Below are 70,670 nucleotides of genomic sequence, written 5' to 3'. Positions count from 1 at the left end.
TCCATTCCAGAGTTTTTCAGTTAACTACTGTCCTGAAAAGCTGCTGTTTTTTAACTTCTTTAAATTAAGAATAGCTTATCTCGCCAAGCAACGTTTCCCCAACACTGATAGTGTTGTGTTATAGTTCTGTGGTAAACAGACCTCACTGATAAAGACTTGGCTCACAGTTCCTAATAAGAATGCAAGATTAGTCTTTGCCATTGTGGAGTCATCAGCCTAACCAACAACTTCTGAAACACCAGGGAATTACCATTTCAAAGGCATTCATTAATTTACCTTGTCTCCTTTGCATAAATCTCGTATAGACTCCTGATATTGAGTGGACTGAACATCTTAACTTCAATCTGAACCAATTAGGTCTTCCACAATAAGTAATTGGTATTCTGATAGGCGCCTGGTGGACTACACATGCCTGCCTTGGCTATAGAGAGTTGAACTTAAGTGGCCCAGATGTTTCATCAATCAGTAAGATAATAAGATATCAAAGGGCCCCACTGGGATGGTGGTGATGCTCCACCAGCTCTTGAATTTGTCTTCTTATTCTTCATGTATGCTCTGCTTTAATAAGAATGAAAAGCTGATTTACTTAACGCCGCTCTTCTCGGAGGCCAGTGTGTTAGGCTCAGTTATAAAATTTCTATAGGTGACTGGCAGTTCAATTTTGTAGCCCAGCAGAGCTTAATCCAAAGAAATGCAGTGCATGAAGTAAGAAAGCAGATTTGCTTGGGGAAAATGGGCTATGATATTTAGCACAGCCATATTCAATGGCAGCGGAGCTTGTGTAAATATGTTTTCAGTGCACACTGGGGCTGCACTATCTGCTGTCAGGATACCTTGAACTGCATGAAGCACAGCTAAGCTCCTTCTGTATCTTAATGTTATTTTGGGACTGCAAACACACCAGAAAACAAGGCATTATGTAAACCAAGGCACTCGAGTGCACAGATTGAGAATGTAAGGCCTATTTACTGTATGTACACCAAGACCTGCTGTGTGAGGAAAACATGGTCATATGACCCTGTTTACACCTGGCATTAACCTCCATTTCAGGTGATCCAATCACAAGTAAGACGAGACAAATTGGTGGTATCTCCTGTGACCACTTGTGATCAGATTTCATGGAGAGGGTGTCAGAATTTTAATGTAACATGCATTTGTTACTGCATGTTGATAAGTACTTGTTACCGCATGTTAAGCATGTTGATAACTAAATGAAACATGATTTGAAATGAAATTAGAAATTAAACATGTTTTGAACATTCTACACTTTGCAGCAACATTTCTGCAAAGGAGATTTGAATAAAACTTGAAATTAGCATATTGCTAAGATGTCAACACAATAATCTAATGGTCATAGCAATAATTAGCACACACAAATACTGCGCATTTCTTTTTTTTTTTCTTAATTGGTTCAAACAACTGTTCAGAATATGTATTTATAACCAACACTTTTTATTAACTCCATATTTACCATTTTGGATTATTTTACGGTTCCCAAATGGGAGTTCAAAATCGAATGCAACATCAACATAAATGGGGCCTCACAGTTTATCAAAATAAAACCGAAATAGTGATGTATCTTATCAAATTGCCATTATCAAATCAAAGGTTGTGACATTGTTCTGTGTTCCTTTTGTCTCAGCAATATAAGACATTTTCATATGAATAAAAGGTTTAAATTACAGCTCAAAATGCCATATATGCCCCCAAAAATTGTAACACATTATTTAGTCCACTTTAGACATTCTACTAACAGTAAGTAACTTTGCAACTACATGTCAACTAGCAGTCATTAGAGTTAGAGGTCTGCAAGTCCGTCGGGACCCGCATTACAGGTGACAGTTGACCATACAGAGCATCAGGGAGAATTTGGAATTTGGTTACTAATAAAAGTTCCCAATGCTTCGGGAAAAGCTACATTTTGGATCATCCATGCATTTTATGATGATCCTGACTCGCCGTCTCCTCATGGATGCGCCTTTAGAGTTTTTCAAAAGTGCTCCTGCTCAAAACCGAAACTGCTTTTTTCCCCTTTATTTAATGTCTTTATTGCATACTTTTTTTGATATTTTGAGTGCACACAAATAAACGTCTGCGCTTTACAGTTCCGAACAATGAAGCCTATTACTCTTACCTTTATGAGCAAAAATGACAGCGTATTTGAAATGTTTCCAATGCAAGTGATCGCTCTGGTGCATCCATGTCCTGTAAAGCGCGCTTCAGCTTGCACTCTCCGCACAAACGACTGGATATGCATCAGTGCACAATAACCTAGGTTAAGCCTTTAAACTAACATTGTGGAGCTGTTTTATAACTATAGATTTAATTTTAGACAAGTCGTGATAATTTGATAAGGCTAAATATATCAAACATAGGCTATGATCAACTCACTGTCTGCCGCTGGCCGCTTGGTCATTACTTTAAAAAACAAAAAACTTACATTTAACAAATAAAAAAATGCTCCAAACGTTTTCCTAAATTAACTTAATAAAAAAAGATCAAATATTTTAAATCTTTGTTTGTCATGTAACCATTAACCAACACCAGAACTATGAATGTGTTGTTAAATTATTGAAATTTTAACTTCAAATCTCAGGAGTTACTTATAAATATTTTATGTCTAAGAGGTTCAGCTGGCAAAAGTTTGGCAACCCATAGTCTCAGCCTCAGACGACATGCCCACGGAACGTTGGCTAAACGTCTGACACATTTGGCACACTTTTCTGGAAATACTTCAGGAATGTTGAAGTCGTCATCTGACTGGTTGAATTAAACTGCATTTCTGGGAGACGCGAGTGTCGCGTTTATCTTCGGTCCAGCGGGAAGCAAAGATGCCGTGGTGCCAAACCACCTCACGGAAGAAGAAAGCTGTCGTGTTTACAAATGCGACGACGCAATGCTTATCATGGTCAACTAAATGCTGGATTTTCAAAAGTATGTGAAATATTTAAAGTTTGCGGCATAGAATCTTTAAAATACATCTGAGAGTTTCACACACCAGTTTGTTATTGTGACGAAATTTCCACGCCCCGAAACGTAACGCTGAAAGAAAAGAACTACGATTGGTTGTTTGACATGTCTGTCAAACGGCCTCATGGGCGGGCCATGGCTAATGAAAGCTGCCATCTATTCCAGACCTTCAGCCATCAGTCTAAGGTCTGGCTACGTGAGACTAGGCAACCCGTGACTTAACCTAGTCACAGTGCATTCTTGGACTGCAGTGGCATGCAGTGCATTAACAAGGTACACCAGCCCGATCTCATGGCAATTCGTACATATTTTACGAGGTGGCTAATTCGTACGAATTCGTACGACCTCACTCGTACTATTTTTGCTAAATCGTGCATATTTTACAAGTTGCCAATTCGTATGAATTTGTACGAATAACCTACACCTAACCCCACCCCTAAACCTACCCGTCACTGGGGTTTAGAGTGAGGTTGTTTTTTAGGTTCAATAGGTTGAATTTTCTTTCGAATTAGCCACCTCATAAAATATGCATGAATTGGTTGTGAGATAGCATTGGGTGCACCTTTGATGCTCTGTCACCCCATTACATTTTGAGACATTTGAGAAAATCAGTTGTAATTTTAAATTAATCTTTTTTTATTTCTTAAATGCATTCTTTTAATTATATATATTTCATAAATTTTGTATCCCAATTTTTGTCAGCTCTTCTCTAAAAAGGTTTGAAGGGTCTTCACCACATGCCACTGTGGGATTGCCTTCTTCGTGTAGGATGCATGCAATGCTGCTTTAGCATTTGACCTATTGGAACAGACTTTATGTCAGTAGCATTCCTACAATGCCTTAAAATGCTGTCTATGTAGGCGACTCACCAGGCATTGGAACAGAGCTATTATTTCTTTATAGCCCATAAACCGTGCAGTGCATTGTCAGTTTAGCTGAAGGTAACTGACTTTATCTCATGCTGTTTACTGCTTATACGTGTCTTGATGCCTTTTTCGCTGTTTTTGTTGCATTGATTTGGAATCTTCCGACATTTGCCTTCCCACTGAGAGTGTTTTGTCCCTGGTTCTCAGTATCGGTAAAATGGCTAAGGACACAGACTCACTAATTGAGGTCACAGGGTCTCTCCAGCGGTGCTTTTCTAATCTCCATAGCCTTCAATCTCGCTCTTTATAACGTGCTGAAATGGAGAAGTCCTCCAGGGGTAACCTTTGAAATTAAATGGCCCATAATTCTACTGATATGTGTCAGTGCCTGTCATTAGAGGCGGGGCTTGTATGTGTGTGAGAGTATGGCCATCTCCTCACCTGTCCCTAAAAGCTTCTGGTCCCAGAAGAGATGCCTCCATTGCTCTTCCATCCCAGAGCACAACACCTTTTTTTTCCATTTGTGTGCCAATGGAGCTGTCAATCATGGTATCCCTTGGTCATAAAAAAATATCTATCATATTTCAGAGGATGAATCTCAATTCCAGGGCCAAAAGTCTCTCAATGTGATGCTGCTTCGATGGAGATTTGATGATAGAACTCTCTTCCCAATCTTTCCTCTTCAGCCTCATTTACACATCTAATCTCAGAATCTATTGAATGCAAATAGATATCTCCTGACTGACAGACATGCAGATTTATGGGAGATAGGCTGGATAGGTGATTGAATGCTTATATTATTGGAGTGATATATTCATTTGCATCACATATTAGACATAAGCAGAATTCAGAGAATTCTTGGTAGACATTCGTCATGATTTGCATGAACTACAATTTACAGTGCATTTAGTCAAGATAATGTATTGCTAATGCAAAATTTTGCATAAATTGTGATTCATGGAGCCATTCATACTTGTGTGAAAAATGTATAGTCATTGTGCTAAGTTTTTTGTGGGTGTATTTCTAGTCTAATAATGCATGATTAATGAATATAGCAATATCAAAAGGCAAATGAATTGTGGTTTGGGCAAATACATTTCGGTATTCATTTTTTAAAATAAATATTTTTAAAACATTTAATTGTTTTTAAATAATGGAACTGATGGACTTTTGAAAGCAAAATGTGTGATTTAGGGCTTCAGAAATGTAAATGCAAAGTTATGGAAAGAGGCCTGATATTTTAGACTTGCATTTGGTTTGTATGACAGAAACATTTAATTCTTAATACAAATGATGAAAGCTGAAAATGTCTGACATGACAGGAGGCCCTAGTGGTCAGTTTGCTCTGAATGGTTAGCTTGGGTTGGATATTGCCTAAGGCATTAGAGGCCCCAGGGCCTCTCGATGGCCATTTCTTTAAATTTGTCTCCTCTTTAAAGGGATAGTTTGCTCAAAAATGAACATTCAACTTCATGTAGGCCTTATGATAGAAAATGATGGTCGCTAATGCTTTTTAGTTCCCAACGTTCTTTAAAATATCACAGAAGAATGAAAAGTACAGATCTGGAATGAAATGAGAGTAAGTAATATGAACTGATGTAAATAAAGTGAACTATTCCTTTTAATAACATTATAATGCAGTTGATCTTGGTTTTACAAAACAAGTCTGTTATCATACTAACCCCCCTGCTGTTCCAAACCTGTATAACTTACTTTTCTTTGTGGAACACACAACAAGAAATTTTAATTGATGATTGATATTTTCAGTGCAATTACGATGAATAGGGACTGGAGTGTTCAAGCTTCAAAAGGGATACAAAACATATACTAAAAATATCATCAAATAGTCCATGTGACTCAACTAGTCCATGTGACCATGTGACTAGTCCATGTGACCACATTTCTGGAGCCTTACAGTCCAGTGAGCTGTAAACTGCAGCAACCAGATCATTGAATCAGTATGTTTTTCAATTTCAGAACCAGATCAGTCAGATTTGAAAACAAATCACAATCAGTTGTTCTGCTTAACATTTATTGTAGAAACAGTGATAGTTTTTTCTGGATTCTTTGTTGAATGGAAAGGAGAACATTTATTTGAAATGGAAATCTTTACTGTCATTTTGATCAATTTATTGCATCCTTGCTGAATAAAATTGTTCTTTCTTTCTTTCTTTCTTTCTTTCTTTCTTTCTTTCTTTCTTTCTTTCTTTCTTTCTTTCAAAAAAAGTTTGAATAGTGAAAAGTTTAAATTGAACAAAGTCTTCATTCCATACTGCTGCTATTGTTTTAGATAACATACGAAGCTGAATTCAGGTTGTATAGAGATCCACCTCAAGAGATTACCTCAGAAATGTTTCTTGTGTAAGATGTGATGGGGGTCTCCTCACTAGCCTTATATAGGACCCAGTGGAGACCATTTAATTGACATAGACTTTTCATGGCCGCAGGACGCCAATTGAAGCCTGGCTCTCCTACCAGCTGAGTGCTGTTCTGAGACGAAGAAAGCAGCTGAGTATGAAAAGGCCACCCTTGAGCGTAAATGATAATGGAATTGATTTTTTTCTCCAGCAGCCTCATGTTTTTGTGGAACAGGAAGTGGAGTGTGTGCATCAGTGCAAAAGCACAGGCATGGTAGTAAATGGATATGCAGGAATATGCTACACTACGCAATTAGAGCTCTAGTTTCTTGATTTCCCTCTTGCACCATTAAAAGCAACATAGGAGCCACAAGGTGTCTAAAGCAGTTTACTTTCATTAGCTTTTAGACCAGTGGAAATTCGGGAAACCAAAACAACATATCAGTGAGAATATCTAGCATTCAAGTGTTTTCATGTTGAATCTTAAAATTTAGCATTCTAATAAAAATAATAATATTTGAACTCCAACAGAGGGACTTTCAGACTGATTCTGCATTCCAGCTTGGACTTAATTATGGAACTACAGGCTACTATAACTACTAGTGTTGTGTTGAGAGAGCTGCCAGATGTTGAATGAGTGTAGTAAGCACCTGTTTATATCTTCCCTGTCGTCTTTGGCTTCTGGCTCTTTCAGAACTGTCATTCTGAGCTCTTTCATTAAGATAAATTACTGAGCTCTTGCATGGGAAAGGGGTGCCATCTTAATATTCATGTCTATAGGTTTTCTAAACTTGCCATCAATGGCAAAAGACTAGAATTTATGTGACTTTTCATTATAGGCAGGACTTTTTGATTTTTGATTGCATCTTTTGAAAAGACCTAAAAGACCTTTGTTAAGGATTGTTTTCAATGAATACAGGGTTTTCAATGGATTGTTCAACTGTCAAAAACTTTCCAAAAGTCTTTCAATAGAAGGAGAATTTTTTTTTTTTTTAAATGTTCTCAAATTTCACAGCCTTGTTTTCATCCATGTAAAATTCAGTGAAGGTTCTGACAAAGGTCTATTTTGTTCCTAATGTTCTTATAGCTTGTAGCTGGTAGAGTATGATGCTACAAATACCATGGTTGTGGGTTAATGGGCTAATATTTTAACTTTTGAATGGAACCACAGTATCAAAGTATACAATTTGATGACCGCTTCTTTATTGTCCACACACTCGTGTGTGTTGTGTTTATTCCCCTTTAAAACTGTGGGCTTCAAGTAACTCAAGTAATTCTTTCCACTAGAGTTGCTTCCATCATTTTTATTATCTGGTCACAACACCGATGCACACTAGAGTTAAAAAAGGTGGGTTAAGATTAATATTTGCACACTGCAATTGAACTCGTTCATTAAATAACAATTGTGACATCTCATTCTGATGGAGGTCATCATCCTTAACTGACACTATGGTTGCCTGCATTCTTCGACTTTTGGTAAGGACATAAAGTAAATCAAGGCAAAAGTCAGCACACTACAACTGCAAAAATATTTCCCTATAATTTATTAAGACATTCCCACAATGGTGACATTTCAAGCCAGTGAATTACTTTTTTTTTTTAATGGCTGAGGGCCTACAATGCCTTTTCTGTACTTTTGCTACTTATTGGTGAGGGTAGAAGAAATAGACAGTATTTGTGTCGCTGATGTTGTTTTACAAACGGGACAATTTCATAGTCATTCCTGTAAGTAAATAGGCATGTGAAAACTGATTAGTATGAACTAAAATGAACTAGATTAATTCCTTCAGCAGCCCTAATGTTATTGATTGATTGATTGATTGATTGATTGATTGATTGATTGATTGATGCAGTGAGATTTATTTAAGTCTTACTATCTTGTGAAGTCTTGCTTCTGAACTAAATCATTTTATAAAGATTATTAGATATTTCAACTGGAAAATAAGACAAAATACTCATTAAAAAGACTTTTGCAGAGTACACTATATAATCTATAATAATCTTATTTGTCAGATATCTTTCTGTCTTGCGCACATTACAATTTTCCTTCAACCTCAATAAACAGTCCACCAGAAATCAGGAACACAAAACCATAAAACAATTATATGAAATCACTTTATTTTTCGTGTGTTGGTGATTCCATTTGGCAGGAATGTTACAGTCTAAAATCTGTCTATAACGGGCATGCAGTGAGGCCTACAGGTGGAGCGCTCAGAAAACACAGAGGACACACAGAAATATCATTTACAACCTCACCTACAGTGAACATCATATGCATGCATACAATTCATCAACAAAGAGAGAGAGAGAGAAGAATCTACAATGACTTAAAAAAATGCACCAGATAAGAAACATAATTCTTCCTAAATACAACCACCAAGAGACAGGAACAGGAACAGATTACAGACGGAAAATCACACCGAGATAATTTATCGTTTTTAACATAGAGGAAACCGCGCAGGACAATGCAGTAGAACAGTAGACACGTACATTCAGATAACAACAATGGAATATTTCATAATGTTACTGTGTTAGGCAGTATCTTCATTAGCATCTGAGAGACACGGAATGACTTTGAGTGAATGTACGATTTACATTTAGAGAACATGATGATGACTATGAAATATTTTTTCCTTTACTCTTACACAGTACTGAATACAAAATATGTTTTTGGGAATGGGTGAACATTGTTTTTAAATTTAAAATTTAATTGTGTGATAATTTCTTTTGTTCGTTTTAGGAATCTGTTATGAACAATCACAAAACCCAAAGCCCAGAGAGCTGAGATGGTACAGTAATCGCATATCACACTACCTTAGACAATAATGTAAAAGAACAATATTAAAAATAAGAAATAATGGTAGACGTTCTCACAAACAGGAACACTCTTTGGTTTAATAAAACAGGTGATGATAGGATGGATGATGGGTTTCGGGCAGTATTTATTTATCAGTGCAGCTGATGGAAACTCACCACGTCACACAGATCGCACTATGAGAGCGGCAGAATCAAGGGCAGTTAGTAGTCATGTAGAAAAATCATCAAAACTGCAAAATTTGTGCTCAGAAATTGCCTCTGTTGATTGTAAAGTACACTGAGTGGCGTAAACGTCCAACGTGAGATCTTAAGTCATTTGCATGGAAGGTGGCATGTATTTCGCTAACGATTGTAGGTTTTTAGCTGAAACTCATTGCTCCGAAAGTGTTAAAGCTGACATCGTCACTTCTGATGAGTAAAGGCCTTAAACACGTGGCAGTAAAATCAGACAACATTCAGGATGATTGACCACTAATATGAAATATTTCATGTTAGCAACTGGCTAGTTTGTTTAGCTGTTGAAGGACACCGTTCTAATCGGAAAGCACATTCATATCATAAACATTAATATATATATAATTAATCAACTCCATGTTCTTGTGTTACATGGCAGGACAGAATGCTATGACATCACTGTGACCGTGTGCTATAAGTCGACAATATTTTATTAACTAAACTGAGTTTTACTTTTAAAGCCACGGCTTATATGCTTTCTAGAGACATTTAGATAACCTTTTTTTTTCTTAAATTTATATGCACACAAGCCAGTGTGTATCGGATGGAATGTCTGGAATATTCGGAATGTTCAAAACAACAGAATTGCAGCCTGACTCCTAGCATTTTTCTGAATCTGAAAATTTGCCTGTGTTTAGACATACACAATGATCTGCGACTAACAGGTTTTCCTGAACGCGTTGTTATTTACAATAATTGTGGACATAATCTAATGAGAATACAAGCATACTCTATCAAACCACGGCGTACTGTTATTTTTTTCTTCTTAGTAAAAATAAGAGAGGATGGATAATACAATCTGACTCTACATCTTTCAAATCTGATTTTCTCATTATTGAGGAATTCAGTCCCGCTGTTTTCCCTCTTTTCAATGCAGTAACAGCAACGAGAAATAACGTCATACACTAGCAACAAGCAAGCATAAAAACACAAGTCAGATCCTTTCATAGCTCATAAAATAAGAGCCAGGCTTAGTTATAAGACTCTAAAAAACAGGAATCTCAATCTAATGAACTTCCTTCATTAGACATCTTTTACTAAGCTTGTTTGACTGATACTAGGAAGACGACACGGCATTTGCACACAAACATTCTCTATCAACTAAGCTGAATACATAACTATGAAGATTGTCTGTTATTGCTGATCTGGGAGCAGAGTCCCATATACAACCAACGGACACAGGACATCTTCATTCAGAAACAAATATTGCACCATTGTCACTGTCTGTTTAAGTAATGCGTGCTCACAACCACGTTGTGAGAGCTAACGTAAATAAATGTAGACACTAAGAAATAGATTCTACTGTACAGCAGTGAAGATGAAGAGATTATATATTTATATTTATATAGCCCTATTGATCCAATTGTAGTTGTATGTGATCGATGTCACCCCTCACATTCTTAAGTACTGTAAAAAGCACAAATAAGTCAATTCAAGATGAGCGCTAAGGTTTCACTCGCGTCGGCTAGCTAGCACATGTGATTCCATTTTAATCGATCAAATCCAGTTTACTAGAGTGTTATGTGAATGTGTGTGACAATGTAATGAGGGACTTACTTTATAGTTTAGTTACCTAAACTAGAGATGTGAACAACAAGCTATTTAACACTGGTGTCTGTCGGACAACAAAATCCAAAACCAGAGTTATTGCCTTAAATTACAGTGTATTTCAGCTAAAAATGCCAAATGAAATGGGATACAGTATACTGATAAACAAAGAAAAATTGTTAGCATGCTTAGAAGAAAACAACCAGCAAATCAAACAGATCATGTGATATCGTACTTTCTCTTCCATATTACAGTTTTCAGTCATATTAATCAGATATGATGTGACAATTCATGATGGCAGCAGGAAGTGTATACTAGTTTGGATGATTAATGAATCTATAAGTATACCACATGGATTCATCAGTAATATCTATAACAGAGCAATAATCAAAAATATGATATGATTGGAGAAATCTGTCCAAGATAAATTTATGGCTTTTACTCATAGTCATTGTTTGTTATATATATATATATATATATATATATATATATATATATATATATATACACAAGTATATCGATATATATATATATATATCGATATATATGTATATCTGTAGTCATAGACAGTTTTTTTTTCATTTGCTATTTACAAACAAAATGAATGAAGCATGGGGAATATTCTTGCTCTAAGGTCCGGACTCAGGGGGCATTAAATTTGTCTTTAAACAGAGTCTGATGTATGCAGTGTAACATTTCTAGTGCACACATCAGAAAATGTCACACGTTTTGCAGTTAAAGACAGATGCTATGGCACAATTTTTGAGTCCAGAGATCTTAGAACATATACGAGAGAGGGGAAGGGGAAAGAGGAGGTGGATTTCATGACATTAATGATTCCCGTTTTATCACAACTTGTCGTGGAACTCTTTTACTTTTTATTGAACATATCTTGAAGCGGGCCTGGGAGGAACTTCATGACGGTGTCCACGATGCTTTCCTCCTCCTCTTCTTCATTGCCGCAGCCGGCAGGGATTGCTTTCTTGGGACGGGTCAGACTGCCTTCTGATGCCTGCTCCATGGCTGCCTGGGCTTCTGCCTCCTTCTCTTCCTTCTTCTTTATACCGTACTGAAAAATACACAACAGCGTGTTAGGTGTTTCCACATGTGACCTTTGGTTGTTTTATAAGCACATTTCTATATCCATTGTTGTTTTTCTTCTGCAAGGATTTGCATGCAGTTTACTAAAACTAAATTTTTTTTAATGAAATAAACTAAATAAAAAATTATAATTATAAAAAATAAATGCATCTTTATGTACTAAAATAACTAAAACTAAATCTTAAACCAAATTAAAAATAACAAGAAAAATGTGGCCACAACAAAAACAACAACAACAATAATAATAATGACAAAAACACAACAATATTACATATTAAATAAAATTACAATGAAAACAGAAACTATACAAATAAAATCTATAAAACTAATAAAACTATATCCATGATATTATAATAACCCTGCTTGCATGTGAACTTGTTTAAACAAACAAACAATAAATAAATATTGGTGTATAATTTGGTAACACTTTATTTTACGGTGTCCTTGTTACACGTTACATGTACTTACTATTATAAAAACAATAAATTATGCATAATTACATGCAAGTAACCATAAACCAAACCCTAATCCTGACCCTGACCATATAGTACATGTAGTATAGTACTAAGTACATGTAGTTACTTAATATTACTCGGTATTTAAATGTATAATTACACTGTAACAAGGACACCTTAAAACCAAGTGTAACCTTAAAAATTTTAGTCTGCATTTTAGGATATGGGATAATGCTATAGCTGAAATAAGAGATTAATATGGCATTCCTTAATATGATGCTACTTGCTGTTTCTTTGCAATTGTTTGTGAATTTTCCAAGCAAAAAATGCTTATTCTAGTCTATATGACTTTTTTTTTTAAAAAAATTTACAGTGTAGACACAATGTGTGCTACCCTGATATTATCTGGATGTCAAAATGTCATAAAACTGAAAATGTATGAACACTTTGGTGTCTGGAAAGGACAGGCAATTTGCTAAATGAATAACTTGCGGGACTATTTCCTCTTAATTAGCATACAAATGTTTGAGCATTGGAGAATTTTGGCTACACCCAATTCTAGATTGCCTCATGACCTGGATGTTAATTTAGAGACATTTAAATTGGACTGATGTTGACTATGTCCATAAAACCTTGGCGTGCTGCCGCTTGGCAAGTCAGTGTAATCATTTGGACCTAACGGTTAGCTGAGTGAGTCACAGAAGCTTCATTTAGTTCTGAGACACTTTCTCATTTACAAACAAATGCCCCAATTTTAAATGGTACGCCAACTAACTGTTCCAATACTTATGCTCACATCAGCTAGAGGGATGAAACTCTAAAAGTGCTGAACTTCTTAGCTGGTAAAACATGTATGTGTTGAATAACCCGATAATAAAATGTGACATTCTGTAGTTTTGTCTCATATTCATCTTTTAATCATATTTGCAAATGTCTTGACTCCACAGACAACAGAGCAATTTTGTCTTTACTGTTTCAATACTTATGGAGGGCACTGTATATGACGGGTTCTGTTTCCTGTATCGCTTCAGGAATCACAGTCAAATCCTGATGAATGAGGATGTATAGTCATGGGTTGGAAGGAGATTTATATGAAGGGATGATGTTTAGGGCAAGGCATATATCCTCTTTAGGACTCTCTGCTGCTCTAAGACATATATAATTGTGACATTTTTGCCAATAAATGGATTAAACAATGGCTGATTTCTGCCTCTGTCTACTGAGATCACAAACTAGCTCATGCAATCAGCAGCTGACCTTCTAAACAATGATTTTCTGCTTTTCTCAAACCATCTATCTACTTGCTATAATTCCATCACTTATGTACGCATAAAATCTTATTAATGCAGCTTAATCTGAGAAATACTTATGGGTTACTTGAAGAGATTGCTTGGCAAACCCTGAATTTTAGTCGTCGTGGATAAGACATAAGGACTACCATCAGTATTGCAGTCACATTTTGTACAGAATGTGGAGATGCTGCCTTAATCCTTGTGGTAAATTAGACCCATGGGGTGATGGCTTAGTGGAAAAAAGACAGGCTTTTTGGCCTCCCATCCTCTCAACATGGCTTTGCATAAAAATGTATCTGTTTTTCTCCAACTCCGTTTGCTCACAAGAGGAGATCATCCTCCATTTTGTGCAGCCATGCGTACAATCTCTGAGACTCAGTGGCCCAAAGTAAATTATCACAACAAATTTGTAAGTGGCAAGTCTGTTAAACAGAATAATCATTTTTAGCTCTGACTTTAATACATTGGATGAAGCAAATGTTCTTGATGTCATTTAAACAACCACAATTTTTCTATCTATCTATCTATCTATCTATCTATCTATCTATCTATCTATCTATCTATCTATCTATCTATCTATCTATCTATCTATCTATCTATCTATCTATCTATCTATCTATCTATCTATCTATCTAGAAAGAGAGTTTTTACTCAAATATATACACCACCAGTCAAAAAATTTTGAACAGTAAGATTTAATGTTTTTAAATAATTCTCTTCTGGTCACCAAGCCTGCATTTATTTGATCCAAAGTACAGCAAAAACAGTATTATTGTGAAGTATTTTCATCTTAAATTTTGAGACCCCGGCCTTCCCCGTCTAATAAATGCTTCTCATGCGGACATATGTTGATGTGTGCGCACGTCTGTGTGGAAGCCTACAGGTTCCGAAGTGAGGAGGGAATATTATTGAATTTATTTGTTTTCTGTTCAGGTATGATTCTGTAGCTATGTCCATATGTCCATCAGTTTACTGTAATGATGCTTGCAAACTCGTCCTGTGCCGCGAATCGGGTGTTTTAAAACTAAAAGACGGAAAACAGACGTTTTTGCATGCTGAGAGATAAGCAGATGTATGTGTGTGAGAAAATATCATATATGGTGTTAAAAAAATAAATGACACAGTGGATAAGAAGAGTTCTTATTCTCTGTTTTTATTTCATCTCCATTAGATGAGGCTAAGAATGTTTGGAACATTCTCTTGCCGTGTACTGTTGCTGTCAGGAACTAATTTTAGCGGAAGGACAAACTTGCTTCAAAAAAGTGACATTTCAATACATACATTTTTGGTTTTAATATTTTTATTGTGTGGCAACCATTTTATAAAAGCAAGGTACGAGAGGCCGTGCTGTATCATGAATAAATCACGGCTGAAGGGCATTGTTAGGCATTGTTGTTATTATTATTATCACACATTATAACTGTCAGAATTTGTTTCCCTGTGTCTTGTGTTTCCACGTGCTTCCTGTGTTTCCTTATGCCCTTATGTGGACTTCCGGTTCCTTTCCTTGTTTAGAGTCATTATTAGTTCATTTGTCCCCAGCCCCGTGTTTAATTACTCCTCACCTGTTTCTGTTCTTCCTAGTTTGATTTCCTAGTGTTCTTAAGCCTTGTCTCTCCCTGTCTCCCATGTCCGGTATTGTTTGTCTTACCTCCGAGTTCCACGTGCGTTGGCTTCAATAAAGAAGGATTATAGAACCTTCTCCTTGTCTCCTCGCTCCTTGCTCCCCGAACAGTGTGACAATAACATTCTAACTATATTAATACATTCATAAATTAGGCCTATTATTGGCAGTAACTGTTGTTAAAATGATTAACGAACAATATGTAATGTATATCGACAATAAACATACCATATATTAATAAATTGCACTTATTTTATTAAAAATAATTAAAATCAGTATGTAATGGAGATAACTAATAAACAGTAGTTCATTTACATTTCTATATGAATATAAGTTAATGTTAATTAATCAGAGTGTCATGGCAATTCTATATGAATATACATCAAATATTATAGCACTGCATAATGTAATAATGTTTATTGTAATGTACATAATGTAATGAAATTGTTAAATACCACTGTCTATTATTAGAATAATATTTCCATTTTCATAATCCCCGGGTCTTTCCTTCCATGACACCTTTTTCCTTTTTTGCTTCTTCATATTGTCACACAGAAAAGCAGCCATATGGTGGTATGAGCGCAGGGACTGAAGCATAGTCAATCTCCACAGCCTCCACAGTAATGGAATGCTTGCCAGAGCTAGACTGTTATTTTTCCAGTCCCTCTGGTTCATAGCGTGCGCCTCAGGGCCCGTCCATCCCCATACACAGCATACCACTCAGCTGCTACAAAGCAGCATTCAGCCTCCCCAAGAGTGAAGCAAATAAAGAAAACCCCCATAAATAACTTTCACCTTATGTATTTATGTGGTATGTATAATTCTATAAAGTTATTCAATCACAACTTTTATAGTATTAATATAGTATTTTCTAAATAGCATAGATCAGTGATTCTCAAAGAAAAATGAAATATGATCATATATATATATATATATATATATATATATATATATATATATATATATATGTATATATGTGTGTGTGTGTGTGTGTGTGTGTGTGCGTGTGTTTCTTGTTTTAAGCATGAACTCCCTTAATTTTAATACATTTTTCAGAAAACAACACTTAATATCTGAAGTAATTTTGCTTCTAAAGTAAATATATCCTGATTTGAAAATGTTTCGATTTTTGCATTGGAAGTCAAGACCAAATTACTAAGTAGGAAAATAATTTTTTTGCACTGTAGAACAGTTTGAAAACCACTGGTCTGTTTTTTTTATATATATATATATATATATATATATATATAAATATAGTTTTTGTTAATATTTTTAATTAGATTTAATTGTTATCTTTTCTTCTATATTTTAAATGTTTGTTTTTTGTTTTATTAGATTTTAAATGTGTAAATATAAATGTAATATAAAACCGGTATAATATAATATAATATAATATATAATTGTCAGACTTGTGTCCTGTCTTGTGTTTTGTTTTGCTCCCCATGTGCCTCCCTGGGACCAACTACCATCATCCCATGGACCTCCCAGACACCACAGGACTAAGCTGGAGGGAAGGCATCCTCCGGTGTCTGTATGTCTGTATAGTATGGCTCCATTCGTAGAGGCCGGGGCGGGGGCCACAGCCTCAGAGGCAGATCTGCCATGGACTCCCGAGCTCCCTGCTTCGTCATGCCTCCCGGAACGGGTGCCACCTTGGAGGCCTTCCGTCCTAGATCCCTGTCCCTTGAGACCTCCAGAGCGCCCCCCCCCCCCCCCTCCCCGTTGGATGTTGTCCGGCGCGGGACGTGCCTTCCAGGAGGGGGGAGTAATGTCAGACTTGTGTTCTGTCTTGTGTTTTGTTTTGCTCCCCATGTGCCTTCCTTGCCCTCTATGTCCTTATTTGGGGTTTCCTGTTCCTGTCCTCGTTTAGTGTGATTATTAGTTCATTAGTCTTCACCTGTGTTTAATTAATTACCTAGGTTAGCCCTGTGTTCTTAAGCCCTGTGTTTCCTTGTCTCCAGCGTCCAGAATTGTTCGTCCCTCAGCTCCCTATGTGTGTGTTCCTGCCTGTTTGACCAAATAAAGACTATTGATGATAATTCCCTTCATCTCCATGCTCCTTCGTCTCCTGCACAGTAGGCAATCGTGACTATAATATAATATAATATAATATAACATATATATTGTTATATATTTTTAAATATTTTTATTAGTTTATTTATTAGTTTTAGTATAGTTTTAGGTATTTTGGTACTTCAGCTTAAACTAAATGAAAATGAGAAAGGCTGCCATGGCAACTAGCTGAAATAAAATAAGTTTAAGTTTTCTTTTTATGTTATTTAAGTGAATGTTAATGATAATCACCCTGGCCTAGATTATCATAAGTGATCATATAAATATTTTGACACCTCATAACAGTGAATAATTATTTCACGGTACATTTACCTTGTCCCTGATGCCCTGTCGGAGCGATTCCCTCTCCGCTTCCATTTTTGCATACTTTGCCTTCCTCTCCTCCTCCTGTTGCCTGAGGGCTTCCTGTCTTTCTTCCTCCTTTCTCTCGGCATCAGGGTCCTTCTCCTCCTCGCCCCCCAGCATTTTCCCCATGTCTTTGGTCGCCCCTTTGAGAAAAAAAAACCGGAGAGAATCAGGAACAGGAAATCACGGACTTCATATCGGTCACAAAAAGGGACTTCCAAAGACATTTGGAGGATAACCTCTAAAGCAAGGTGAACTGAAAAGCTGATAAATTAGTTCTCACTGTCATCCAGTTTCTTTTAAAAATACTCTCAATGACGACTGCTCTCTTTGTTGGCAAGACATGCAAGTAGGACAGCTGCCAAGAAAAGGACAATGGGTCAGATCTTTATAACAAAAGGACTCCATTAGGGCCATGAGAATACAGGATTTTGACAAAGCAGATAATAAGTTCTGATTGCATCCGCAGCTCACATTCATCAGTCATCATACCGCTTGTTAGCGCTCCGCAGTGTGACTATGTGAGACGTCATGTATCTCTCCACTGATTGGTCAAACCGTATTATTGCAACACAATGTTAGGTTGTGTCAGGCTTACTTTTGTTAATGAGGGAGTAATTGGAATTTTGCAAAAGACAAGTGCTTAAAATCATACATTCAGTATCCCTTCAAGAGCAGCCAGCTAATACGATCCTAATATACAGACACTGACACTGAATATACCATAAAATCAGGGAAAATAGTGGAAATAATGTATTGATTTTTGCATAAGATGAACATTCACTGGCATGATATTGTGTTGTAAGTTTAGAAAAAAAACCTAATCTGCATATGCATTCATTTGAATATGTTTCAGTGTTAATTAACAACTTTGCATTGCGCCACTTACTGTACGTATTCATTTAGCAGATGCTTTTTCCCAAAGCGACTAACAAATGTAAAGTATAAAATATTTTTTATAATGTATATAGAATTAGTGCACTAACAGTATTGAATCAAGTGCAAAAAGATCCATGTTACTGTCTTTTTTGACCAAATTGCTCATGTTATAGCTTCTCTCATTTGTAATTCATTTGATGAATTAACGCAAATGTAAAACAGAAATATGGCCATTCAGTAACAATGAGCTTTCAGATCTAAACATTATTTGTGACATGATATAATTAATGTAATATATTAAATCAGAGCAGAAAGCCATGGCATCAAATGTTGCACTGGGCAAAATATTTTACTCAGGATTTTTTAGTTTTCCAATACAAAAATCTAAACTTCCTTGAGTCAAGATGCATTTAATTGATATATCAAGATACAAGATACTTGAGATGCAAATTAAACATATGAAGTTTTGAACAAATTTGAGGTCATAAAGTCATAAAACTGTACAAAATTAACTGTATTCATGCTTAAAACAAGAACAAACTTTTGTCAATGGGGAATGAAAAAATGTTTTCCCTTTGAATTAAGTTTCAAACCTTGAAGCATTGCTTAAACCAGACATACCTTTATAAAACCTGCAGAAACTGGATAAAAGTGTCTGTCAAATGTAATAAGATCTGATGATACTGTAAGACAGGGCTGTCCAAACTCGGTCCTGGAGGGCCGGTGTCCTGCAGATTTAACTAAAATTCCATTTATGTTACACATTTTTTTTATACCCATTACTGTGCCATTGCTAATACCATGCTTTACGGTGTAAGAAAAGAATCCATAGAACAAACAGAAAAGGTACTGGTAATTTTCTGGTTAAGTTTATGGACATTTCCCTTAACCCTAAAATACATATATACAAAATAGAAATATATATACTGTAGGTGACAATCTATTGAGGTAGCATAGAGAAAATGCATTTGTGTCAGGCTGTAAACACTTTCATTTCCAAAGATTTTTTTTGTATCACCAGTCTTGTGGTCAATAATGCTCAAATAATAGTACAAATCTAGCCACATTCAACACCATACGTTTTGTTCCACTGCCACCTTTGTGTCTGAGTTACTGTAGGCTGACATAGCAGAACAGAAGTTATCCAAGTTCATGCAATATGTATTCATGTCACGTCAGTTTGTGCTGGGAGACAGAACGGCATGTAAATGCATGAAGGGTTCTGTTTTCAGTCCAGGAGTTTTGTTCTCCCTGGATCAGCAGTTGAGGGTGGCACACTGCCATTCCACTGGTCCATGAGGTCTGCGTTCAACCTGCGTGACACATGGTCTCGCATTTACTGTTCTCTAGCAAATGATTTTAATGAGGGCTGGATTTCTCTGACAGCAGAGACGTGTAAAGACTTCAGCCTTCAGATCTGACGATTCGCTTCGCTTTCATCAACCTAGGTTATTCGTTCACCAAGCTTACAGTGGGTACGGAAAGTATTCAGACCCCCTTAAATTTTTCACTCTTTGTTATATTGCAGCCATTTGCTAAAATCATTTGTTCATTTTTTTTTTCCTCATTAATGTACACACAGCACCCCATATTGACAGAAAAACACAGAATTGTTGACATTTTTGCAGATTTATTAAAAAAGAAAAACTGAAATATCACATGGTCCTAAGTATTCAGACCCTTTGCTCAGTATTTTGTAGAAGCATCCTTTTGATCTAATACAGGAGTCTTTTTGGGAAAGATGCAATAAGTTTTTCACACCTGGATTTGGGGATCCTCTGCCATTCCTGCTTGCAGATCCTCTCCAGTTCTGTCAGGTTGGATGGTAAACGTTGGTGGACAGCCATTTTTAGGTCTCTCCAGAGATGCTCAATTGGGTTTAAGTCAGGGCTCTGGCTGGGCCATTCAAGAACAGTCACGGAGTTGTTGTGAAGCCACTCCTTCGTTATTTTAGCTGTGTGCTTAGGGTCATTGTCTTGTTGGAAGGTAAACCTTCGGCCCAGTCTGAGGTCCTGAGCACTCTGGAGAAGGTTTTCGTCCAGGATATCCCTGTACTTGGCCGCATTCATCTTTCCCTCTATTGCAACCAGTCGTCCTGTCCCTGCAGCTGAAAAACACCCCCACAGCATGATGCTGCCACCACCATGCTTCACTGTTGGGACTGTATTGGACAGGTGATGAGCAGTGCCTGGTTTTCTCCACACATACCACTTAGAATTAAGGCCAAAAAGTTCTATCTTGGTCTCATCAAACCAGAGAATATTCAGGTGTTTTTTAGCAAACTACATGCTAAAAAACACCTGAACATGCCGGCTTTCATGTGTCTTGCACTGAGGAGAGGCTTCCGTCGGGCCACTCTGCCATAAAGCCCCGACTGGTGGAGGGCTGCATTGATGGTTGACTTTCTACAACTTTCTCCCATCTCCCGACTGCATCTCTGGAGCTCAGCCACAGTGATCTTTGGGTTCTTCTTTACCTCTCTCACCAAGGCTCTTCTCCCCCGATAGATCAGTTTGGCCGGACGGCCAGCTCGAAGAAGGGTTCTGGTCGTCCCAAACGTCATTCATTTAAGGATTATGGAGGCCACTGTGTTCTTAGGAACCTTAAGTGCAGCAGAAATTTTTTTGTAACCTTGGCCAGATCTTTGCCTTGCCACAATTCAGTCTCTGAGCTCTTCAGGCAGTTCCTTTGACCTCATGATTCTCATTTGCTCTGACATGCACTGTGAGCTGTAAGGTCTTATATAGACAGGTGTGTGGCTTTCCTAATTAAGTCCAGTCAGTATAATCAAACACAACTGGACTCAAATGAAGGTGTAGAACCATCTCAAGGATGATCCAAAGAAATGGACAGCACCTGAGTTAAATATATGAGTGTCACAGCAAAGGGTCTGAATACTTAGGACCATGTGATATTTCAGTTTTTCTTTTTTAATAAATCTGCAAAAATGTCAACAATTCTGTGTTTTTCTGTCAATATGGGGTGCTGTGTGTACATCAATGAGGAAAAAAAATGAACTTAAATGATTTTAGCAAATGGCTGCAATATAACAAAGAGTGAAAAATTTAAGGGGGTCTGAATACTTTCCGTACCCACTGTATCTTTACTCTGGAGAAGGTTGTTGAGCATACAGTCAGCTGCTTTTTGTCAGGTATTCATGAGACCCAGTTTATGGTTAGTGCCAGCAAGAGTCTTAGCGAAAGGTGCTAATAACTAGATAGTCAAAAAGTTAGTCACAAAAATATTGCTGGTCTACAGTTCACCTGTCTACGTAATTCATTTTTGATGTTTTTCTGTAAAAAATAAACCCACAAATTTACATAAACATATGGTTTTGCAACAGTTTAGGTTTTACAGAACTCAAACTCAAATTTACAATATAAAAGGTATGATTTACTGATATAGTCTTAATATTCTATCTAAAGTAATACCATTTATTTTGTACTAATATACTCTATATATAATGATGTACTGATATAATAATAATGTACATGATAAAAGAGACACGATTAGTTTATTAGGTGACACTAAAATTATGCAGTAAGCATTAATTTAACAACAAAAGATGTGACATAAAAATCTAAATGTACATAATTCAAAACAAAATCTATCAAGAAACATAATTATTTAAAGCCCTTTTCAGATAGGCTTTTCGGTCAAAAAGACTTCGCAATCTTTCAGTCATTTTTGATGAATCCAAGTTCAGCCCTACATTTTGTTCTCAGAATATCCTGTTTTTGAAAGTAAAATGTACTGTAAATGGCATTGGTTGATTTTAAATCTAGCTGCATGATGTGAGGTCAGAACATAAATTCATACCACAAACTGATTGACGTTTCAGCGTGACTCACTTCGGTTTTTTTGTAATTCCAGCGACATGAAACAATTATCCGCACTCGTATCACACTGCGTATTCAGCTTCAGCACAATCAATAGGTTAGTAAGAGTCAGAATTGTACAACTTTATGAGCTTGAACAAAGCATGCCCATGAGTACTGTAGGCTTACAACTGCTCTCAAATTGACTTCTGAGAAGACCGAATGAGAGGAAACGTTTGTCTCCATCTTTAAAATCCATTGATTTCAGAACAGTTGATTTGGGGTTTTAATTTTAGGGTTGGATCAACCTATGAAAACTGACTCGGTGATGCCTGAATTGAAACTAACCACTAGGGCATCCATGGAAAGGATTAGCTGACATAACTGAAAACTTGCTGAAACCGAGAGATTCTGTAGAGAGCTGTCATCCTGAATTACCAGTCAAGTGCAGAGTATATCCCTGTACGGTACAGCTTTAGCAAACTCGAGTTTTGAAATGAGAATAGCTGTGTATTCACAGAGAATATCTTCGGCTGCAGTAGATGAACGTCTTGAAAGTACAAATAGTGCTTCACTGCAAGGTATATTTTGCTTCGAAATCACTCTTTTGAATTGCTCAGAATGCTGTGTATTTGTATCACTGCAGTGTAGGAGAGAATAAAGTAACATGATATTTGTGCTTTGCATGACACTCATTTCATTAAATGGACCAAACCAAAGACATTTTTTATCAATTCTGTGGTTATATTATAAATGTTTTATCTTTTTAAGAGAGTTTGGCATTTAAATCAGTATATGTAACCTATTTTACGTACTGTACTTTTGTTACACATTGTACACATACTGTACACATTTCTAAATGCAAGAGGATATTCAACAGGTAAAAACTCCAGAGTAAAGCCCATTCACACCATAACTATAACTATAATGTTTTTATAATCATTCTCATTCTGTGATAGTGAAGTCCACACCACAGTAACACTAATGACAAGTTCAAATTGTGAGATAAAATGTTGCAATTATATTTCTTTATTTATTCATTCACATGGCAGAAATGGCTTTCCACAGAATCCATCCTCGGTTGTTGGAGTGGATGCTATTATACAGAAGTTATTGATATGATTATCCTTGTAGTCATAATTTCTGGTGTGATGGGCCTTTAAAACTAGATTATATCCATTGGGAATATATTTTAAGACTAAACTGAATCTAAATAAAAATGAAAAAAATACTCATAATAAACTAAAAGTACAGATAATAACCTTGGTTGGACCCTATGCTCTAACCAAAGAATTTTGAAGGAAAAACTTGTTTCAAACATGCATAACTAAATCCACTCAACTTCCAGTCCAATTAATATTAACCATTTTTTCCCCAAAGTTTTTGAAGATCACAGACGAAAGCCGTCGCTCTTTTCTCCCGTTTGAACTCTAGTGTTTTCCATTGTCTGTTTTTAATTAGCGCTGTTTTCACTGGCTTGGCACTGGCTCTTGTCTCAGCTCCTCTGCAGCACGCACTGTTAATCTGCGCTCCTGAGGCTAATTAGCTCATTTGATCGTGACAAAGTCGTCGCGTGACACACAAACTCTTTACGGCGTCTCTGTGCAGCATAGCGCTATCTACTGCTCAGCCGCTCATGCAGACCAGACCAGAGTACCTGAAGTAGATCTCTTCATAACAAGCAGCTAACCACGCTAAAGCTACACTGTTCAAGGGTCTCCTCTATGTGTCATTGAACGTCTGTCGGCCAGAAGGCACTGAAAGACGCCAAAGTGATGCTTGAATTTGGAAAATGGTACAGTCACATGGGCTGGAAATGGACTGTGTTACATAAAAAGAGTGTGTTTGCGTAAGTGTGCATGTTGTAATGGAAAAAGTGATGGAGATGGCATACTTGACAGATGGCATATCCTCATACCTTTGTGTGGTTGTCAGTGTGTGTCTATGTGTCCTTACTGTGAGAGGAAGTGTGGGTAGATGAGAACAAAATGTGCCACTCTTTACCCGAGTGCCTGTGTAGAAAAGGAAAACATAGCCGTAGGGCCGTGCGGTATGTGTCGTGTGAAAGTTGAAATGTGTCAGCTGGCGGAGAATTTGCTAAACCGTTTATACCACAGTAGATATGTTTTTGCAGCTACATATTATCTTCCCTAACCAGCGTGTGAAGGGCCAGGAAATGGGACTGATTGTGCAGGGCTGGACTGATCCATCACCGGTCTGGGACATTTTAAAGGTCGCTGTCTATGTGCAGGAGTTTAGCAGCCATTGTGGGCATTAATTCATGATACATGTGTAAGTAAATTAAGGAAAAGAATCTCAGAAATATGTTTTGCTGCTGTTTTTATCTATCTATCTATCTATCTATCTATCTATCTATCTATCTATCTATCTATCTATCTATCTATCTATCTATCTATCTATCTATCTATCTATCTATCTATCTATCTATCTATCTATCTATCTATCTATCTATCTATCTTAATTATGAGTTTATATCTTGCGATTCTGTTTTTGTTTTTTTTTCAGAATTGAGAGACATAAACTCAGAATTCAGAAAATTTTTCGTTCAATTCTGAGTTTACATTTCACAAATTTGAAAATTGCGAGAAAATGTTGCAGTTAAATTTGAAAGTCGCTTTGGATAAAAGCATCTGCTATAGGACTAAATGTAAATCCCCCCCCCCCACACACACACACACCATGTTATTAAAGATGTTTTACCAGTGACTGGTGATAATTTTTTTTAAGATTATTATTTTTAGTCTTAAGTGTTAATAAAGTGGTAAAAGGTATATTATAAGAGGTATATTTATTTGTTATGAAAAATCATATCTTTTGACAGAGAAAATAGTATGGTTTATAATAGAGTACCTTTTATGTGTCAAGTTTTTAATTCACTAAATTATTAAAAAATAGACATTCCTACTCAAGTAATCATAAACCAATTTTCTCACTGAACTTTCCTCAAAAATAATCATATATTGTGTTTTATACTCTTATTGTGCATACATGTATCCCACTACACTTTTCAAGGTTATATTTCTCTCTGTGCATGTGTGTATCTGTGCCTGGGTGTGTGAAGGTCATCTGCACGTTGAAGGACTGTGAGAGGGGTGACCAAGTCCCCTGTGGAGCCTGGGCACATGGAGAGAGCGCAAACTCAAGGACTCTGTGTTCCTTTATTGCTCCATCTGTCTTTATCTCGCACCTGCTAAACAGCAAGAGCCCAGCGGCACACCCTCCTCCCTGCGAGGACATTAATGTCCACCGACAGATCAAATACCACACAGGACACCAACAAACACTGTCTCTTCCACAGTGCCACACAGCAGAGAGGGCACGACCTCTCCACTACTCTCCATATGTTACCCGTAATCACGTGTCTCATGTGATGCATTTAATCCATCCCAATTAATTGATGATTTATGGTGAAGGTGCATCAATCTTGAAAAAAATCAAATTAACTTTGAGGCTTTGAAAACAGATTTTTTTTAAACTTAGCATCCTGTCCTCGATTGTCTCCGTAACTCCAAAATAATGATGTCTTTGATCATAAAAAGTTTAATGTGCTCCTGAATTCTAGCAGATTCTGTTGGACAGTTTCTCTTCCCTTTTTTCGCTTACTATATATACTCTCCCAATTCCCAGTACTGAGGAAACCAAAAAGAGAAGAGCAGTGAGCAGTCAGCTTCAGTGTGATATACGTGTCTTTCGGGAGAGGTCGCGTAAACTAAGAACTGTGCAAAAGCCTGGAGCCAAAATGGAAGGATTTGGCCAGTATTCCATGCTCTAATGAGAGGTGGATATTTTTTTTTCTTTGGGACTGGGTTAAAGGAAGTGAGGTGTATCTTCTAAATCTCCCAAGAAAAGATAGGAGAAGGTGTCAGGAGTGCTATCTCGAAAGCCTTTTATCACCCATTCTCTGGCATTACTTTCCTAACCAGTGTGTGAAGGGCCTGGAAATGGGACTGATTGTGCAGGGCTGGACTGATCCATCACCGGTCTGGAACATTTTACAGGTTCCTGTCTATCTGCAGGAGTTTAGCAGCCATTGTGGCCGTTAATTCATGATACATTACAATCTGTATAAGGAAATAGAAGGAAAAGGATCTCAGAAATATGTTTTGTTACTCTATCTATCTATCTATCTATCTATCTATCTATCTATCTATCTATCTATCTATTTATCTATCTATCTATCTATCTATCTATCTATCTATCTATCTATCTATCTATCTATCTATCTATCTATCTATCTATCTATCTATCTATCTATCTATCTATCGACTGAGGTGAGACCCTTGAGCAAGGCACCGTTCCAAATTCCAAGTATGGGTCACCATACTTCGCCTCACTTCACTTATTGCTCTTGTTCTATCACTCTGTCATTCTATCGTTCTGTCTATCTTTCTAAGCCATCTGAATTCGCTTCAAGGTATCACTCACTTTCTCTTCTTCTAAATCATATTTGCAGACTCTCTTCTGTCGTGCAGATCCTCCACCTTTAGTCGTGCGTGCTGAAAGTACTGCAGTCCTGGGCAGCTCAGCATGTTGATCTTGGTGGGCTGCCAGAAATCGTGTACGACTGCAACTGCCTCTCTCACACTCTATTACTTTCATCTTGCTGGGTATAGAGTTATGGCAGGAAGGCAAGAGCACGTCGTCCCTCAGTACTGAGAAACAGACAGAACCCACTCCACAAAATCTTAACCTGGGGCGAAAGAATTATTCAAAGTGCTGCCATCATTGTCCAATGATTGCCCTTCACCACAGATGCCGTGTCATGCGTGAAGGCTCAGTATAGGGAAATGAGAAGGAAGGAAGTGGAGAGAGAGGATTGCTTTTGGGTACTGGAGTCTGTGGGATATTTAATCTTCAGCTGAAGGATTCAGGGACGCTACTTTGTCTCTGTAATGGACGCCTGATCAGAAGAGCTTATGTTCTTGTAGCTTTGAAGATTCTTTCAAGGGTCTATGACGAACTTGTGTAATAGAATCTAGTGTGGTAACCTTGCATACCAATTACCAAACATCTCAATGACACCTCCTGCCTATAGTGTCCTCTGTTCTGGTGTCTAAAGGCATGAAGGAATATTTCATAGGTGATTATTTTTAAATTCAAAGGGTTAAAAATAGTTTTCCATTTTTGCTGGTCTGCTCAGATAAATGATGGAGGATATAAGGCCTGAAAAGTGTGCAGAATAAGATTAATGGTGAGAAAAAAGAAGAACTTTCTAGAGTCTCCAGGTCTTGAAATTCAATTGCTTCTCTCACAAGGAGATTATAAGAATGGATCCTACACATCGATGTTTAGGAACTAAAGTAATTCATCACCTAAAATCATCTTGGCTGACATTGCAAATGCCAAAGAAAGAGCCACATTTCTTTAAAAAATACAATTAAATAAATAAAAATAGAGGTAATTATGAGATGTCACCCACATTCTTATTTACTAAAGCATGTAGGATGTCAATATGTTGCCTTGGATATGCCAAATGCTTGTGAAGCTGTTAAATTATGCAGTTTTCTTTCATGTTTCTGTCATTTGTGACCTTGAACATTTTCATGAGTTCATTCATCAGACAAGCTGTGCTCTTGTATTAAAATGTATATGGCAGTCAAACAAAGCCCTGCTTTAAGGGTTTAACTGAAGAAACAGACAAAAAGCACCTAATCCAAAAACATAAATTGGGCTGATAGATAGATAGATAGATAGATAGATAGATAGATAGATAGATAGATAGATAGATAGATAGATAGATAGATAGATAGATAGATAGATAGATAGATAGATAGATAGATAGATAGATAGATAGATAGATAGATAGATAGATAGATAGATAGATGGAAATGCCCTAGAAAAGTGGGGTTTTGGACAATATTGACATGAATCCTTTTTAATTTGTTATAATTTTGCACTAATATGGGACAACACAAAGTATGAAAACATATTTTATTGTATAAACATTTTATACATAGAAAAAATTTAAATTTTCGATTCATCAAAATATCCACCATTAGCAGCTATTACAGCTGTGCATAATCTGGGCATCCGAGCTGTCAGTTTATTCAAACATTGACTTTGAATTGGCAATCAATTGTTGAAGCTACAGTATTAAGGTGTGCTGACCCAAAAATCTTTTAAAAACCTGGGCCAAGTTTAAACCAGTAACCAGGCATCACAGATGGCAAAGGGGCATGTCTGACTTTGACATTATTATGTTTTATTGCTGGTCTTTGATAATGTCAAGTTACTTTAATGTATTTGCACCAAACAATTATACAGATTATGCTGATATCGTCCAAAACCACACTATGCCAGGGGTTTTTCCAAACTTTTAGAGGGCAGTGTAGATAGATAGGATTTTAAGAAGAAAGTCTTATTTTTCCTTGTTTGATAATGATAAAATACAAAATGATGAATTGTAAATGTAACACTTGTTTGTGTTAATTTCCTAACTATAGCTAAATGTAGCTATAAATACCACTGAACAGATGATATAAGTCTCTGATAAATGAGTGTTGGCACTGAATGTTATGTGCATTTTACATGAGCTTTGATAATTTTGTAGCTAGCAACACGTTTCACAGCATCTTCTGAGAGCATTTTTATGTTTCTCCACACCTGTGAACAAAACAAAAATTTGAAGAAAAAAAAATTATAATAAGCCAGCCTAGTCTGTGTAATTAAGGTATCTAACTCACCTATTTACTCATAATTTAAAGAAACCCATGCAAATGAACTATAATGAGATAAGTCTCATTTCATTTGCATATCAGGTGCAGCTACACATGCCCCTAATTGTGGATTCGGCAGCCAATTAAAAACGCTTCTCTGGCAGGGTCACGGAGATGGAGCTGGTTATTAACACCTACTCTAACACATTTACACATTAGCATTCAACTAACCAGCAACTGGTCCGGACTCCTTACAAATTACATGCTGCATGTTTGCATTGTGTGCTCTCTTAATTGTCCTTGTCTCAGGCAATTAGGACTTTTCTTTGGGCCGGCTAATTGGTATTAAGATTTTGAAGAGTGTTTAAATTGCTTTTTAAACTTTCTTTTCAAACTTCTTATTTCCGCCACTGGTAAAGTGATAATAGGATGTCTTTTCAAAGAGTGTTGTGTGCGCTGGTGTGAGTGTTCATGTGTGATTGCATCTTCTAGTGTGGTGCGCCGTCACCTAACACACTGTGAGAATAGATTCAGATGTGCAAATTAACACATACCTGTGTATTGCACTGTGTACCTGCACTTCATCTGCAGTACAGTACATATTTTGTACTTGCACATATACGCTGTAAAATATACCTCCATGATATTTTAGAGTAGCTTTTAATTAGGTTGTTTTATACTAAAAGGCAACGGGGGCAACCAACAGGGTGGTGTTAAAAGCACAGCGACAGGCTTTGTCACTCTGTACTTCAACTATGCTCAAATAAAACTACTGGTGTGCTAATTTTTCATTAATTCAATACATTTAAGTAAAAACAAAACAGCACGTACATCATTGTGCCATCAAAAGGATAGTTTTATTGCTTCACGGCACCCTTTCACGGCTCATTAGAATAGCTTGAGCTCTCAGGTATGTTTGAGGGATCAAGTCTCAAATGCTTCTTCTAAAGCTCCTGGAGGAGAAATTAAAAAGTAAATAAAAAGTATAAAATTATACTTTTGCTGCATACAATTTAATATTATGCTATAAATGAATAGGAATAGTAACTCTGATTATATGTCCAGTTTGAGAAACAAGTTTATATAAAATCTCATTGTTGATACAGTATTGGGGATATTAGCGGTCTCAATTCAGGGGCTGCATCAAGAATGCAGACTTCAAAGGCCACATCTTTGAAGGACATTTATGGTCCATTTATGTACATAATAAAAAGTGAGCTGTAAAATAGCATCTTAGTAAGATAAGTCAAAAATGTGGTGTTTTTTTTTTTTGTGAAAAAGTATTGAAACCCAATACTTACATTTAGAAGTTTAATCTAGCATTTTCTTGATTAAAAAAAAAAATAAAAAATCCTGTCATCACTGGTGTGCAATGAATCTTCAGATGGTCTAAGCCACTAAGGATCCATTTATTGTATTCATGGCCTGGGAAACAAAGGACGAATTTCAAGACTGCATTTGAAGGAGCTTTCAAAATGGAACAGCCTTCATCGTGCAGCTGTGACATATTTAGCATTCGAATGCAGCCTCTGAATTGGAACACAGCTATTACTTATTTGAGAAATCGAAGAGTTCTCGTTTATGATCTTTCTTCCTTTCATTGAGTTTAAATGTTTACATTTAAGTGTAACTTTATGCAGGTTTGCATGCTGTAGCAGCAGTAGTGCCAGTACAATTCTCTGCATCTGATTGGCGTTTGCTAAAATCATATTTTCCTCATGACTGGAGGCCATGCTTTTGCTTTCACTGCTGAGCTCTGTCCCTTCTCATTTCTGGTTTTTGAAGCTGTTTTTTTTTTTTTTTTTTTTTTTTTTTTTTTTACCGTAGATCATAATAGTATATATTATTAACCTGTGGATTCTAAATAATGAAAATTTTGCAGGGGAAATTACTTTTTTATCATAGAAGGAGTTTTGGTTAAGTTAACTGCTATATTACACTAGCTCTGCTTGTCACATGTCAGTATTAGGTAAGAGTGACTGATAGCTCATTACTGGGCCTGGTAAATGTCAAAATAGGTTGAATAAGGTCAGGCTTAAGGTCCACTGACTGACACAGATAAAGGTCACAGAGAAAGGTCAGACTCAATGATTTGCCATTAGGGCAGAATTACTTGAGCCCTCAAGAAACCAACAGCAGGGTGCTAATATTAAAGGAAAAAGACTAGATTCTTGCTTTTGCTCTCTGTGAATCGAGGCAAAACACATATACATACAAACAATTAAACATTAAAATCATATTAAATGTGGAGCAAATGAAGTAGCTAACAATGAGATCAAAATTGTTTTACTTATGAATTGTTTATTTTTCCAATAGCAGACTTTTTTCTTGTTTTAAGTATAAACGTATAGTCAATTCTGATAAATTTTCCAGAAAACAAGACTTAATACCTTAAGTAATTTTGAACAAAAGTCTTTAGATATTTTTTACTTGTTTTACAATACAAATAAGTTATCTCTTTTGGGAAAGGTTTGAGAAGGGAAGTATTATAAACTTTATAAGTCTGGCTCCTGAATATTAATTAGGTGACATAATGTTCACCAAGTAGTCCTCCTGATTTGCTAATAGGTAGGAAGAAGGTCTTAATAAACTTTCATAATTTGCTCAGACCTCCTTTGAAAACAAAATCCAGAGATTTCAATATAACCTCCAATATTTCTTATTATATTGGTCAAAGACCAAATAACATAAGTTTAGTTTTTCCAACTGTTTTTAAAGCTCTTTTCTCCTTTTGTATGTCAACAATTGTCTTTTTTATTTCATCTAAGAGGTTTTAAGAGAAGCACTGGAAACAGATCTTGATACTTGATACTTTCACCAAGAACTAGGTGTTTTATAAATGAGAAGAATCGAAGCCCTCAAATTCTCCTCTGTTGTTCTTTGGCACATGAAATGGCATTGTAAAGTATTAGCCATCTAAATATGCCTTTTCTTATTCTGTGCAAACATATCATCCTCCACTGTGACTCCCAGAATCAGCCATCGATCTCGCAGCCGTTCTGATTCCCAAGATAACCAACATCATTATTCAAATTCGGGCTCGCCTACGTCCCTCCCAGCCTCTGCCTGTGTGTGATGGAATTTGTTTGCATTCAGTTAATCGTGAGATCTATGAAAACTCATTCGAGGACAATCCCATTCCCAGCATGACGCTCATGAGAACGCTACGGACGGGTCAGAGCGGCACTCGAAAAGCTCTCGAGTGAGTCTCATCAGAATACATTATTCAAATGCACAGTGTTGGTTAAGCAGCTTGGTATTTCAGCAGCCTTGAAAAAAAAGCTACTTGGCGAGACGTATTGAAGCATGCTTTGAGCCAGTAAGCCAAGGTCAAGGACAATTGCGCTCCATGCAGGTCACGTCATTTGTCAATTCACAGGATTAGACTCAATTTATCTTGCCGACACCATTAAGGTGAAGCTGTGCTGTTTGGCCTGCTGAAAAGAACAGGGTAGCTGGTCACCACAAGGCTTCTTATCTAGTTTAACCAAAAATGAACGTGCAGTATCACCAGTTTGACTGCATGGCTTTGCTGGTCCACCAGCTAGTCCAGCAACAATTGTATATATTTATACTTCATTTAACTTGATATGTATATTAGAGCTGTTGATTTAACTAATTAATTTGTAGAAATTTTTAATGCAGTTGATGTTTCGGCCCAGGCCCAGACCTGTAGTCTGCCGAAGCAGGACGATGTGGTGTAGTCTGTTAGAATTCAGTTGTTATCCTCCTAAAAATTGAGATAAAGACAGAAAATGCCCCTGTATGGGTTTTGTCTTATATTTATATCATATGATATAGTATAGCAATATCACATGAACAAGAGTGCTGTTTTCCCGAATATCTGTACAATCGCAAATGTGTTACTGCTTTTATGCAGTGGTTCAATAAACATGTTTTTAAAGACAATATTGTCAATTTCTGTATACATTCTGTTCTGTGTATATTTTATCTAAAAAAAAAAACAACTTGAAAATTCATGATGTTCAAAACTAGTCTTTTTTGGAGTGTAACTAGAAAACTTCTAAACGCATTTTGTCATAATTACTGTAAATAATTGATGTCCTTGTTTTCTTTAATGTGTTGATTATTGTTTTCATGATATTTTTAATTGTTGCAGCAATTAACCATAACTTGGTGCATGCAAGTCATTTGCAGGTGGTATTAGGGGGCGGAGCATTCTGAGAGGGTGTTTGATTGGACAAAAATCTGTGTAATGCAGGATTAGTCATTAGCATTTTTGGTCTGGTGTCCTTGAAGAGAAAGACTTTTAAATGTCAATTGTAAATGGATATAATTGTTTAAAATTGTCAATTTACAACAGTTAGTTAACAAATTTGATCACAGCACACCTATTTTATTGTAAATAGTATAAAATGATCGGTCCCACTTTATATTAAGTGGCCTTAACTACTATGTACTTACATTTAAATTAATAAATTGGTATAATGCATTTATTGTGTACATACATGTTTTTACATTTTACTTGTATTTTAAAATACCTGCATGTAATTACATCTGTAATTACATTTATAATTACACTGTTGACCCATCCCTTACACCTTAAACCTACCCATACCACCAAACCTGTCCCTAACCTTACCTCTATCTCACCACAATAGCGGCAAAAATGTTTTGCAATACAATATGACCACAAGAAGTACATTGTACTTTAAGTGCATAGTAGTTAAGGCCATCTAATATAAAGTGGGACGAAATGATCAATCCAGAATCCTTATAAAGTCTGTATAGAGGCCCTTTTCTGTGTTGTTCTACCTTATCTGATCCAGAAGAATAGCGTTGATCTATTCTGTTCAAGGCTTTCAGGTATTCATCAATCTGAGGTGTCTGGTAATTGCAGAGGGACAGGACCTTGACCTGATTATTTGCTTACAATCTGATTCAGAGTTATGCAGAGTCTCAATGAGGCTGTGATTCTGCAGCCACTCTCCTCCGAGTCCATTAATCCAGTATTAATATGACAGTTATAGTGTTTAGGGTTTTTTTTTCTTATCAGCCATCGAGGCCCCTGAAACCACAGAAATGAACAAACAACTCCCAAGCATTTTGAGCCAAAAATCCCCATGTTCTCCATTACAATGGTGAGAAGGGTAGAGTGTGTACTTTTCAAGACAGTAATGTATTTACAATGTTTGATTGATGATGAGTTGTTTTTAGCAGCTTGTGATGTACATTGTCAAATTATGAAAGCCACTGAAAAGAACAAGTCTTTATATTGACTCTGCATTGAATCAGTATGAATCCGAGTGGACATTACACAATGGTGAAGAGCATTTCTATCTATGATACTATTTAAACTAAACTGAGCTAGACAATGACATCTCTGAATTCAATAATGAAATGCCTTTAACTGAAAATTGAATGTTTAATCTTATTATACATTACTGACACTCTATCCTCCAATTTGATACTGTTAAGTGCTTTGACACAATCTTTATTGTTAAAAGAGCTATATAAATAAAGGTGACTTGACTATTAAAATTTTGTCTCAAGCAGCCTAAATTACCTTCTGCCTTTTACCAAGCACAGTTGGCATAATAAAAATGCATCTTGATGACTTTTTGTCTAAACTCAAGTTTAGAGTGCTAAGGTTTAGGCATTAAAGTTTTTTTTGTGATAAATAAAGGTAGTAACCTACTGTTGCTATGGTTACTCCATGTTAGCAAGCATCTATTAGACGACAAATAAAAATACTCTAACAAACACTCAAATACTGTTGTTCAAATACTCAAGTTTTTTGCATGTGCAATTTTTTTTTTTTCAGCTTCATACACAAATGGGCACAATTCTTAATTGAGTACGCAGGTTATGCACAAGTTCATTTATTTTTAATTTAACATTTTATCACTCTCTAAGGCCTGTGATCGATATATGAACTTCAAAACAAGATTTTATTGAATTTCAATTAATTTTGAAAACTGTTTGCTTGCAGTCAAATTTTAATTTCTTTTTTTTTGTGTCGTGTTTGTTAACTGACTTTAAAATTCACAAATTCATTCTTTTGATTCATTCTGAATGATGCACAACCCTGATAATGAATATCACACACAGAAGGTGACATTTACAATTAGAAATTGGGGCAGAAAAATAAAATAATGCAATGGAATATATAACGGCTGATAAAAGCAACTCTCTCCACATTATGCACCAATGTTATCTCAGTTCAAGCTGTGCTGCAAGATTATTTTGTACAGTATACAAAATGTTCAAATGTTTCAAGGACAGTTGGTGACCTGAAAAATATTTATTTCAAATGTCTTATTACTGAAAGTGAAGATTCTATAACCGCTTGCCAAGCCTCTGAGACGTCAGTGTTTTAAATATCAAGAATTCCCCGATGTTAGTGACTGGACAAGGACATCGAAACAAAGAGAGCCAAGCAATATGTTGTAGGTTTTGATATACGCTGACTCATTCACCATGACGACCTTCTTCTAGCTTGTCCAGGAATATCAATAGCTATATCTTGCAGAGCCAGGCTGTTTATTTCTCCCAGCGTTCCAAGCTTCCGTTTTGCCTCGTTTGGCTCATCTTTCACAGAAAATGTTTTAGACAAGGACAGCAGCAATGGTACAGGAATAACCAAAAGGCACAAGAGGGAGATCTTATTTTAACAGCTCTCCCCTTTTGTATTCAGACTTTAACTTTGTTCTCAAGGCTGTCAGGTTTTGAGGAGCAGTTTTGGGGGGTTTTAACATGTCAAAAACGTTGCTGCAGACTTCATTCCTTAGTCCACATTATTGGACATGTCCTAGAAAAGATTAAAATTATGTTCAAAATTAAAAACATTCGCTAGGCTCCACACCTTTGGTTACTTTTGCTAACTTAACGCTTGGGAATAATTTCTATAAATAGTGTGATTTTCAGTAAAATGTGTTCATAAAGTGGTAAAAAAATAGCTTATTATTTTTAAGTGAGCTAAAATGGATTGTGACAAGCATTTTATCTGTCATTTTTCTTTAAAGACATTAATTTATTTAAATTTAGGAAAAATCATCTATATTATCACCAATATAAAAGTCCCAGCAACAACATTTGCATAACATTTGCATAATTTCTGTAAAATAGCATTTATATTGATACATATGCATAGAACTTTTATAGATTTAAAACATAAGAGCAAGCCGTTCTTTGGCAGATGGCAACAGTTGCTAATGCACGATTGGTTAGTATTTTTTTTAAGGTGGGGGTTAGCAAAGGGTCTAAACACACACATAAATATACATAAATATATATATATATATATATATTTATGTATATTTATGTGTGTGTTTAGACCCCATATATATATATAAGGTTTTTTCAGTAATAACACAGAAGTCAACAGTTCTTAACTAACCTTTTGTGCTGTAGAAAGCTTCCATAGATGTTAAAGTTGGAACCATTGAGTCCGTTTCTGAAGCAAGAGTTGAGGAATTACCTGCTTGACACTGTCTTCCAGGAAATGTACTTAAGATAGTATTGAATGATTTATATATGGATAAAAGATGACACTTCCTATAGGATCATAGATGAACCTCTTGCGACTCGTTTAACCAGATATCCTCACTTTTCATTTAGTCTTTCAGGCACATTAAGCGTTGGAAGCCTTACACATGGCATTTACATCACGATAGACCCGGAAAGCTCAGTCTCTCCTCGAGTTATCTGACTCAACACTCAATGAGCCATACAGTGAGTGTGTTGACCCTCTGGCCGTCTCACACACAGTTGTTGCAGAGATGCAGTCGGTGTACACAGTACACACTGCCATTGTCTGGATCTATTACATTCGTCATTACTGTAATGCATCTGACAGGACCTGCTCACTTGGAAGATTAACCTTTTTATCCTTGAGGGGAGACTGGCAAATGGAGTGAGCATGGTAGGCTTCTGTGCAAGATGCTAAAGAAAGAATGAACATGAACGTTGATTTATTTGGTACCAGAACCACTTGGATTGTTTGCACACTTATGTTAAAAGCCTAGGGCTGAACAATACAACGACAAGTAGGCTCAAAGCAACGTAAACAAAAGCCCGCAACAGCCACAGCACCAGCAGGACAACTGGTGATAAAACTAGCATACATCTGTTATTTGTCCGAATAGATCTGTCAAGAAAGTTCTAGAAATCATAAGGGTGTTTCAGACAATGCTTTGTGTTTTTTTTTTTTTTTTTTTTTTTTGTCACAGCACCAACCCCAAATTGCTGTGCCAAGAGATTTCAGAAACAATGCAGTGCTAGAATGTCAAAGCGTGTTGTTTAGCAAAAGACAACCGATCATGAAATGCCTCAGTGTTTGTGTAATTAAATATTTATGCACTTTTTAGTCACCAAGATGTCCATGTGTTGTGCTTAGTTTCAGTGGTTGTCCAACAGTGATTAAAATTCTCCTTTGCATTCCATTTTTGTTCATTTCAAAAGAATTTAGATATCTAAAATCAATATTTTAATACTGTAAATAGGCCTTTTTTTAGTATTTTTTAAATTCCAATAAGATATATTGGCTTAAGAAACAACACTGCATAAGATATTATTTATAGGATATTATTTATAAGATATTATTATACTGCTGCCACCATTACAAGCAATGTACAAAAGACCAACCTGACCTAACTGAAAAACATTTCTTCAAAGATTTATGTTGCTTCTTGCAAGTTTTGCTACCATTTAAAAGTGAAATTTATATTGTATGGCATTAAAAGTGGGTTCAGTTTTATCTGAAACTGATTATTGTGAATCTGACAATATTTTAAAATGTTGGTTGTTGTGTATTCATTGCGCAGTTCAAAAATGAAATGTCAGATGAGTGGCGCTCAAATGTTAAAGCTCTGTTGTGTCTGAGAATATATACCACCTACTCTAAATTTTACCAATAGTGTAAAGGCAATCGTGAGACAAAAGCAAATTTTCTGGAGCAATCATGCCATTTTAGCTTGGTTTTTTAAAGTCTTTGAGCTATTTTATTAAGATTTGTATCCGGCCACTCCACATAGCACGAACAGTACTGTACCAGGTGAGCTACTGAACAAGTTTATATGCCAGAAAAGCTGTACATATTGAGCTGGTTATGTGATGCAAATGTCAAAATATATTAGTTTACACACCATGCACTAAAAGCATTTTGACATCATAACATAGCATAGCATTTTGCAGGAATCTAATGCAGGAATACATCTTTATTAATCGTGTATAGCATAAGAGGATCCAATAAAGTATATATCTGGCAACCCAGTGCTTCATCTGGTAGTGTTCACAATGGTAACCACACACAATTCTGAACCATTACTAAGAACACACCCTCAAACCAGTTTCATAAAAACCCATCGACAATGCATTATGGGAAACTGGTGACACTACAGTATCTTTAATAAAAATGTACTTTGTTTACTGCACTGGCTGATTTTTTCACTTGTTTGAAGTGTGAACAAGTCCAAAAATCTGCCAGTACACATTATACTCATGAAAAACAAGTGTTAATATCTTATGCAGTGTTGCTTCAAGTAAATGTGTCTAGTTGGATGTATTTTTAGATATATTTACTGGAAAACCAGTAAAAAAAAATACTAATGAAAACTCATTAAGTCATTTTTTGCAGCGTGAAGAAAAGTTAAAAATATGGGAAATTTAGAATTACGAGAGACTCTAGCACTGTGGGAGCTACAAGCATGTAGCTGTGATTTTGGGTTTACACCCCCATTCCTGTTTAAATAATCTATTTTAAGATCTTATCGTGTAATGAGCAGATTCAAATTAATCAGCTTCACCCTGATTGCATTCCAGCATCCTTCTTCCCTAATCGAAATCATTAGTAATTAACCACTTTAAGCATGTACCACCATTGTCCCTGTCTCACCCCTGAAGCCTAGCATATCATTTTGGTTTCCCTCTCATTAACAAAGCTCAGCATGAAACCAACTCAACTTGGAACATGGCCCATGGTGACATCATGTCCTGTGATGGAACAGCCTCTGTACTATGAACACTGTGAAGCCACTGTTTGCTTTTATGAATGCACATCCAGAACATTGTCTCGTTGCTTCATGTTAAAAATGAGCCAAAACCTCATTTAAATAATTAATAGTGCCTGGCAGATGTGTAATAGTGACATAAATCATTACGAATGCTGCACAAACATGATGACAGCTCACAGAGGAAAACAAGAAAAATTGTCATTCTTCAGAAATCTTACAGTGCTATCACAGATTCTCCAGAAAATATTGGTATATTTAGTCAAATCAAAATTAATATCTAGATTATGTGGAATAGTATTAAGGGAATAGACTGAACCATCCACAATGACAATATTTGCAGTGTCTTGTAACAACTTTTATTTCAGTGTAAACACTACCATTTTAAATGTTTTTCCTTCTTCTTTTTCACCAAGGCTGCATGTACTTGATAAAAAATAATAGTAATATTGTCAAATATTATTGCATTTTAAAAGAACCATTTTAATATATTTTAAATGCAATTTACTTTAAGTAATTTATTCCTGTGATGTCAAAGCTGTATTATCATTACTTTAATCAGTTTTCTTGATTTACCCACCATTAGCAAGTGTGGCAAAACTTGCATTATTTTCTAAGTAGACCATCACAGAAAAATCAAGCCCACTGCCCTCTGACCTGTTAATGTAAAGACCCCTTTGAATGGTCTGTTATTACGGAGCTGATGTCTCTGTCGGCCCCCATTTTGAGCTATTACACTGCTATCTCTGTGCATTAGCCACAAATGGGTTGCTAATTACATTCCTACATTAGCTTTGCTCATCCACTGTCTGCTCTGACTTACAATAACAGCAAATAACACTGGTGCTTGGCCCTCCTCTGATGTTTTCTTCCATAGAGTACTCTGTTGTGCACTTTCTGAGATGTGGCTTCAATGTAAATGACATTCATTTTTAAAGTGTGCTTGAATGTCGTGTGCAATTCCATTTACATCTCTGACCTTTCCATGTGTAGCCATGCATGACTCTGGAATTGTTCACCTGCAGAATTGGTTGATTGCAATTGATTTTGCTTCCATTATTATTTTATGGGAGTCACACTATCTGTCTATGTCTCTGTCTGTCTCCATCCGCCCCTTCTGTCTTACTCATATGACAGTCTAATGCAAGACAAACCAGGTGCATCAAATACACTTAAGCGTTTTCAAAATGTAATTTGTTTCCAGGTTTAAATTAGATCTTGTATGTGGACTCTGCCTTTTGGATCCCATGTTATCTTCTTTTCCCAGGACGGGTCGGTTTGGTCCAGGGCGTTTGGCCTGTAGTCAGATGTATTTGTGCGTTGGAGTGAATGGATGAGACTGATATTGTTAGCTGTGGTTTCAAGGACAATGTCGCCCTTTGATGTCTGCACTCCAACAGTCCCAGAAGTCCTCCTGTCTGCCAGCCATCCAGATGAGCTCAGCATTTAAAAAAAAAAGAGGCTTTCTTCTCCAAAACACACACTACAGTCCTGAAATCAAGTTGATCTAAGCCAGGGCTGTGTATGCCGGATTGACCCTCTCAAGGTTATTTTATTAGGTGTTAAAATGACATGGGCATTGAAGGAAGTGTAGACTGATTCTCTCTCTTTCATTTGCCCTCTGAACCATCCTTTTCTTTTTCCTAGCAGCAGGCCTGTCTGTTCGTCATGCAGAATGGGCTGACATTTTAGAGGCATCTCTGATAAATAGTGAAATGCTTGTCAAAGAATACAATCACTTAAAATCACTTAAAGTGATTCACCAAGCTCTGTTTTTTTAAATTTCTCTCTCAGATGAGTCCATTTAATAGAATAGTTCATCCAAATATGAAAAATGTATCATCTTTTACTCACTCTCATGTTGTTCACAACCTGTATGACAACAAAAGGATAAAAATTTAACAGTTTTCCATTCAATTACATTCAATACAATAAAATAAAGTTACTTAATATACAAATGATGAATGAATAATCAAACCAGTTGTTCCTACAGCTTTAGTGCAATATTACAAATGTTTTGATGCAATTACAAGGAGTCAATCAATCAGGAGTAACTAACTAAAATTAGCAATGCAACATAAGGTGGCCATATATTTGCCATATATTTGCAATCTAAATTGGCAAAAATATCTGGGTTTTGGCTGTTTTCTTATTGACATGCTTTTTACAGTCCTCAAACATGTATGTGTATTTGTATGCCATTATATGTACAGTATTCCTATTCCCTGTAGATCCCACCTATTCACACACTACAACTGGTTGATTACCTGTACGTAAGATGCCTGTACGCTATTGGACAAACTACTTTTCAGTCAAGAGTGAAAACAATAGGAAAGCAAAGCCAAAACTCTGACATTTTAGACAATTTAAAAATCCTGAACAGGACATATCCAGGAAAAAAGGACGTAGGATCACATTAACGCAACAACATTTTTAGTGGCATACAACCCGAATTCCAGAAATGTTGGGACATTTTTACTTATGCCCATCTTTAATTCTGAGAGACTCTGCCTCTCGAAGACATCCCTTTTATAGCTAATCATGTTACAGACCTGATGTCAATTAACTTAATTAGTTGCTAGATGTTCTCCCAGCTGAATCTTTTAAAAATGTCTTGCTTTTTCAGCCCTTTGTTGCCCCCGTGCAAACTTTTTTTAGACCTGTAGCAGGCACCAAATTTGAAATGAGCTAATTTTGTGCATAAAATTGTCAAATTTATCCGTTTAAATATTTATGTTCTTTTGTGTTCTATTGTGAATAAAATATTGGCTCATGTGTTTTGAAAGTCTTTTAGTTCAAAATAGTGTTGCTTTTTCCAGTATCCTGCTACTTTGTACAAATACTGGTGTAGTGTGACAAAACAGCAGCCTATGAATTTCCATTCTCTCATATAAAGCATTGAGAAGTCCAATTTATTTTAACAAATCAGTTTAATAAAATAATTCACTGAGTCACACCATTTCCCAACACTGCACTTAATGTGACATTTCACCCAAAATTAAAATTCTTTCAACCAAAATGAAAAACCTTTTCTAAAAGAACAAAATATATTTAACTTTGGGGTCCAAAAAACATTTGACCCCACTGAATTTGTATGGAGAGAAAAATATGTATATATGTATATATAGAAAGAAAGTCATACAGATTAGAAATGACATGAGGGTGAGTAAATGATGTTAGAAATATGTATATATTTATTAGTGGACAATCCCTTTAACATTTATGTTGCTATAGTATATGAAGTGCTGTCTGTGTGGTTGTTACATGAGGTAAACTTACACATCTAATAATGCCGGTGTGTTCAGATTTAGTATTCCTATTAGTAAAACACAGAACTGGCAAGCCCATGAATTTGAGCAAACCTGCAGCCTCATCAAAACACCAGCTGTAGCCACAACTGGGGATTCTTGAGTGTGTTTCCTATCTTAGTTACTAATTTGTCATTTTGCTGAAGCTTTTATCCAGAACAACATACAGTACACTTATTACAGCACAGTCTCCTTGTGCAAGGGCACAATGCTGATGCTTCACAGCTTAACCCTTGTGAATTTGTTTGTGCAGTTTCAGATTTAACCCATTAGATTACACTTTCAAAGTTATAGCAGCTCTCTGCGTTTATTTTCCCATAGTAAACGTGCAAATTAACGTTACATGCAACAAAACTGAATGCCAGAATGAGTATGAAATGAATGAGGTTTTTGGTCTGGAAGCAGAAAAGTGCAAAACATAATATTTCAGATACTTACATATTAATAACAAGGTGCTCTACAAAAATTAAAAACAAGCCTAAATACTGTGTAAATTACTCAACTTTTAACACACACACATACATATAAGTATTTTCTATATTTTTATAAAATCTGGGGATGAACTTTATTATCTTGGTGATATCTTGGTGAACACCATGCTATAAAAACACAAATAAGTCTATAAATCATTGTAGCTTTCAGAAGATAGGCATTAAGCAAGTCAACTGTAAGTGAAGAAGTGTGTTTGGCAGCTTTTGCTCTCCCTGGCTTTCAGGCTGGAAGTATTTGTTTAGATGGAGGTGGTGCTTTCTAGCGGAGCTCTGCAGGGACTCTGTAAAGTGTTGGTGGGTCAGCAGAGGCCTCTCCAGACGCCCACTAATCCCTTTTTCTCTGACGCCTACCTTCACCACGTGGGTACCACTCTGAAGGCATACCAAAACACAAGATTTGTTCCGAGACCTTCAACTCATATGGATAAAGAAACTCCTTCACAAAAGAAGCTTTTTCTGTTAAAGTAAATTCAGAATTTATGCTTTAATAATTTTTTGACCTATCACAAAATGAAAAAGATTGTGTAGCTTCATTTGGCTTATTGAAAGTTTTAAAATATGTTAAAAGAACATGCTTTGAGAAGCATGCAACCTTTTTCAGCCGTCGTATTATTGTGAACACAACCCTGTTTGGAGGCCATGCACTCCCTTTTTATATTCCTAAGGCTGCACACGGTGCAAAGCTCACGGTGATGAATGATTTTGCAATGGCGTCACTGTAGGGCATAACTCTCCACCAGTGTCACGGGGACCACAGTGACTGCGTATGCTGCACAATTTAATATACACCATTTGTTAAAAGCAAGGCCGCTCTCTTTCTCTCTCCTGGAATAGATTTTAGAGGGTGTGTGACACCAGGTGAGGAAGTGGTGAGAGATGCTGAATAGAACATTTTTATTTCTCTTTGTGCTTTGGGATTCAAGGCTTTGGGCCATGAATAAAAAAATACAAATTAAAAAAAGAATGTTAAGGTCAGCATTTGACTTTTCCAATTATAAAATATTTAAACATTCTTAAGATAAATTAACTTCAGAAGCAAATTACATAACCTGTTCAGACTTATTTATAGGTGTATAATATTATAATATTAAGTTTGATATTAAGGAAATGTCAATGTGGTAAGAAAAATACAATAATTTAAGGTACTGTATATTCGCTGAAAAGTCTTTATATTTTCTGCAGTTTTGCTGAAGCAAATTATAATGGATTTTTTTTATTCTGTTGGCAATGTAAACAATGAATCATCTTTTGATTTTCGACTGCTTTAGTATTTCATGGACAAGATTCTTTTTTTTAAGTCGTTTGAACATCTGCCAGCAAACGTGAAGCCAAAAATAGCTTGCAGTGATCAAAATGTATTGTAGACACTTGCCTTTGTTCTATTCAGCCCTTCTCCTTTTAGCCACTTAAGGCACTGAAAATTTATTACAACTTTCACAAGAGGGGGAAGGAATTTCCCCGTGACAGATGGTGAATGACGTATCCTGCTGTCTGCATCAGTGGAAGCTGGGTTAATGCTGGGATCCAGTTCTGTCTGAAACCACTGACAGTATCACACACTTGTTTCTATATGTGCTGGTGACATTTTATATACTCTAGTTGACCGTAAAGGTGAAGTGTGTAATTATTCTCATGTAAAAGTGCCTTTGTCTAAGATTAATGTGCAGTGACAACTATAAGTAAACCATTCGTAGGTTGACTTCCTGAAGTGTGTAAACACTTCAACCCTGTGCCGCTGTCAAAGCATGTGTTTCTGACATCTCAGCTTCTGGGTCAGCCAAGAGAATGTATGAATATTTGGGAAACCTGTTTGAAAACAATCATTACCTTACCATTTAAGTTTGGTTTGTGGCACAGAAATCATAAAAGTCACCTGTAAGGGTCCATAGTCCATAGGATTTTTTTTTTTTTGGCAATGTAAACATAGTCTTTGGAATTACTGTTGATAATTCCATCACTGTTGATAGTTCTTCACAAAAGCACCAGACTGCTTAATAGACCTCCACGCCAGCCTATGGGTCATAACTGATGAGTGCGGGAGAAAAAGTCGAAAAGTAGCATCCGCAACCGCAGTCACGGAAAGGGAACGGCTCGCAACCTTTCCAGGCCTGCTGTAGGATTAACTCTGCTAGGGACAGAAAGGTTGCCAGAGTTTCGTGCTGGGCCGTGACCGCCATTTTGGACAGCGGTCAAGGGCAAGCTGCGTATCGGCCAAAAGACCTCTGCCCTGTGCCAGCGAGTGATGGAGTTCTCTCGCAGGGATACCGGATAGCAGCTCGGAGACCCAACCGCCAGAGCGTGGTACGTCAAGGTTATCTAACAGCTGACGTCGGCAAACTATTTTTTGCTTGCCGAGGTTCCTTTATGTAATTTGCATGAGAACATTATGGGTGTTAACTTTCACTCATTAGTTTGAGATTTTATTTAGAGTGTGTTCAATTCTCAAGAGACATCCTGAGTTTATTGTGTCTGGATCTATTTCTTCAATTGAATATTTCTAATTTAGGTCAGACGTCTTGTGGCTAAAAAAAGTCTTAAAACAAGGACATTTTAAAGTTTTTGTCATGCCAGCAGACATATAATGATCTTCCCTGAGGAGCTCTGGGATATGGAGTATGATAATTGTTCCCTGGGCCAGGCTGTTTTATGGCTAAGATTAACCTCACAATGGTTTCATGACACTGGATTAATATTAGGCTGACTGCAGGAGGAAAGTAACAGTTGAAGAGAGAGCTCTGAGAGTTGCCTGTAATGAATCAAAGAAATGAAATGTCAAACAGGTTTTAATGGCAATTTGGACACATCAGTAGGTACTAAATCACTTTTTTCCGTATTTTAACTTTTTTTATTATTTCAGGCGAGGCAGTAATGACTGTGTGTGCATTGGGAAGAGAGCATTACCTATTTTTTACATGAGTTCTTATAAAATATTCATTTAGTCAAATTTCAGTTTATAAGTTGGGACGGGGAAATTATTAATAACGATGCTGTAAAGGTGCCATGCCGATGCTGAGGATGAAGTGAAGGATGTTAGTAGTTTATGATGGGGATAGTGATTACTGATTAACAAGACCTTTCTAATGATCTACTGACACCTGCCTGAATCAATAACTGCACGGTACAAAGTGAGAGCTCACAGATCATACTGATGAGCACTGCATGTATATTTTCTTATATTTTAAAATGAATGGTATTACTAACTAGTTGTGGTCAAAATTGTTGGTGCCCTTGATAAATATGATCAAAGAAGGCTCTGCAATCTGCATTCATTATCCTTTTGATCTTTCTTTCATTCATTCATTCATTCATTCATTCATTCAAAAAAAATAAAAAATCTAATCTTTAATTTTTACAGTTAGTAACTGTTAACAGTTACTGGTAAAACATATACTATAATATAATGAAATGATATAAGTAAAATCTTAAACTCAAATGCAGAGGTGGGTAGTAACGAGTTACATTTACTTCGTTACATTTACTTGAGTAAATTTTTTGGGTAACTAATACTTTTAGAGTATATTTTAAAATGGGTACTTTTACTCTTACTCAAGTATATTTTTAGAGAAAAAACGGTACTTTTACTTCGTTACTGTGGGCGACTCTCCTCTCGTTACTGTATCTTAATGCAATACAAGTTAAAAATGCTTCGGTTTATTTCAAACGCGACGTCTACTTTTCTCTGGGCAATGAACGATGCCCATTCGCGAATGATTCATTCTTTTGAGTCGATTCTGTTTAAAGGCTTTATCAAACCAGTTGGCAAACCAGTGAATCGGTTCGTGAATCAGTTTGAATTATTCGTTCAGTTCCCTGCCGCACGCGCTGAGTCTCTGAAGCGGTTCTCACTCAGATAACAGAGAGTTTAAGAACATTAAGAGTGCTGAAGACATGGCTTTGGATCTACAGTCAGTTGAAAGCACATCTGCAAAGGCTTGTTTGCTTAGAGCTATATGAAGATCTTTTATTAGATGAACACCGCGTGTGCTGTCTACTGTTCCACAGGTATAGACCACGATACCACTATGACATTACCAGTTTGTTGTACATGTACCTTACATTAAATACAATGTATAATTTATACATTAAATAAGCTGTCACAGAGTATGAAATTAACCCACGGAACCCGCGTTAGCTCTGCGCAGCGGCGCACGGCCTGTTCTAGACACAATTAATATTCATATTTTTACAATATTTACGCTTGCAAAAATATAGGCTACATTTGTTTACATTTTGCAGAACAGAAGATCCGTCAATATGCATTTGTTTCGTTATGTTCAGAGCAGTCATGTGAGGCGTTTTCAGAGGTTTCAGTGTCAGAGGTTATAGGATAATACATAATTAATTTACTTTAAAATATAATTTAATTCAGTGATGCAAATTCAGTTTTCGGAGTCATATGATCCTTCAGAAATCATTATAATATATCGATTTATTACCAGTGTTGGAAACAGTTTTGCTGCGTAATATTTTTTGGAACCTGTGACATTTTGTTCAGTATTCTTTGATGAATAGAAAGCTAAAAAGAGCAGCACTGATAATAAATCAACATGATTTCTGAAGGATTATGTGACTCTGAAGACTGGGATAAAGGCTGATCAAAATTCTGATTTGCATCACTGAAATAAATTACATTAAAATATATATATATATATATATATATATATATATATATATATATATTTAACGGCAGTGTGTGTGTGTGTGTGTCTGTGTGTGTATACACATACACATTACATAAATGTAATCTATCTAAATAAAAATAGACTATATTCAGTACCTATATGATCCAAAGTAACTAGTAACTAACTACTTGAGTAGTTTTTTTTTATCCGGTACTTTTTTACTCTTACTCAAGTAACTATTCAGACTATTACTTTGACTTTTACTTGAGTAAATATTTCTAGAAGTACTTTTACTTTTACTTGAGTACAGTTTTTGGGTACTCTACCCACCTCTGCTCAAATGTTAAAAACACACCTTGCTTAAAAGATCAGCATAGCTGCATTGTTAGTCCCCCGAATGTTGTGTTGTAAGTGCTGGCAACCACACCGCAAAGTTTCCTATTTTTAGTGACTATTTTTGTCTTATTTTCCAGCTAAAATCCTTTAAAAAATATAAATTAGCTTGAGAAACAACACTTCATAATATATTAAGATTTGTTTTGTTTGTAGTATGTGTCTTTAATATAGGTGAATTTTCACTTATTTTAAAATAAGTAGTGCTGTCAAACGATTAATCGTGATTAATTGCATCCAAAATAAAAGTTTTTGTTTACATAATATGTGTGTACTGTGTATATTATTACACAGTACACAGTAATAAATAAATCAATTCAGGCTAACTAATCTTGTCGTCATTAGGCCCAGATGAAAAGAATGACTTTTTCTGTTGCTAATTTGATTGGAAATTCTGTAGAAAACATTTAGAGAGATAAATTAAACTGAGCTGTAACTGTTGCATTCTTATAGCTAAAAATGAGGAATTGAGGAGAAATTTGAAGAAGAATTTCATTTTAAAAGGTAAATAAGCTTAAATGTTAAATCATTTGACTGAAATGATTCAATGACTCACTCATAAGGACTGTCACCTGTTTTGTTATTAAATGAATCAGCGTTTCTCAAAGAATAGATTCAATGAATGATTCAATGACGTTCTCATTTGTTTTGTTCCTGAATGATTCTGTGTTTTTGAATTACTTGCTAATGAAGATCATTTCACTTTCTTTTTTTTTTCTCCTATAAAGTGCACTGGCCATGTCAAACTGGCAAAGACCTTATTGAGCCCCATGGCACCGTGTAGGACCATCGGCCGGTCCAAAGTCATGACTCATCCATTTATAACACACATGAATGGATGCAGCTTGACCAGATAGCTAACCCGCGGTCATTCTGGGGACAGAGCCCATCTGTGCTGTGTCTGTATGTGTATGTGTGCTTATACGAGTGTGTGTGCAAATTTGTCACTGCATGTGACTTGGCAATTAAAGGACATTGATTGTGAATTGATGTGTTGACAAGGCATCATTTGCACATGAATGGATCACAATGTCAATTTGATACATGCATTGGTGCATTGTGGGTATGTATATATGTGTGTGTGTAATGATGGCAGGTGTTTTCTCTGTGTGGAACTGAAAGGGCCATTGCACACTTGTAGTCCTGCAGCTCAGAGCCAGAAACCTACAGCCAGAGAACCTGCCCATGTGTCCTACCATGTGGTCATCTGCGGACCCGAAAGAGAGATGGATTGAGATAGTGAGAGAGAGAAAGAAACAGAGAGAGCATTGTGTTCCGCTCAGAGGTTCAAGGTCAGGCACGATTCACAGCAATGCTGCTTCTTACACTATCTAGCTACAGGAGGGACAAAAACATATTGCATCCTGTCCTGGAGGGCCATTAAAACAGGCATGAAGGTGGCAATAAGAAAGGAACGTGTGTGTAGGTTTACTAAGCTGTTTAGACCAGCGGTTTTCAAAATTCTTGATGCCAATGACCCCCAAATATAATAATACCTTTGTGTTGTATAATAATACCCTTGTGTTGTATTATTTTACTCTATTTAAACAATGTGCACACACACATACACACATGCGCACACACACACACACACACACTATATTATATATACCCTTGTGTTGTATATATAATATAGTGTGTGTGTGTGGTGTGTGTGTGTGTGTGTGTGTGTGTATGTGTACACATTTTTTAAACAGAATAAAATAGTATAAATGTTATGTAAATATTGTTATAATGTAAAAGTCAGTTAATGTTAAAATTTTTCATCTCCAATTTTCTGCTGACCCCTGTTTGATAACCCATGCAGCTTTGAGGGCAAAATCATCCTCAGAAGTTAGCTAAATATAGCAAAGCATTCCTTTGAGGATGCTTCATAAATAGAGTTCATTGGTCATTCTTGATTTTATTACCCCTTCTCAGCTGGATTTCCCTCCCTTCACTCACCTTCGAAGCTCACATTATAATTAAAACTTGATGACTGTCAGATTAGTCCATGAGTTTGGCTCTAAGAGCTCCTAAAAGCCCTATAATCAATTTAATGTTCGTCTGATTCCAGCCGAAATGCTGGATCTAGCATTTAACCTCCTAACCTGCTGCAGAGGGATCAGCAATCTCAGCTGGCGTATTGATTTCAGCACATAGCATTTACCGTTCTTCTCATTACATGATTTCTCAAAAATCATGCAGGCTGAATGTAAGTAATCAGTCGTTTATAGGTCATCACATAAATCAATAGGTGTCACTTCTAGTGCTGCACAGAGCTGGGCTTCCTGACATCACAGGCTTTGATTTCCCCTTGTAAGTTACACATGATGTACTGATGTACATTGTTGTTACTGTGGTAATTTAAAGATCTGTTTGCTTTTAGGCCATTTATATGTTAGTGCAAGAGCTTTCAAAACTGGGGTCTAGGGATGCAGACAATTTCAGACATGACAAGGTTAACATGAACAGTTTTAACATTAAGGGGGAAAAAAAGTTAATATAAAAATATAAGTGTAAGGAAGCCAATAGTTCCAAAGTCACTCTTGATGGTAGAATGCTCTCTGCAGATTCAGAACTGTTGAAAACACAAAATCTCATAAAGACTTTCACTTGTATTGTTACTAAACGAATCAATTGAATCGAATTAATTGAATGAATGGATGATTCAATGACATCTGCATTAACACTCACTTGTTTCCTTCCCACTTGATTCCGTGTTTCTGAACGATTCAGTTAACTGAATGATTCCAGGATTTGCTCGTAAAGAGAGTCACTTGTTTTTATCCCCTGGTTGAATCAAGTTTTTTTTTTTTTTTTTTTTCAACAAATCAGCTGACTGAGTAATTTAAAGACTCGCTCATAAAAACAGTGGTTTGTTTCGTTCCAGGATGATTTAGTGTTTTGAATGGTTGAATGAATCAGTCAAAGTCTCACTCATAATGAGATGGGTGGTGATGGCGCAGTGGATAAGACACATGCCTTTGGTGTGAGAGACCCGGGTTCGAATCCACTGTGAGACACCAATGTGTCCCTGAGCAAGACACTTAACCCCTAGTTGCTCCAGAGGCGTGCGACCTCTGACATATATAGCAATTGTAAGTCGCTTTGGATAAAAAGCGTCAGCTAAATGAATAAATGTAAATGTAAATAATGGCAGTCACTTGTCGCCACCTACTGCCGTAACAATGTAACCTGCAGAAAGAGTCGGGGGGAAATCCTCACTAATTACTATATAAACTATAAAAAGTAATATAATGACTTTAGTATATTAATACTATAAATGTTGATTTCACAAAACACTACAAAATATCCCTCCTGTTTTTCTCACACAGAATAAATGGGTCTTTAGAAAACATGAAAACATAGATTTACTTTTTGAATTTAGAGAGGGGATCATCATATTTTGTGGCTTTTGGCATTAAAAAGATGGAAAACCCCATGCTGATGTACTCCTAAATACTACACATATATTTATATATTTTTTCTTTATTTTTATTATTATTATTATTTGCAGATTTACCCATTTTAAATGACAAAAATACCCCCCCACACACAAACACACAAAAAAAAGTGCCTAATAAAAGTAAAAATAAGTTTCTTGCAACCAAGCTTATTGGGAATTTAAGAATAAAAATAAGGGTTGAGCTTTTTGATATGCCCTGCCAACACAGGACAGAAGCTTAAAATGGGAAAACGTGACATAAGTAATAGCTTGTTTTCACATGATTGATTTTTTCCGTCATTAAGGTGAACCAAATTAACCCCTGTGACAGCCGTGATGTGGTATTACAGCACAGTTTTGCACAGCCATCACTTCAATAGAACTCAATTTAGTTAATTTCAATTGACTTGAAGTTGCGTTGTGCTTTTGATTAGGGCCATTTAATTAGATTAAGTCCACGACCCATGCTAATGTGTGACCCTTTGTTAGAGTGGCCCGCCAATACCCCGCAGGAAGTACGAGAGCGTTGACGCTAGTGTGAAGGTGATCTGATTCAGATCCGAACACCTCAGCGCAGTTGTTAAAATTGGATTCAGCCGAGCAGCTTCTGCATATTAATGACAACAGGTTTTAATTTACCACAAATGTGAGCATCCCAATTAACAATGAAAATGAGATATACAGTGAGGCCTGAGAGCACACTGCGACTTAAACCTGGAAACAAACTTTAAAAATTAAAGCACATTCAGGCATGTCGAGCTTATTAACAACGCTGACCAACTCTACGCAAAACTCTCTTTCCACTCCACTGAGCTGCTTTAGCCATAGAGATGCAAAGAGAGGGGTAAAAGGAGGAAGTGGTCAAGAAAATCAGGGTTATATGTGGAAGGAAATACTGCAAAAATGTATGTGCATGTCAAGTCAAGTCAAGCAGCTTAACAGTAATGAAAAGGAAACTAACAGAATCGATAACAGAGCAAAAACTTATTTGCCTCCATTGGAGAGCATATGTTTTTTTTATGTGCATTTTATTCAAATCTTAGCATTTCCATCCATTTTTTAATGCAATATCCCAAATATGCATAAAAATATGTAGATGGAAACATTGCTAATGATGCAAACTTCATCAAATATATGTAACAAATTCAAATTCTGTTGTAAAGTAGCTCTAAAAAGACAATAGTGTCATTATTCAGTTTAGTATTGGTTCAGTTCGGTTCAACAACTGACTAAAGTTCATAAATTGTGAAACAAGTTCTGCAGCTCTACTGAAGACAACGGTATCATTGTTCAGCTTAATTCATTTCAAGTTTTGTTCTCATCCAATAGTATCAGTGCAGTCAATCGATATTACTAAATCTTTTAAATCCCAACTAAGCAAGCTAAAGTGCAAGATATGGAAGAAAAGAAAACAGATTAAATGTGTGTTAAATTTAGCAAGAAAGTGAGATGAGTAAGTGTGAGAGCGCATGTGTGCATAGGGGTGGCTTCCCATTCTGGTTGCATTCTGGCTGATGCTGCAGGGATGCCCAGGAGATTTCTCTCACATAACCGTGATTAGTCTTACATCCGTGAGCTTTAGTGCCGAACTCTCTCGCCACATGCTGACCTGCTGCCTCTAAATCTCTTACTGAGCCAGACAGTCCCATTATTTCACTTCAGCCTGAGCTTTATTATCTAATGTCGGTCAGAACCGCGTGTGGGGGCCTGTCAAAACGGCTGCTGGCAAATGGAGATGGCATGTTCCATAATTTACAGGATCAATCATTGGTAGAGACTAGCATTTAAAAAAGAAAAAACCCCAGAGCAGCAGTTTTGAAATGGGGCAATATAGTAATGCATTTATGGATGCATCTGAATGCTGCAATAAAAGCTTTAGAGCAAATACATTCAACGTCTTCCATTTATTTGGTATCACTGGATTGGTTTTCCTTTTTGCATCAATTTGCATATAGAATTATGATTGGCCTGGTCTTTGTTGCATATTTTTAAATGCTTATTTGATTGTACCTTTCCTTGATTGTGTAATATAGCTGTTTGTGCATCTGCAGAGTTAAAAAAAAACACAGAAGTTCACAGCAAAGGGAGTTCATCTCTTCAACATAAAACACTCATCGTTTGTAGTCCTGCCATTTTTTTGTGACTTAGCTTAATCACAATGTTATACATTTGCATAATGGCTGCCTATTGGCTGCTTTAGCCCCGCCCTTAAAAAGCAGTTGAGTAAGTGATTTTGCTATGCTGAGGAAACACTTGTCTTTTTGTTTTTGTTTTTTTTTTTTGTTGTTGTTTGTTTTTTCATAGGGTGGGCAAAAAATTATTTATATATACTTCTAATATTGACACCACAGTTACCAAAGATATACTACTATCTAAGCCAAGTCAAATCACCTTTATTTATATCACACTTTTATACAATATAGATTGTTTCAAAGCAGCTTTTACAGTAATAAACAGGAAAATAACAGAATCAATGAAGCAGGCTTCATGAAATATGACAGATTTAAATGCTGCTCTAAAAAGACTACAGTGTCATGCTCAGCTCAGTTCAGTTCAGTGTTGATTCAGTTCAGTTCAATAACTGTATAAAATTCATTAATGAAACAAGCTCAATTCAGTTATATACAATCATGTCATTATTCAGCTCAAGTCGGTTCACTGTTGATTCAATATTGCAAAATGAAATAAAGCACTTATATTTATATATTTTTTCCTTATTTGTATTATTATTATTATTATTATTTGCAGATTTACACATTTTAAATGACAAAAATGCCCCCCCCCACCCCAAAAAAAAACCCAAATGTGCCTAATAAAAGTAAAAATAAGTTCAGCCTCAGGAGCTGAAAACCAAATATGGTAAGGGGCGTTATATTTCCGACATAGGCTCTAAGTGTCCGACCAATCAGAACAGTCTGGACTTTTTAGAAAGGTGGGTTTTAAAGGCACAGGTTTTTAAACAGAGTGTTTCAGGCAGGCAGAGGTGTGTATAGTATGAGAAAAACATTCTGAACTTTAAATCATGTAAATGTATTCTAGCAGACCCCAAAAATAAATTTATGAACTTGCATAATATGGACACTTTAACCATTTATAGCTGATTCTTGTGTGCAGCCAACTGAAAACAAGATGCACCATGAGAGTCATCATCATTTGCGCAGAACCGAAGCCTGAAAATAAGCTTACCTAAAACTTATTCTCTTGCTGCTTTGCAAGCACTGGTAATTCCTGCAGGAAATGCAAATCTAGTTATAGGCGACTTGAAATCTTTAAAACATAATAACCCAAAAACATCTGAAGCCAGGATCAATTTATCTTAGACATGCACTGCTACTCTTAGAAAAGGACATGATAGGACAAGAGAGGAAAGTTGGGAGTAAACATGAAGCTGGGGACCACTCTCTATTCTCAAGGGTGAAATCCCTTTCCGTACAGCTCAGTGGATTTCACTCATTTTCTTTATCGATGGAACAAGTGGACTAGGGCAGGACCCTCATGGGCTGCTTTACCCGGCAACTGGTTAATGAAACAGGTCATACGCCACCTTTTTATAGCACATCCCTGCTAATCAACCGCCGCAATCCTCCTCTCGTGACATCCCTCGGGACTGGACTGTCAATCTCAGTCTTGATGGGGCTAAGTGCTCTGACGAGCGGAAGTTCGCATAGAGCGAGACGGATAAAATCCTCATTACGAATGCAAAGGGGATTAATGAATCACATTGAGATGCAGTTCTGTTTGGACATTTAATGCCAATATTTATGGAATTATTATTATTTTGATTAAGCTCAGCAGAGCACATTGTCAATAAATCTGGTGTGTCTGGATATAAAACATGCCTTGCAAAAATAATTAAAATGGAAAAAATAATAATGAACAAAAGGATCATTTAAAAAGTTATAGTAAATAGAGAAAAACATCTGAATTGTGTTCCAACTAGAAAACAAACCCTTTTGCCATGAAAACAACAGGGAACTGCGCCAGATTTTAAAATGCGCAAAGACTCACAACCTCTATCTACCAGCCCAACAGATCAAGTGCTTTCTAATCCATCACAATATTATCTTAAACCGCATTGTTTGACTCAAAAGATAAGCTATGCAAGACGAAGACATATAAGAAAACACTACTCCAAAGCAAAAAAAAAAGCAACACTTGGTTCATTTTCCATGTGCATGCAAATAAAGAGCAGTACATGACTTGCAAGCCAAGAGAGCGGTTATGTGTAAGCAGATTGAGCATAATGGTGTTGCTGTGCAAGCTTACTACATGAGTGTATAGTTTCTGCTCTGAGTCTATTCTGTGTGTGTGTCATGTTTGGAGAAACGGGACAATCTGAAACTTACCTCCCAACGCTTGCTTCATAACAAAATTCATGATGATGGCTTTTTATTCCTGCCTTCTTCAACCAAATATTACATTCAGGTTAAGCTTTTCAAGTAGTCCTTTGTCGCCAGATCTGCAATGGGAAACAGACAATTGCTTAATAGCAAAAACTTTGTTTGTATAAAAAGCTATTCACTGTAAAAAATAAAAATTAAATAAAAGTGGATGTGAGCTGAAGAGTTATTTCTACTTGCCCCTTAAAATTTTCATTTGAGTATGTGTGTGATTTTATCATAATAAATAATGTATTCGACTGGATCAAAACCATTTATTATAGGTGTCACAGATGAAGGCATTTTTAGGTTATATGATAAAACATTACTAAAGATTATAATAATAATGACTGCATGGCATACACAATACTATCAACAAGATGCGACATATGAAGGACAGTAAAGGTCAATATACCTCGCGTACAGTTCATACAAAGTGCAGAGTTGTAAAATTACGACAGGCTCCCTTTAGTGGCTTATGGTGCCTGCATGTAACTTAACCTTCACCAGGAAAAAATAGCGCTACTAACAAGCTCTGGGACAAGGATACATCGTGTGCATTTGAAGTAAATCTACAGGGAGCGTTTGTTCTTCTCTTGGGGGATGGCAACATTACATTGCAACCTGAATATCAAATAACATTTGATGAAAATGCATATTATGATGATTGTTAGTGTTTAAGAATGTAAATCTTAGAATAAAGGATATTACAATACAAAGCACGACTGGATCCCTTAATCTGTGTGTAAACTTTCCCGCATCCATCCGAATCGAACCCACACACTTATAGCCCGAATGCACCGAAATGTTGGCTGATGAATGTGTCCGGGTGAATCTCGTACGCTACTGTGCTCCTAGTATATTCTTACGCCTGTAAATGCGTTAAAACGACCCGCTTTAGTATTTACTCCCGTTCCCGATGCGTGCCGAAGACAAAATCACTTCCTCGTTCATTGAGGCTGATTTCAGAACCATTGCTGGCGGACAGCTCCCGCTCCATCCCACATAGAGCAAAAGACAAACGGTCGCGTTCCATCCACACACACACATAAAGGTCATAATTACCTGCACGGCGATTTCAAATGTCTCGAGAAGCTGATTAACTCCTCAGAAAAGAAAGTTGAGAGCAGTACTGATACAGCGAGGCTTTAACTGCTCCTTCCTAATATCTCTGGTTTCCAGGCAAAAGAAGGACGTCCTTGTTTCTCGTGCTCAGAGAGGCAAGTGTGAGTGTCTGTGATGGGAATTGCAGCTGCCGCTGATAAAGGCACTCACTGAATCACATGGAGAGCTCCTATCTGAAGCGTCCCATGTTCTGAGCGATCAATTTTTAACGACTGTGGCTGTCGTGGGCAGGTGTCCTGCTACATATTCCCGTTATATGCATTTGCAATCCCAGCGCTAGGGGATGAGTTTATTTAAAGCACCTTGCCTTGATGCAAAGGACTTGTCGCATTCAAATGGGACATGCATGGAAGGTTACGTATATAGGATTCGGTGCAATGCTTTTAGTGTTACGGCACGGTATGTTTGAACGATTAAGCCTCCGTTTACTCGGCCTCACCTCGATTCGTCCTTGAAGCTGTCTGATGCGACTCTGCATGCGTTTTCCCGACCAAGCGTGATTTCACAAAGTGTGGCCGATATGTTTACCCCGAGAGCGTGATAAGTGTTGGTGAAGTGGTACAGATGTGCTTCGGGTTTCAGTTAGCAGGTTAATTGTTGGGTGCAATTATAGTGAAACCATATAAGCCACCAAATCCAGGACTGTATATATTAAAACAGGTCAAACCTGCTACTGTGTGAGTTGATATATTCCCTCTTAGAGCATACTGTATTAATAGTTCATTTAGCTTTTTCATGTCTATAATAACTATAGGGGAAAAAGTTATCATTTGGTAAAATGTATAGCCACACACGTGGCTTTGTTTCTTTGTAATTGTTTGTGAAATTTACTAGCAAATTCTGGGTGAAAATTGTTCAGTATACATTCTTAAAAATAAAGGTGCTTAAAAGGTTCTTCACAGCGATGCCATAGAAGAACCATTTTTGGTTCCACAAAGAACCATCTCTTTCTTACCTTTTTATAATCTGAAGAACCTTCTTTCACCACGAAAAACCTTTTGCGAAACAGAAAGGTTCTTCTGCTGTTAAAGGTTCTTAATGGAACCATTTAGATAAAGTTATTCTATGGCATCGTGAAGCACCTTTTTCTTTAAGAGTGTAGCAACTGAAAAAATATATATTTAGTTCATCTAATAAACTTATAAATTCTTGTCAAGGCAGTTAAATATTTTTTTTAGTATTTAGCAATGCAAGGAGCTACAAAACTTGTTCTTTCATCACTATGTTTGATTTTCAAAGCCCACTATATGACATGGCATAAGTCCCTATTAAAATTAGAGGCAAACATATTTGCCTGATGTATTAAATAAACCCCAGAGTCGCAATGAGATGCATGTAACTCAACACACAAATCTCAAACACGGTGAGATCAACAAATGTTAATTCAGTAAAAATGTGAAGTCAGAATACAAATCAATTTGAATGGCCATCAATAAAGAAAAATGATGTTTGGGTTCAAATGATGTGTTTCTAGCATCTACCAGCAGGGGCTGAAATATTTGAGACCACATATAATAGACTTGGCATGCTTTGTCAAATTCAGTGATTACTGTAGTTTTCCCTCAAAAGTGCTTATTGTATCAGTTCGATGCCTTGTAAACATAACTTCACTTCCAGACGGGTTCTCTAATTTCCAGCCAATTTGATTGAAGCTGCTGATATGTGGGTATGGCTTGCCAGATTTGTTTGCATCATACAGTCAGGAAACAAACAGCGGGTGTCCGTGGGACTCTGTGCTGCTACAGAAGAAAAGTTTTTCATTTATTTGATGCAACCCAAGGACAAGTAGTGAAGTGAGTGAAGCTTTATCCATGTTGAAAAAAAAAAAGATGCTAAGATCAGTCACGCTGCCTTTTGTGCCTTGATGTGACAAGAAAGAAAATGTTTATCTAATCTTGTGTGTGTATGCAAACAAAATACATCAAGTGTTAAGTAGGCGGATGTGATTTTGAAATTACCATTAATACATGTCATAAGATTATCACGGCTATATCAGTTAATGCTGAAAACTTCCCTGCTCTTTTAAAGCCAACTTGATCTGAAATGCTACAGGTAAAGTGGCATAATGCAGCAGAATTTACAATGCATGCAGTAGTGATGTATCATCTTTACGATTCGACCGTCCTCTTTGCCCTTCTGCACTGCAATATTTTATTTAGCTTTGTATTCAAATCCACCCATTTGTACTGATGCCAAAAGAGAAAATGATTCACATATGGGGGAGTGAAGGCTGGTAATAACCTGGATTACAGACCGCAGTGGGTGTCAGATTCCCTGGGAATTTTGAAGTTGACATTTTGAGACATTTCGCCTCCCACCGCACTGTTACAAACAGCAGTGAAGGAGCATTCAGCCTCAATCAGCGTTGTCGCCCACACAAGAACCTCACAAACGCTAAACACCGCCTAAATACTTCACTTTCTGACCAACAGCAAGCACACAATAGTGATTAGGTCGATCGCAGTGATGATGACGATGAAGCTAGGTGGTATGCGAACAGCTGTGTTTTTGCATTGTTTTTTAATGTATTAATAAATGCTGCCTCCTTAAATCTGCTCCTTAAATTAGAGATTCATACCCCACATCTGTGTTTATCTGTGTTGGCTCTGTCTCCCTCATTTCAATCTAAATACATTAAAATGTAAAATGGCTTTGGGGTTTGAATTGAGTAGCATTATCAAAACAGCCTGTCACACTTTTGCAGCATTTGATTTCTTGTCTCTATTTGTTGAGTTATTGCTACCTAAAATTGAAGATGGCTTTCGTAAATAGTGACATTATAGTCACTATCCAAACCATCAATCTCTCTCATCTTTGTATAATGATTATGGTTTTTCGACGACACACACTTTTAGTAGTCCGATATTTATTTAAACATTATTTTAGTGTTCAGTTGATTTTGTGCCACCTAAAATCCATTTAATTTTTAATATGTAATATTTTTAATGAGCAGCAGCATCCAGTTCATGGCCAAATAATGGAAAAGTAACCTGAATCAACTTATTATTGGGTAAACAACATGAGAAGCTTTTTATTAAAGCTCTTGTGTCCTTCATCATGAGCTGTTGCCATGCCGGCCGTATTGTTTTCAATTTTTCAATCATGCCATAGTCAATTAAGGGAACAGCCTGCACTTTACATGGGTATTAACAAAAATCCCATTCTGCAAAATTGTCTAAATCCTGAACTGTAGAAAGCGAAACGCCCACACATCGTATTTTATAGCAGATACCGCATCTTCAGCGTTCAAAGAGAAAATGAGAGATAGAGAGAGGCAGAAAAGACAAAAGTGTTTACTGAAGTAGCTCATAGTTCCAAAGAAACAAACACAGATCCTGCCTTCTAATCTCTTATATAAAACGCTCTAATTCTGAGAATATTTTCAACAGTCTTCTGTGTCCTAAATATTAAACTGCGACTGCAGTGCTGTTTTACTAAATGTTAATGCACCATGCGAATGAAGTAATGCGTCATGTGGAAACAAGCTACCCTACAAGTAAAAGTCAAAAACCAACTAAAGAGCAGGATGTAGCACAAACAAACCAATACACACAGGCATAAATATATATACTGAGCAATTTGCTTGCTCCCAAAATGAACTGAATTACCCGGAGTAAGCACAGTACTCCATCTGTGTGTCACGGTGCACACACGAGGGAGGACACAGCAACACGCAGACGAGGATATAACTTCAAATAATAGTCTTTACTGATGACATCAAGGCAGGGCAAGACGAGGCAGGGCAAGACACAGACAGGAACACCGGGGAGTAACGAGCAGACCAGACGAAATCAAACTGAGCAGACAGGACTATAAATACACATGATAATAATAGATAACGAGACGAACAATGCTGGACAAGAATTAACTAATTACATTTAACAAGGACAGGAAACAAACCAATGGACACAAGAGGCAAGAACACGACACACACGACAGAGGACTGACACTGTGCTTGTGTTCGTTGTTATTTCTTGGTAGATGGTGTGCAGGTTTGCAATAATGACAGTGGGTAAGTGGACGCTGAGAGACCCCTGAATAGGATGACCGCAATTTTCCATTCCTCCCGGTTCCTTCCGTTTGCCCTTTGGGAGCACTGTTTTCAAAGCTATATGTCATGAGGAATGTGTCAGAAAGGGTCGTTTTCCCGAATAAACTTGATTTGCCTTCAGGCTACAACTTGCTGTTTGATAATCACTTGTGGAACTGATTTGTTTTCATTAACAGCATCATCAAGTGAAACACGTTGGACCTTGAATTCAAACAGTCACGTGATGTGAAACATCCTTAAGGTAAGAGATAATTACTAGATATAAATCCCCACTGGTCATTTCCCTTTAGATTCCATGCATTTATGCAAGTTGGAGCGTTTCAAGGGTTTAATAAAAATAGCTTTAATTATGAAAGATCTTGTTCAATTATACCCCCTTAGGTAAATATGAAAGCTGTAGTAAACAAACTTGCTCACGTCCTTGAGGCTGATGACAATCCTTTTGCTTATTCTGAACTGATGTATAAATAGTCTTCAGATGCATACTGAATCCACCTGCAATTTTTAAAAATATGTAAACCGGAAAAAACTATTTTCTAATGAATTAAATGCTGTGAACTAATTCCTAAAGAAACAGTTAATCTGAAAATGAAATCCTTTCATCATTTGCTCACCCTCATCATTTCAAACCAGAATTTATTTTCTTCTGTGGAACACAACAGGTGAATTTTTGAAGATTGTCCTGTCCAATCCTTCCAGTATGATGGAGGTGACTGCACTAGGAAAAAATGGTGTTGGTTTTTACGCTGAAATAAATTTTCACTTTAAAATGTCACAAATAATTGTGTGTGTTACATAAGTCATCATAAAACTCCCATGATTTGTGCAACAGACCAATTTAAGTTGTTATTCATTAAAACTATTTATGAGAGTTCAAGCGAGAAATATAGCGAAGTCTGATTTATAGCAAATCTGTTCATTGAATCAGACCTTTTCAATAAATTGTGTGATCCAGTTGTCACACAGCACTTCCATTCTCTCTTGAACTTAAAATTTTTAAAATAGCCATGCTCATATTGTGTGTCTTGCAGCAGCTATTCAGATAACAATGTCTGTCTAGACCTTAATATCTTTAGCTCTCTATTTCTTTCAGTGAGTCGTGACCAGTGGTCCTAATGATAGACCCAATTCAGGTCCCTCGCACAAAATTGGGCTACCTATTTACAACAGGACAGAATGTTACTCTCTGATTACAGAGGTGGATTTTTGTCTGTCTGTCTCAAAACAAGCCTGATCGCTTCACATTCTGTCCTTATATAAACACTGAGCTGTTCACTGACCTCAAAGGTGTGAGTTTCCACTATATTTTGGAACTAATTGCTGTAATTTCACAGAACTTTTTCTAAGCAGTTCTACAGTATAATTCATATTAAATACAGTTCTAGTGTATAATTCTGAATACAGTTTTATTATAAGAAATGAATGTTAAATTGTGTAAAATCTTCACTGTGGAAACATGTTACTCCTTGTTATGTACTGAAACAAAACTAGGTGATATTCATACAATCTATAATTTTTCTTTTCTTTTTTATCTCTGTTATAGTGGAAAACAATTGTGATGAGCTTCACATGGCTTTGTTGTAACATGTCCCCAGATGTTAAGTCTATTCTGCTGTCTTGTGTCTTTTCTTTTCTTTGTCTCTCTTGTCCCCTCCCTCTCTCTTTCTCACTTATTATGTCTCAAGACTCTGCTTGTGACCAATACTGTCATTTGTTTTCATTAATGCTGTCATAACTAAGCAGTCTGAAAATAAGGAGCATTTCAAAGAGCTAAACCACAATGGTGCTTTAACGCAGAGTCTGCTGTTAGAACACAGTATGTACTCTAAAGAGGATTCAGTTCAATAAACAATATAACTTAATCATGTTAGAAGCCATATTGAATTTAACATGGATGAAAACAAGGTTATGAGTGACAGACTTGCAATGGAAGGCACTTTACTGTATAAAAGTCTTAGATCATGTAATTGATCACAAAGTTTCGTTAGGTATTTTATGGAGTTTTTGTCTACTGAAAGTTTATTTTTTGGAAGGACGTTTTGTAAGTTGTATGTTATTACACTCTTAAAGATAAAGGTGCTTAAAAGGTTCTTCATAGCGATGCCATAGAAGGACCGTTTTTGGTTCCACAAAGATTCAGTCGAAGGTTCTTTAAAGAACCATCTCTTTCTTATCTTTTTATAATCTGAAGAACCATCTTTCACCACAAAGAACCTTTTGTGAAACAAAAAGGTTCTTCAAATGTTAAAGGTTCTTTATGGAACCATTTAGACAAAAAAAGGTCCTTCTATGGCATCATGAAGACATCAGAGGTGACGAAGGATGTAAATAACAAAACGACTAAAGATGACCATATAGGCCTACCCTGCACCTGTCTCTGAAAATTGTTGGCATTGCAGCTTGCTGAAAATAATCACATAATCGGAATCAAAATGACTGCTCTGGGGAGTCAAGGGTATCTTTAACAGTGCCTTTTTCCTTTAACGTTAGCAGATCTGTCCGACTCCCTCTCGTACAATCCAGCCGTCTAATTCTGTTTCTGTGTAGTAGCAGTTTGAGGACACAAGCCGAGCATCAACTCAATTTTAACAGTTAGGCGTTTCAAGCAAAAGACCACATGCAGTGAAGACTTCAATTTTAGTGTACTTTATGAAAAATTTCAACTAAAAATGCTAAGAGGAGACTCCATCTTCTTTGACTTGTATGAAACTGAACTAAGACTTTCTAACTTTCCAAATCCTGCTGAATTTCCATGCTGCTCCATGCTGGTTTATGTTAGGTAGTGCTGGTATATCAATTTAGCCATGATGTTCACCAGCTAGGCCAGCACTAACCAGCCTGAGGATCCATCCAGCTGTTAGCCATTAAAAAAATGGTAAAGCAACAGCTCATTCCCTGACCACTTGTCTCTTGCATACAACGCAACACTTCAGATATAACCTAATGGCACTGACTCAACAAATGAAATAAAGAGAAGAAGGTCATGAAACCTGTGACTAAGGAGGGAGGTTTATAATTCCCAACACAGGTGCTCAAATGAACTTTGGCATTGCAAATTAGATTGGTGGCCGGCTGACGCACTCACAGTGGTATAACATTAATTATCTTTCCCCAGAAGAAGTAAGATGAGACTGATGAGACGGCTTTACAGTGTAGTATGAGCAAGACTTAAAATATCAAGGCCAAGAGAAAAAAAAAAGTTAATTATGTTCAAAAGTTATTTGAGGATATAATGACTAGTTGATACGTTTTTGGAACTGCTAGTGGCTAGTGAGGATGTACGCCTGTTCCTGGCAAAATGATATCCAGGTGATGACAAGTTACCATAAAAGTGCAGCTGCCATCATTATTCTAAGGAAAAATGGGAGAAAAAGGCTTCGGCTCATTTTCTGCATGGGTAAAACTGTGTCTCACGAGATGAAATAGAACAATGAGAAATAGTGAGCCATACGTCTCTGTAGTCAAAAGAGAAAGAAAATGAGGGTGCAGAAGATTGGCAGAGTCCAAAAAAAGCATGTTCAAAAAGTCATTTCATGTGCACATGTCATCTTAACGACACATGCATATGTGTTTTCTAATATTAAACAATGACCAGTAACTTGAATTCCCTTGTGACAAAAAACAATTATAGCTGTCTATGTAGGCAGCATTTTAACCATCACAGGTGCACTCTTGATGTAAAGCCTGTTCCAAAAACTTGCCAACATACTTATTATGTGTGAGTGTAGAACCTTCTTTTGGCCAAATAAATTCTGAAGCAACGTCACATGTAATTGAAGAAGAAAATTCAGTGATACACTGCATTTTCACAAGCTCAGTAAAAGATGTCAGACAAGGCAAGAGGACATTTTGATAAAGATTTTAAAATGTAATTTACAATTAACTATTTTTCCACAATATTTGAATGCATTTATTATACTAGTATAGTGTTATTTGCTGCCTTTTCGGTGTATTCCCGTATGGTCACTTATTATTGTTACAACTCTGCCCGGGAGCACGGAGACACGGAGACCAGGAGACGAGGAATTCACAAACACGAGAATCTTTAATCCAACTAGGAGCATGGGAGGCACAGGAAACACATCACGGACAGGGAAGACAATTCAACGACCGACAAAACTAACTGAAAGGACTGGGGCTTATAAACACAGGATAACGAGGGACCTAAGGAGACACACCTGGGATCAAATTAACAATTAACATGAGGGAGAAACTGGGTCACAGAACACATGGGGAGCAAAACACAACAAAAACAGGTCCAAGATCCTGACATATCGCCCCCCTCCCGGAAGGTGCGTCCTCGCACCATAGAAACATCCAAAGGGGAGGGGCGGGTGGGAACTTGGGAGGCGGCTCAGGAGGAGGGCGGATACCCGGGAGGGGGCCGGCAGACAGAGACCAAGGCGGTGACGAAGGAGGGAGGAGCCAGGGAAGAGACAGGAGAGACCCGGAGCAGGAGGCGCTCAGCTGGACCCAGGCCACAGCCGTGACGATGGCCCACGGTGGAGCCGACGGAGGGAGGAGCCATGGAGGAGGGATGGCCGCCGACTCCAGGGGGCCGACCAACTGCGGCGGAGTAGGTGGTGGAGGAGCCCAAGGCGGAGACGGAGAGCCAACGAGCCAGGGTGATGCCGAGGATCCGGGGGGACAGGGTGGAGCCGAGGGCTCTGGTGACCGAGGTGGAGGCGGAGACCCGGAGATCCGCGGCGGAGCCGGAGCGACTGAGGACCAAGGTGGAGCTGGAGGGAGGAAGGAGCCCAACGGAGCCGGTGGGACGGAGCGACGAGGCGCAGCCAGAGGAGAGGAGTCCAGAGGCGATGGCGGGTCGACGCCCGACCAAGGCGGAGCCGGAGGGACGAGGGAGCCCGGTGGAGCTGGTGGATCGAGGAGTGACGGTGGAGGCGAGGGAGCTAGGAGCCGAGGTGGAGCCACTGGGTCTACGGACCGAGGCAGAGTCCGGGCCTCGGAGGCTGGAGGCGGAGGTAAGGGATACTCCAGCCCCGGCAACGCTGGAGGATGGCAGACCCACGGGGCTCGCACCGTACCGATAGAGGGCTGAGGGCGAGCGGGGGGGGCTGCCAGACGACAGCGGTGGAGGAGGCAGGAGTGGGTGGGAGGGTGGGGATCTTCGAGGAGCAGGCACTGGAGGGCACGTGCGTGGAGCCGGCACTGGAGGGCACGTGCGTGGAGCCGGCACTGGAGGGCGCTCTGGAAGCGCGGACACTTGGGGGCGCTCGGGAAGAGCTGAGCTGGACGGGACCAGTGGAGACGCAGGAGAGCTGGGCGGGACCAGCGGAGACGCAGGAGAGCTGGGCGGGACCAGCGGGAACTCAGGAGAGCTGGGCGGGACCAGCGGGAACTCAGGAGGGCTGGACGGAACCAGCGGGAACTCAGGAGGGCTGGGCGGAACCAGCGGGACTTCAGGACGGCTGGGCGGAACCAGCGGGACTTCAGGACGGCTGGGCGGAACCAGCGGGACTTCAGGTGGGCTGGACGGGACCAGCGGGAACTCAGGACGGCTGGACGGGACCAGCGGGAACTCAGGACGGCTGGACGGAACCAGCGGGAACTCAGGACGGCTGGACGGAACCAGCGGGAACTCAGGACGGCTGGACGGAACCAGCGGGAACTCAGGACGGCTGGACGGAACCAGCGGGAACTCAGGACGGCTGGACGGAACCAGCGGGAACTCAGGACGGCTGGACGGAACCAGCGGGAACTCAGGTGGGCTGGACGGAACCAGCGGGAACTCAGGTGGGCTGGACGGAACCAGCGGGAACTCAGGTGGGCACTTGCGAGGTGCCGGAATTGGTGGGCTCAGACGAGGAGCAGGCACAGGAAGGCACTGGCGAGGAGCTGGCACTGGAGGGCGCTTGCGAGGAGCAGGCACTGGATGGCACTGGCGAGGAGCAGGCACTGGATGGCACTGGCGAGGAGCAGGCACTGGAGGGACTGACATGCCCTCAAACTCAATCAAAATCCCTACCGGCACCTGTCTTTCCTTCCTCGGTGGTTCGGGGTGAACCGTTATAGGCGGCGGGATCCTCTTCAGCGCGGACGGCGCAACGTTCATCGCCCCTTGCGGCGGAATCCTCCTCGCCGCGGGCGGAACATTCATCGCCGTCTCAGGCGGGACGAATTTCTTTTGGGCGGTGGGTAAGGGCGAGCGGCGAATGGCGACCCGTTCTCCCCAAAACGGGTGGCCTGGGTAAGCCGCGACAGGCAGCCCAACAGCCCACGCAGAACGGGCAGGGGCGAGCCGCGAACGGCGGCGTGAACCCCCGCAAACGACGGGCACAAGCTCAAGCATCCTGAGCGGTGAACTCGTCTTCGGTATGGGGTCGGTCGTTCTGTTACAACTCTGCCCGGGAGCACGAAGACACGGAGACCAGGAGACGAGGAATTCACAAACACGAGAATCTTTAATCCAACTAGGAGCATGGGAGGCACAGGAAACACATCACGGACAGGGAAGACAATTCAACGACCGACAAAACTAACTGAAAGGACTGGGGCTTATAAACACAGGATAACGAGGGACCTAAGGAGACACACCTGGGATCAAATTAACAATTAACATGAGGGAGAAACTGGGTCACAGAACACATGGGGAGCAAAACACAACAAAAACAGGTCCAAGATCCTGACAATTATATCTCATTTCATTTATGTCTATTTAGGCAGCGAGCAAGTTATTTAGAGCTATAATGTCAGTATTATGGGGTATTTGGGGGTTATTGTATTGTACTGAAAAATATTAATTGGTGTAGAAACAATTTTCACTCAGAAAATGCAAGACAATTTCACAAATAATTAGAAAGAATTAGTAAGTAATAGTGAATTAAACATGACATTTTGAAGTAGAAAGCCTTTTCTTGTAAAACATACTCCAGTAATCTTTATTTACTTCGAAAAAATACTTTTTACAGTTTCAAATGTTAAAAAAAAGATTTTCAAATAAAAGGGTTTATATATATTTGTTTTTATAAAATACTGTATACATATATACTTTATACATGTAGTTAAATCTAATTTTTAAAATGTGAAATACAAAATAAATAACTATAAAAATATTAAGAAATATTTTACCTAATATGTGTGTTATTTGTATTCTTATTAGAGTACAATGTCATTAGCTTAGCATTTGAAATGAAATGTTGACTTTTAACATACGTTGACTGATTTTTTGACATACAGTTGCTTCATTTGAATCAAATCACTTGTGAGGATCTATTTGAGTTAATGCACATATAGATGAACACAAAGATAGCTCAAGGAATTTTGGAACACAGCCCATGCCTTAGAAAAAGCGAGAGAGTGAGAAAAGCCACAAGAAACAAAACAATGGAGGGGTCACTGCTTCGTAAACCTCATTAAAATCCTCAGGGTCATCACAAACCTCAATCTGATTTGAGAAGCGGGACATGATGGCGTTCTGCTCTCTAATGAGGAGAGAGAAGGGTCTGAAGCCTCCGAGAAGAGCCAACGTCTGGCACTCTGTCTCTGTGACACATAGAGGCCTGTCACACTCACTCTCTCCCTATGCTCTTTTCTTCACTCCCTCTTTCTCTCTATTCCTTTTCTTATTTTACATATTCATTCACATACACATTCGCTGAGACAAATATAAGCAGGAAACCTCTCACAGGACTGAAATTGGTCTGTGTGATAGACTCTCACAGTCTCAGTGGGGCACCTCATATAGCGTCACCGTGGGATCTGACACCGATGACCAGTTTAATGAGCTTGTCTCTCTTTCCTGCAGCTTGCAACCTTTTCCCAGAACACATCAGGTGCGTGAGACCGGACCTGTGTTGCAAACAGCAGTATCTAAATGTTGTTTTACAATGACACATTTCTATCGACACTATAAAAAGCATTTGACCTGAGGATAGAATGGAGTGCTGTCATAATTCAGTGGATTGTGGTCAGGAAAAAAACATAATTCAATTGCAATCTGCATTTCCGCAGGAGATTTCCAGTGACATAACGGATTACTAAAGCAGGTGGAAATGCTTGAAAATATTTCAGAATGATAAAATGGCTGTTAAATGGGAAACAATATGGATTTTTCCATAAAAGCTTCTCTGGAAAGCATGAAGAAATCAATCTTGACTCTGTAATTAATTAAATAATTGCTTGGTTTTTAATTAAATTTCTAAATTTTTGATTTTTTTAAATGTTGGATATTTTAATATTAGCCTTAATATACTTTATATTTTTTTAGTACTAGACATTTTGCATGATGGCATTGAGCTGGCAATTTAACTCTTGCAACTCCCTCCCCATAAATACAATGAATCTGTGCACCAAACAGACTGGTAAACTACATATTGATTCACTGCTTCACAAAATGAGAGCAGCAGCCATGGCAGGTCATATCGTTTCAGAAAATAAAAGACTGTCCTGTGAATTTATGAAAGGAGAAAATTCATTCTGTTGAAGAAGACTGTTTAGGTCACGTCTTGAAATGTTGAAAGTACATTACTTGAATCTTAATTCACTGGTTCAACAGAGCAGATGTGAGTTAGACTTGAAATTAAACAAACAGAAAATTTATTGAAGATGCACACAAAATGGTAAGAGAAAGAAGTCAACTACTAGAAAGCAGAGAGGAAGTAAGTGAAGGGGAGGAGTCATCATTTGATAAAGGAACATGGGAACAAGGAAGAGAAAAAGGAAGACTTAGACCACTGGCTGCACAACTCCCAATTCTAATTAAGGGTACACAGGGACAGTATGTCCCATGGGCCTCACAGGACCTTGAGGGGCTTGTCACTCGCCTCCCAGACATTCATGAGGGGGCTGGAAAGTGGATTAAGGTGTTCGAAGAAGAAACTATGGGCAAACTTTTAGCTGAGGGGGACATTAAAGCACTTCTGGCAAAGATTATGGGAGGAGCAAAGATGGAAGAAATTCTTCAAGCATCCAATCTAGACAGAGCTGTGGACTCTCACTACATGGATGGAACTGTTTTTGATGCATTCTGTCCAGCAATGTGGCAGGCACTGCGTGCTGAGTACCCGATCAGACTAGACCCTAAATCATTAAAGGGAGCTGGGGGAAACAGAAAATCCAACCACATATGTTCAGAGACAGCTGAAAAGATGGAAACAAGAGACTGAAGGGGAATCCAGAAGGAGCCCCATTAATGGCAACACTGTTTAGAAATGCTGTGATTGATGCCATGCCACAAGCTGTAAAGAGCAGGCTAGAGGACATGGTTGGCTTAAACTCTAAAACACACAAAGAGTTCTGTGACCATGTGTCTCATGCAGTGGAGCAACACAGGAAAAATGAACAGAAGCTCAAGACCCAAGAGAAAGAGCTACAGAGAAAATGGATTCAGTTACAACTTGAAGAACTGACAAAAAAGAACAGGAAAAAGATTCAAGCTCCAATAAAGAAAGAATCTGAACAAATGACATTGATGTCTCCAACAGCAGCTATTCAGCCGAGCCCACCTGCGAGCAGTCCCTCCAAATGCACACCACATTCCTGTACCACCATTAATGTCTATACTCAACAACCAGAGCTAATGGGATGGAAAAGAAAACCAGTACAAAGAGGACAGAGAGTAAGAGGCAAGCCTTATACTGGTCCTCCAGGAATGTGCTGGGGATGTGGACAGCTCGGACATAACAAAATTGACTGTCTCACCAATCCATGGCAACAGCCACCTCAGGGTGGAAGGGGGGAGAGTTGGTAGCAGCCCACCAGAGGTCCATCACAGGGCCCAGTAAACCCTTGGGGAGGTCCAAATCAAGGATATTAGGGGTGCCCAGAGAATCCTACAGGGGAGTGTCAGCTTCCAATTTGAACAACTAAAGCTGATCAAGAACCTATT

General features: G+C 37.7%; 1 protein-coding gene across 1 annotated transcript; it reads right to left on the bottom strand.

Annotated features, from left to right (window-relative positions):
* Window positions 1–11,663: 11,663 nt before the first annotated feature.
* On the bottom strand, window positions 11,664–55,645 carry LOC306853562 (complexin-1; the record flags this gene model as incomplete). Its single annotated transcript, XM_079391065.1, has 3 exons — window positions 11,664–11,861; window positions 17,650–17,825; window positions 55,615–55,645. 3 exons carry the CDS (start codon window positions 55,643–55,645, stop codon window positions 11,664–11,666), a joined length of 405 nt encoding a protein of 134 aa, XP_079247191.1.
* Window positions 55,646–70,670: the final 15,025 nt, after the last annotated feature.

The sequence above is a fragment of the Barbus barbus genome (assembly GCF_936440315.1).
Source record: "Barbus barbus genome assembly, chromosome: 33".
In the NCBI taxonomy this organism is placed as follows: Eukaryota; Metazoa; Chordata; class Actinopteri; order Cypriniformes; family Cyprinidae; genus Barbus; species Barbus barbus.
This window is presented reverse-complemented; position numbering and strand designations above follow the sequence as displayed.